The 70,654-nt window shown below is 38.9% G+C and overlaps 5 protein-coding genes across 8 annotated transcripts in view; 3 read left to right on the top strand and 2 right to left on the bottom strand.

Moving 5' to 3' along the window:
• Positions 1-4,685: 4,685 nt before the first annotated feature.
• Positions 4,686-8,590, bottom strand: LOC127966804 (putative transcription factor ovo-like protein 3). Its single transcript, XM_052568078.1, has 4 exons — positions 8,333-8,590; positions 6,827-6,996; positions 6,568-6,751; positions 4,686-5,356 (listed from the first exon to the last, which is right to left on the bottom strand). Exons 1-4 carry the CDS (start codon positions 8,421-8,423, stop codon positions 5,046-5,048), a joined length of 756 nt encoding a protein of 251 aa, XP_052424038.1. The 5' UTR covers positions 8,424-8,590; the 3' UTR covers positions 4,686-5,045.
• Positions 8,591-12,599: 4,009 nt separating this feature from the next.
• Positions 12,600-25,261, top strand: vaspa (vasodilator stimulated phosphoprotein a). 2 transcript variants are annotated; one of them, XM_052566586.1, is made up of 13 exons: positions 12,600-12,810; positions 18,222-18,393; positions 19,105-19,279; positions 19,600-19,666; positions 19,898-20,201; positions 21,372-21,493; positions 21,768-21,816; positions 21,990-22,023; positions 22,112-22,163; positions 22,909-22,977; positions 23,064-23,118; positions 23,779-23,836; positions 23,925-25,261. In XM_052566586.1, exons 1-13 carry the CDS (start codon positions 12,806-12,808, stop codon positions 23,957-23,959), a joined length of 1,197 nt encoding a protein of 398 aa, XP_052422546.1. In that variant the 5' UTR covers positions 12,600-12,805; the 3' UTR covers positions 23,960-25,261. The 2 variants fall into 2 exon arrangements, with proteins under 2 accessions (XP_052422546.1, XP_052422545.1); XM_052566585.1 differs by having other exon boundaries at positions 12,641-12,810; positions 21,768-21,825.
• Positions 25,262-25,375: 114 nt separating this feature from the next.
• On the top strand, positions 25,376-33,187 carry akt2l (v-akt murine thymoma viral oncogene homolog 2, like). 2 transcript variants are annotated; one of them, XM_052566583.1, is made up of 14 exons: positions 25,376-25,569; positions 27,183-27,286; positions 27,370-27,498; positions 27,580-27,691; positions 27,845-27,995; positions 28,073-28,204; positions 28,928-28,993; positions 29,481-29,549; positions 29,623-29,745; positions 30,462-30,590; positions 30,825-31,039; positions 31,403-31,490; positions 31,565-31,667; positions 32,675-33,187. In XM_052566583.1, the coding sequence occupies exons 2-14, from the start codon at positions 27,241-27,243 to the stop codon at positions 32,752-32,754; spliced, it is 1,443 nt and encodes a 480-aa protein (XP_052422543.1). In that variant the 5' UTR covers positions 25,376-25,569; positions 27,183-27,240; the 3' UTR covers positions 32,755-33,187. The 2 variants fall into 2 exon arrangements, with proteins under 2 accessions (XP_052422543.1, XP_052422544.1); XM_052566584.1 differs by lacking the exon at positions 25,376-25,569 and adding an exon at positions 25,583-25,733.
• Positions 33,188-36,758: 3,571 nt separating this feature from the next.
• emsy (EMSY transcriptional repressor, BRCA2 interacting) lies at positions 36,759-51,097 on the top strand. 2 transcript variants are annotated; one of them, XM_052566581.1, is made up of 21 exons: positions 36,759-37,015; positions 37,834-37,868; positions 38,634-38,739; positions 38,819-38,918; positions 39,414-39,488; positions 39,565-39,740; positions 41,024-41,182; positions 41,757-42,016; positions 42,741-42,975; positions 43,404-43,604; positions 43,692-43,841; positions 44,054-44,227; positions 44,696-44,832; positions 45,779-45,949; positions 46,083-46,254; positions 46,331-46,495; positions 46,570-46,722; positions 47,022-47,101; positions 47,229-47,576; positions 47,660-47,989; positions 49,635-51,097. In XM_052566581.1, exons 3-21 carry the CDS (start codon positions 38,637-38,639, stop codon positions 49,821-49,823), a joined length of 3,378 nt encoding a protein of 1,125 aa, XP_052422541.1. In that variant the 5' UTR covers positions 36,759-37,015; positions 37,834-37,868; positions 38,634-38,636; the 3' UTR covers positions 49,824-51,097. The 2 variants fall into 2 exon arrangements, with proteins under 2 accessions (XP_052422541.1, XP_052422542.1); XM_052566582.1 differs by having other exon boundaries at positions 36,922-37,015; positions 37,819-37,868.
• A 16,959-nt stretch (positions 51,098-68,056) lies between these two features.
• LOC127966408 (transforming growth factor beta activator LRRC32) overlaps positions 68,057-70,654 on the bottom strand; it is a 5,896-nt gene continuing 3,298 nt past the window's right edge. The window contains exon 3 of the mRNA XM_052567350.1: positions 68,057-70,654. This exon is cut by the window's right edge and continues 709 nt beyond it. Within this exon, the coding sequence (XP_052423310.1) occupies positions 69,450-70,654 (1,205 nt within the window). The 3' untranslated portion in view covers positions 68,057-69,449.

Below are 70,654 nucleotides of genomic sequence, written 5' to 3'. Positions count from 1 at the left end.
CAGTATTACTCTAAAAATGTAATGTTACTCTTAAAAGTAATTAACATAATCAAATAAGATCCTACAAGACAAAGTGAATTTCCATTTAAAAACCACAATGTCCAATATGATACAAATCAATAAAAGATCCTACATGAAAAATTTTAATCCCATTAAAATCAATCAGAATGTCCAATAGGGTTCTAAAAATCCAGTAAGATCCAAAAGGATAAACTGAAATTCCAATAGGATTTTTTGACAAGGGTTGAATCAGTTTGAGGGTTCGGAGCGGGTTCGCGAATCATTTGAGTCAGTTTGGGACTTCAGAGCGAGATCTCGAATCAATTGATTCAGATCGGGAGTTCAGAGCGGGATCGCGAATCATTTGCATCAGATCGGGAGTTCAGAGCGGGATCGCGAATCATTTGAGTCAGATCGGGAGTTCAGAGCGGGATCGCGAATCATTTGAGTCAGTTTGAGAGTTCAGAGCGGGATCGCGAATCATTTGAGTCAGTTCGAGAGTTCAGAGCAAGATCGCGAATCATTTGAGTCAGTTCGGGAGTTCAAAGCGGGTTCGCGAATCATTTGAATCAGTTCGGGAGTTCAGAGCGAGATCGCGAATCATTTGAGTCAGTTCGGTAGTTCAAAGCGGGTTCGCGAATCATTTGAGTCAGTTCGGGAGTTCAGAGCGAGATCGCGAATCATTTGAGTCAGTTCGGTAGTTCAAAGCGGGTTCGCGAATCATTTGAGTCAGTTCGGGAGTTCAAAGCGGGTTCGCGAATCATTTGAATCAGTTCGGGAGTTCAGAGCGAGATCGCGAATCATTTGAGTCAGTTCGGTAGTTCAAAGCGGGTTCGCGAATCATTTGAGTCAGATCGAGAGTTCAGAGCGGGATCGCGAATCATTTGAGTCAGTTCGGTAGTTCAAAGCGGGTTCGCGAATCATTTGAGTCAGATCGAGAGTTCAGAGCGAGATCGCGAATCATTTGAGTCAGATCGAGAGTTCAAAGCGGGTTCGCGAATCATTTGAGTCAGATCGAGAGTTCAGAGCGAGATCGCGAATCATTTGAGTCAGATCGAGAGTTCAAAGAGGGTTCGCGAATCATTTGAATCAGTTTGTCCAGTGTTGGACAGTAACGGGTTATTAATAACGTGTTACTGTAACGCAGTTATTTTTTACAGTAACTAATACTGTAAAGCATTACTTTTTAAATAAATTAACTCCATTACCATATGGTGCATTGTCCATTATTTTTTTTTAAATTAATTAATTTTTACTGAAATGCAGCCTAACCTGTTTGCAGCAGTGACGCACTGTAGGATTGGTGGATGGCAACCACTGTAAACACGAAGACGCACTGTGGGCGTGTTTACGTTTATTCAAGTGTGTGCGGCAGTCATGGCGAGAGCAACACGAGTTTCTCAAAGTGGAAATATGCGCATTATTTCACTTTAGTTGAGCATAAAGACAAAAACCTTTTAGTCAAATGTAAGCTATGTCTTTCTGGTCAGAATGTCCTATCCTAGCCCATGAATTTCTAATCCGTGCGCTCAGATTTTGTGAACTGTACCCTCGGTTTTCTAATCTGTACCCACGAATTCATAATCTGAAAAGTGTCTTAAGTGATTCTCTGTATGTTTTTCTCATACAGGTGAAACATTGTTGAAAACACGCACCTGTCTCTACTGTGGAGTCACCGGCTTTCAGTCAGATCCTTAGCATGATATTAGTGGTGGGCCGTAATCGGACGTAACATACACTTTTCTGTAGACCCATTCCACATAATAATATTAATTAAAACTGTATGTTACGTGCTGCGTTAACGCAAGACTCTTATCGGGCGATAAAAAAATATCACCGTTAATCTATTCTCAAAGTTGGGTCGGGAGCTGGGTCTATACTAAGCAAGCTATGATGACTTTCACCTTGATATTTTATATAACCGACTGATTGAGGTCAGCCTAAAAAGATGCTCAGGACAGTTGACGGGCCACTGCTGTGCATCGTCACGAAAGCTTAACTTTCTCACGTGTTTTTACGCCTTACCGCTTGTCGATTTCTGTGAAGTTCTCCTGGAAGTCCCTCCTGCACCTGAACGAACAAATACAAATCACAGTTTGAACAAACAAAAAGATGTGAAAGAGCCCAATTCAGTACTCGCGGTGTTCTGGTGTTCAGGGCTCACACAGAGAAAGGCGTCTCAAAACACTTGAACATCGAATTTGCATATTTTTGCTCTTGTGCCAACAAATACATACGAAATATGTCAAAATATCCACTTGGGAAATTATGCTCGAAAAACTGTCAGTTTTTTTTAAGTGAAAGTAAACAGTTGAGGAAAAATGAGATGTGTATTATATTGGATGCGTTCATCGTCTCTTAAAGTGACCGCGCCTAATTTAGCGACTGGCTGCTGTAATGATGATCCAAGAAAATGAAAGAAAATCACTCACTGCTGTTTGATTGTATATTTCATTTTTACATTGAAGACTATCCAGTGCTATTTTACATTTAATTATTTGGTTTCTGAACCTTGACACCTACAAACTTGAAAAAAACGTAAACATTGTGTAAATAGCACAAATAAATACTGGTACAACCTTCACCGTGTCCCTGCTGACCCCAGCTACGGCTCTGCTCACGCCTGTTTCACACATACTCCGTCTGCAGTGCGTATGCAGTCCGTGTGCGTTACGTGTGTGGAGCAGCACGGACTCGATGTGCTTTCACACAGGACGCGTTTGCAGTCCGCTACTCGGTACATAAACGATCGCTGCACTGCTGCCGACGCAACGCTCCTGGAACGCAACCAGAATCCGTTAACATGGATGCGTAAAAAAATATGCAACGCATACGCACTGCAGACGGAGTATGTGTGAAACAGGCGTAAGGTTGTTTGCACCTTGTGTAATGTGGGATTAGTTTACAGCTTTTTCAAGCAGTTTGTGATGCATTTTGGAAACAGGAGATGTATATTTCTACTGCACCACGTAGCTTGATAAACCCCTTCTCAAAGACTTACTGTTTGAAAATTTTATTTGAGTAACACACATATTCTGAATGCCTTCGGCAGAATTCGAATGAGCCATTTTAATCTAGATTAATTTCAAGATCACAGTGAGATTAATCTAGATTAAAAAAAAATGATCTATGCCCACCACTAATATATATATATATATTAGGGCTGTAGCTATCAAATATTTTAGTAATCGAGTATTTTACCAAAAATTCCATCGATTAATCGAGTAATCGGATAAAATATGTTTTTGTTTGAAGTGCAATATTAATTATGAAAGAGAAAATAAGACTCCTGGGTCTCTTAATATATATATATATATATATATATATATATGTATGTTTCTCGAAATTGATTCTGAATAATTCAGATCGCTTTCATTTATTTATTTCAAAATGTTTTGTGTTATGTTGTCCATTGTTGATAGTTTTCATACTTAAGCTGTGAAAGGAACATTTTTAAGGGCTCAACACAACAGCTTTTATGATGCAGAAGCCACTTTAGTTTTTGATTCTCAATATATTATTCAGGTGTTTTCTTATTTATTTCAGAAATCCTTGTTATTTAGTGACTAGTAACTCTAACTAGTTACTATTTCTTAGTAACTAGCACAACACTGGTGTTGTCATAACATTCACCTTGGAGATTGAAAATGTTTCTTTTTTTGAGACCCCAGGAGCCCAAATTCAGACCCAGAACAATAAAACCCACAGAAGAGGTCGGAGTTCAAAGGAGGAATCTTTATATTACCAAACTGCAGGGAGAGGAAGAGTAGATATAAGTCATGATCTGCAAGATTAACCACAATCTGATGTGATCCCACCACCTCAGAGAAAACCAGTGTTGAGCTGCTGCAAGAGCTTCTGAAGCACAGCAGCTGTGGTCAAAGAGTTTGGGAGTTCAGAGCGATTCGCGAATCATTTGAGTCAGTTTGGGAGTTCAAAGCATGATTGCGAATCATTTGAGTTAGTTTGTCCAGTGTTGGGCAGTAACGGGTTATTAGTAACACATACACTCACACACACACACACACACACACACACACTCACACACACACCAGATCCAACTTTCCATTTCATCCGTAAAGCTGGGTGTGACACAGGAAGTGATGTCACATGTGAAAGCTCACAGCGCAACAGGTCTGAAGTGTATTTATCACACACACATCCAGACAGAGCCAGCGAGAGCAGAAATATTCCATCAACAGAGGATTATTAAAATACTGCACTCTAATCACATCTATGAAAATGAAAGCAAATTTAAACACAAGGACAGATGATGCAAATGATGCTGGTCAGAGTTGTGTTTGTATATTCCAGCAGGTTAAAGGGATAGTTCATCCAAAAATGAACTGTTTGACTCTCTCGTTGTTACAAACCTGTATGAATTACATTGTTGGGAACCAAACAGCTGATGGTAGCCATTGACTTCAAACTGTGGGAGTCTATGGCTGCCGTCAAATGCTTGGTGACCTAAATTCTTCAAAATATCTTCTTTTGTTTTCAATGGAAGAAAGAAACTCACACAGGTTAGGAACAACACGAGGAAGAGTAAATTAATTATATTTACACAATATACATTTCTACATTAAGTCATAAAGTCTCTTGGAGCCAATAAATGTCAAGGAACAGAAATATTCTCAGACTTTTTGTTTCTAAATGTTTAAAAGTTCAGTTTTTCTTTATTTAATGCGAATGTGAAGGGAACATTTCATATTTTGCAAACGTTATGGGAATGTTACTTTTTAATGTTCTCTAAACATTCTTAAACAAAATGTAACAGTTTGAGAAATGTTCTTCACAAACAAATCCAAGAATTGCACACTAAATGCAAAACGCCCCACATCTCTTTCAAAATGAAGCACTGCATTCAAAATATCACATTTGACCCCAAAACATTTTAGGGTAAATTATTCTGAAACTGAGATGTAAACATCATCTGAAGCTGAAGCTAAAGCTAAAGTGTTTCTACCATATATTTACAGTAACTTTCTCCCAGTTGTTTTCGTGTGAATGTTTGTTGCGGTGTGTGGTGCACACACTGTAGTGCTTCACATGTAGAGTCCTGCAGCGGGGTACAGCATGAAGGGGGCGATGCTGTGCTGCGAGGGGCTCTCCAGCATGTGTTTACGGTAATAACGGCGCAGGGCCGGGCTGCTCGGGTGCTGCTGTCTGACGTGGAGGAAGTACTCGTCCGGTCGGTTGGAGGTGAAGCCACAGTCCTCACACACGAAGATCTTGGAGCGCCGCTGGCGGTAAGCGTACTGCTGTCGTACGCCGTGGATCTTCCTCAGGTGAGACTCCAGAGAGCAGCGCTGCGTGAAGGCCTTCTCACACAGATCACAGCGGTACGGACGGATACCTGCACACACACACACATACACACACACAGAGAGAGAGACTCGAGCGGATCAGAACCTGCTTACCGTTTACAGTGTTTCCTCACGGGTCAAAATGACCCGAAGGCCTAAACTGAAACTTTTTTTTGGTCCAGAAAGCTTATATTGATAAATTTTTTATTATTTTTTCTTTATATTTATTTCTTTTTTTAAAGAAAAAAAAGTTGCCAGCCATCACCAGCGTTTTTGCTGATTTTCACTAAAATCTCATGGCCTCCAGAATATATTGTTGTATGAATCTCTGAATTTGCAAAACATCAAAATCAAGACCCTCTACTTTAAAAATAAATAAATGAAAAATCAGTTGTACTCCAGCTTCAAGCTTAGTTTTTATTAACATTTGAATATAGGTAGGTGTCTCAAAAAAAGATGAGAAAATCACATTTGTGTCAAACTCTACATCAGGATCATATTCAGCAGATGAGTAACAGCGCCCCCTAGTGTATAACAGCGAGAACACGGAAACTTCTGTGTTTGGCAGGGAAAGAGTTAATCATGCATATTATAATGTGCATCTACAGTGTGTGTGTGTGTGTGTGGGGGGCGGTGGGGGGGACGTTATGTAAGTGTTTTTTGCCTTGGAATTATTCTGTAGTCTCAGCCCTTTATTTGGATAATTTTTTGGTATTGTGTCCATTTTTTTAAATCGAATAAAAAATGTTTTTTTTTTTTTCAACATTACATACATTTCTATGGTGGGTCAAACTGATTCAACCATTTTTTGTTTTTGATCAATGTTCAAGTGTGACAAAATTCAATCCATTCAAAAATCCCAGAGGGAGGGATTTGTAAAAAAAAATAAAAAAAATTTAATTACAGACACATTAATCCTTGAATCCACTCATTTGTGTGTGTGTGTTACAAATTTAAGTGTAACAAAAGTCACAAAGTCTTGTACGCCTCAGATGAACACTTCATTCTGTTTACAATTTTTTATAAAAAATAAAAAACGCAGGTCAAAGGGCATTTTCCTCAAGGGAAGGATGACAGTTAAAGGCGCAGTACTGATTTTTTCAGTTCAGGGAGATACTTTATATTTTCCAGTTTTGATTTCAAATAAATTTTTAGTCATGCTGTTTGAGTGTCAGCTTTCAGAAACAGTGTGACAAGGAGAGATTGTGTGTGTGTGTGTGTGTGTGAGCAGACGATGAGAGTGTCTCGGTGTGAGTCTCACCGGTGTGTGTTCTCATGTGTCTCTTCAGGTCGAAGGTGTCGTTGAAGCCCTTCCCGCAGAACCTGCAGGGGTGTCTCTTGATCATACTGTGGCACTTGAGGTGACGCGTCAGCATGCGCTGCAGAGGAAACACTTTATGACACACGGAGCACAGGAACTCTGACGAGCCGCTGGATTCACGCGCCTGGAAGCAGAGCGAGACACACATGAGCTTCCTGGAGATCCAGGACCAGACCCTGAGGATCTGAAGGAGCTTCACCTTGTTGAGCGGAGCCGAGGCCAGCGCAGGAGGAGCGAGAGAACTGTGTGACGGCTGCACTCTCTCCATCCCATAATCCAGAGCAGGTGTGTGTGTGTGTGTGTGGACGGCCTGAGAGCGACACTGCTCCGACACTGACTCCAGAGCAGCGCTGGGAGCCGGAACACACACTGAAACACACACCAACACACTTACACACTGTCACTCAATACATATACTGTTTGGTTGTTTATTTATTTATTATACTATACATATATATATATATATATATATATATATATATATATATATATATATTCTATTTTCATAAATGATAATTTATTTTTAAAAATAAAATAATGAAAAAATAACAACCATATACAAAGTAAAGCAAGTATAGTACAAACAAATAATAAAAATAATATATTTTTATTTTATAATAAACCAGTATAGTATATTTTTTACTTGTTTTATAATAATAAATAATAACATCATTTTTTTCATTAATTATATTTAAAAAAATATAATAATAAAAATTAAATAATAAAAAATAAAAACCCTATACAAAATCAAACCTCCAGAACCCCTAAATAAACCAGTATAGTATTTTATTTTATTTTATAAGAAATAATAATGTAAATAATAATTATTATGTTTATTTTTTATAATATAACAACCATATACAAAAATAAACCATTATAATTAAAGATGATATTTATCTACGCTGGTTTTTGTTTCTATTATATATTTCAATCAGATAAAAAAAACTCTTTCTGTTTATAATGTTTCTTTACTTCTAAAATGTTTAAATTAATAATTCTTGATGGAAAGTGTTAACTCGTTGAAATAAAGCACTAATTTCTGTTAGCTGACGAGTCAAAAGGTGATTCATATGTGAATATATTTACATAAATACAGCATTTTTCAAACACTTCCACTTCATGTCTAATAATGGACCATTGTGTCTTTGTTTCGTTCAAACACTTTGACTTTTTCACACAAATGAAGACATCTTGAAGAATAGAGTTGATAAACACCAATTTCTTGATTTTAATTGATTCGCATTTTGATTCTCAAATTACAGAAATAAACAGAACAGAACTTACTGAAACAAATCATGTTTTTGATCATATCAATAATTACGTCACATTTATATAATGTCTATAAACTCCAGAGAGGAGCATTATTTATGAGTTTTATATATGCACTACATTCATGATATTTCACTGAACCTGTTCTTTTAAAATTACGAGGTTACTCTTTATTTTAAGGTGTCTTTGTTTACTTCCATGTAATTATAATAGTAAGTATGTAACAAGGTATAAAGTGTTACCAAATAGAATACTTTAATTACAAAATGCTATTAAAACGCTCTTACAATCATAACACAGCATACATGTTTGTTAACAGAGTACGGGTTTAGAGATCTTCAGGTCCGAATGAATCAGAGTGAGTCGAATCTCAAGCTTGTGAATCTCAGTGAAGGAGTGCGCTCAGGTTTGGAGGGTGTTCTGATGGTTTGGTTACCTGTGTTTGGGCTGAAGCAGGGCTCCGGCTCCTTCCACTGCCATCCGGCGCACACCGACTGCTTTCTCTTGACCAGGAACGAGCGAGGCATCTCCAGACTGCTTCACGGCTCGCTGTCTAGAGACTCAATCTGAGAGCGGATGATTTCCATATCTCTGGAGAGAGGAGGACACACCTGTGCTTTAACTGCTGCTCCGCTGGTTTGCATGCCAGGTAGAGAGAATCTGGGCTCCTCATTTAACTGGACCTGCCATGCAAATGGTCCTCCGGCGCGCGGGGCTGAAGGGCACAGCAAGCTCAGCACTGCTAGGAAAATGTTGCTTTTATTTCACGTTCCAGTTGATTGTCTGTCAGGTTTATGTCACCTAACCTGGGACAAAGGCAATTCAAATGTGCTGCTTTACTGTTGACTATCTGTTAACCTCCCGGTCCAAGGGCTTGAATGGCTTTCTCCAGTCCTGACAGGTGTGCTTTTCTTCTGCACACCTCAAAAGATTCGCCATCAGTTACCTGTCCGTCTAACCACATCACCGAGGGAGAACAACAGTGCAGATCAGCTGCTGGATAGAGACGTGATCATTTCATCTACTGTAAGCTGATGAGCCGAAACTGAATGAATAAGAATGATGTAGACATTGAAAAACTTACTGAAATGAGTTTATGTTGATGCAAAAAAATTGCACTGACATAAAAAAAAATTATATTAAAAATAAATAAATAACCCTAAATGAATTAAGAAAATAAGTAACGTTAAAATAAAAACGGACAATTTTAAAATAGCTAATACTAAAATCTGTGATCTCAATGATATATAAATAAAAAAAACTATTGAACTAAAACAGTTTAAATATTTTATTGAAACTACCAAGGCAACATCTCTTATTTTCATCTAGTGTACATTTATGCACTTAAATAACTTACATTAAAACTGATATAGAAATGAAAGCTGTAACTGAACTGGAAAATGAACGTAAAGCTGAAATAAAAAATTCTGTTAAAAATAACAAGGATGAAAAAAAAAGTGCACAACAAAGAAACAAACGTTAAAATAAAACCGAAAATTGTATGCATTAAAAATGTATTGAAATGAATGTTAACTCTTAAATCAAAATACAATTCTAAAACAGTTTAAATATTATATTAAAGTTACCAAAGCAACATCTCTTATTTTGATCTAGTTTAAATTGATCTGAAATAAAAACAGAAATAAAAATAAATATAACTATTTGGCTAACTAGAAATATGTTTGGATATTGAAATAAATAATAACAATGTATACAATGAATAAATAAACTGAAATAAAAACAAAAGTAGCTGAAATGGGTTCAGGGTGAAATGGGGGGGGGGGGGGTGAAATAAAAAAATATAAAATTTTAATATTTAAAATAATCAAAATGACAAAACACAACAAAACTGATATTTAATATTAAAATCCATCACAGAAAATATTACAAATAAAGCAGAGATGCTAAAATAACGGATGAAGATAGAGCATGCATGTGTCATTCTGAATGTGTTAATGCAGAAGGCTGATGTGTTCTCTGTCAGTGCTGAAGGACACACAGTACACTAGATATATTACCGTCATCCACTGTAACTGTATGCAAATGTGTCGCGAGGGAGCATGCGCCAGCTTTCTGTGAGCCGAACCGTACACAGCCGACAGGAGACACACGTCAAACAGTCCACACCGCACCACACACTCATTTGCATGTTTCTGTGAGCTCTGGCCTGCTCAGACATGAAGAAGGACACCGTGTTTGACTGGGAAATGTCTCTGTTCGTCATGTGAGCCACACCCGCGGACACAGAGTCTCTTCTGATGTTTCAGGGCTTCACCAAACCTCGAGAGTTTTGGAGGAATTTACAAACTGGACTACTTTGAAATTATATTTTTCCATTAACTCCTATTGCTTCACAATCAGGCACCATTTGGACAGCGTTAGGGTTAAAATGCTCTTTTGTTGGTTTTTATTGCTTCCATTGTCCTCATTTGTAAGTCACTTTGGATAAAAGCAGATCTGCTTAATGCAAAATGAATCAAAAACCAGGCCTACTTCTTAATAAAACACATGATAAGTATATATTTATTCATAATATGAGGTTTGCTGCAATGCTGAAACTCATTTTCATGCTTAAAGGGGTAGTAAAAGCCTGTCGCTGTTTACTCATCCTCTTATTGTCCCAAACCTGTATGAAAAGATCATTTGAAGAACACTGGGAACCAAACAGCTGATGGTAGCCATTGATTTCCATGTATGGAAAGGAGGTCAATGGCTACCGTCAACTGTTTGGCTACGCACATTATTCAAAATATCTTCTCAAGAAACAAACTCATGCAGGTTTGCAATCATTTGAGAGTGAGTACATGACGACGGGGTCTTATTTTTGGGTGAGCTGTCCCTTTAAGAACACTTTTGTAAAAGCAAAGTCACACTGATAAAAATAAAACAGAACAATAGCGATTAAAGAAAGACATCTTTACATGCATTCCATTGTTTTTATTTATTTATAACATCTGGCTGAGTACAGTTCAGTCTGTTGACAGATCAGCGCTGTGACGTCAGCGTATGCAAATCAGGCTAGCCGGAGGACACGCCCACACCTGTTCCCTCGAGTCCTCTATCTGTTCTTAATCACTGCTGCTTTGTCTATTTACACAAATGTTTTGTATGTGTTTAAATCAGTTCACAATCTATAGTTCATCCGCACTTTATTTTTTTATTGCTTCGTGTTCGGATTGCGTGTAGATGATGTGTTTTCTGTGGATCTCTTGTGCAAATGACTAACAAATAACTTGACTTCAGCAATGTTTTTGTTTTTTAGGCATGATAAAGAAAATGGAAACAATTGCATTTAATTCATTTTTATTTCAAGTGAAATAAATGTAATATTCACATAAAGGTCTAGAAGTGAAAAAGAAAGCTATTTTCTATGAATGTGTGAGACTTCCGGTTCATTAGGCGCTATTGGTAAATGACTAAAAAAACAAAAACAAAGTAGTAAACGGAAAACTATTTACACTACAAACAAGCGTGTTTTTGGTTATACATTATAATAATATGATATAAAAAATACCAGTTTGCACTATCGAGCAGCCTAATGGCTGTTTTTGTATTGAAATAATAATAATAATAAGAAGAAGCTAATGACACCGGAAGTCTTGCAAATTAAAAAAACGTACGCGATTACGCGCGTTAAAAATAGAGCAGATACTATGAATGGACAGAGTTTGCATTTGTTTAAACTGTATATTTACGTGTTTTGCTCAATAGTTATGTTGGATATAAACAAGTGTTTTTCAAGTTTAGCTTTATCTGTTCACTATTGAATTGTTTCCTTGATTGTTGATGAACAGGACGTTCATCTAACATTTCTAAATGTTTCAGACCTTTCAAAAAACGTTAAAAAGTAACATTCCCATCATCTTCGGGAAATTATAAAATGGAATGTTAATTCACATAAGAAAGGAAGGGTTTTAATTACTCAAAATCTTCTCAGAGCATGTTTTTGTCAGCTGGGTCGCATTATAATTGATCCGTTGATCTGGTCAGTAACTAGAGACATTTACAGCAAACCTCCAGAAGAGTTCAGCAGAGCTCGAGTATAGAAGAGAGAGAGAGACTGAGAGAGAGAGAGAGAGAGAGAGAGAGAGAGAGAGACTGCGAGAGAGAGAGAGAGAGAGAGAGAGAGAGAGAGAGAGAGAGAGAGAGAGAGAAAGACAAGTTCAGACCTCTCAGAAAACACGTGGAGATAGAACTGTTGCTTCATTCCAAATAAACAGATTATGATCCACAAATAAATGTAGCAAAAATGAAACTTATTGACAAATACATGGAATGAGATCCACAAATAAATCTAACAAAGTTGTGGCTGTGACATAATTATATATTTGTGAATATGATTTTTATTAGCAGATCTCATTTTAGTTATTTTTCAGTTTGTGAAACTCTGTGGATCTCAGTGTTTATTTATTTATTCTTTGTTATTATAATTGCATGTATTTTTGCATGCATGCATATTTAGCTATTCGGAATTAAGCAACGATTAGATATTAGAAGTTCTCAATGAACAACAGTTCTCTCAGTAACAGCAGCTAATAAAACCTCCTTTCAGAGATCAGACTTTTAATGATGTTCCCGAAACGTTAGCATATGAACTTTAATTATACGTCGTTCATGGAACGTTTCTGTAATATTTAGTTTGACGCTCCGTTACGTTCACATATGTTAGCAGAAATAAGTGTGTGTGTGTGTGTGTGTGTGTGTGTGTGTGTGTCGAGAGCAGGGCTGATCTCTCTCGTGTCATTCGTGGGTTCTCCTCTCAGATGATTCGTTCTTGTTCACGCAGTGTGTGTTTGATCGAGTTTCCCTCTTCTCTTCTAAACCAGGAAATGTTTGATGTCGAGCGGATGTTGAGTGTCTCAGTCTGTGTCTTCATCAGCAGCACGGGTGAGATCGAGCTCCATCAGTAATGGGGTGAGTCCAAAACTCCGTCTCATACACTTTAATCTCCAGACTCTTACACCTGATGACTGAAAGATCAGCTGTCGATGTAGTGTTTCTGAACAGAAGAAACTTCAGCTCATTTGTAGCAGTTTGGAGCTCACATCAGCGATCGCTGTCAGATCTTCCTCGCAGATGTTTCACTGTAACTCAAGAGACTGAGGATCTTTAGTTTGAGCTCAGATCAGAAGATCCTTCAGTTCTTCATCATCACAGTACAGAGCAGTTCAGGGACGAGAATCTGACTTAGAAAACTGATGGAACAGACATAGAGATGTATTTAAGTGATGATCTCATGCGGATTCTCTCTAGAATTCACCAAACTGTGAGAGAGTTCCTCTTAATGATAATGAAACATTTCGTTTCTGACTCAGTTTGGCTTTCATCTGCTTCCTGCTTCATTCTCCATCATTGAGGAAGTGAAGCAGCAAACTCACACTCGACTGAACTAGTTAGCTCTGTTCTTCCTGCTAGTTTACCATCTGATTGTGTGAAAGATGACTCTGAACACACACACACACACACACACACACATAATTATAATCTCTATTTTAAGTCTCTTTTATTTCTATAATGCTCTATACAGTTCAGTTTGTGTCAAAGCAGCTTCACGGTGATAAACAGGAAAACAACAGTCAGTGTTGCCAAATTCATCAATTATGAAACATTCAACTTTTAACTGTTATATATAAATGTTCAGACAAAATGTTTATGGAACGGTCTTCCCTTATTAATATTTGTTCTTATGATATTTGTACTTGAAGAACATTCTAAGAAATGCTTTTTTGTAACCTAAAAATAACGACAATTTTAATGTTCTTATAATATGAAGAATGTTAGGAGGTGCTGTCAAACGATTAATCATACGAAATTAAAGTTTTAGTTTATGTAATAGATGTGTGTGTACTGTGAATATATAAATACACACACATAAAAAATATTTACATGTATATATTTATATTCATAAAATGTATATTACATATATCTGAAATATTGTACGTGTGTTATTATACATGCATAATAAATATAAACAGCACACACATATTATATAACACATAATTTTATTAATGGTGATTAATCATTTGACAAGCAGTAATTTGGGGTGAAAATAATGCATGTTGTGAGGAAATGTCTAATCAGTGCAAGAAAACTAGACACATTTAGTTTTACAACCTTCATTTTACTGTCTTCATTCAAATCAATTCAGTTCATGTTTTATTCTCATCTGATAGTTTCAGTGCCATCAAATCAGTAATTATACCGAACATTCATATAAAAAGTCTTTTAAAGCCAGCTAAGCAAGCCGAAGGCAACCGCGTCAGAGAAGAAGAAGTCTGTAGCGTGTTTTTTTGGTCACTGTACCGTGGTAACACCAAAGGAAGGAAGTGTGTTAGATTACTTGAGTCTGGTGATGTTAAAGTGCCCTGATATTACCATCTGATCTGATCTGATCACACACACCTGGACCATACACATATGCTGAGGATGAAAATGTGAAGTGAGTTGATGTTGATGAGTTAGATGCAAATAAAAATGCAGGAAGTTTTCTTTTAGGGTTAGAGGTATTAATAACTAGCTATATATATATATATATATATACTGTATATAAAAGAATAGAAGTGCACATCCTCATCTGTGTTTGAGTGTATGTGTTCAGTCAGGGTTTGTTCATCAGTTTTACAGTCAGTCATCAGACGCTTCCCTTTCACCTTTTCACGATCTCAGACAGAAATACACTGCTGATCTCTGATCTCCTTCATATGTTTGCATAAACTCTAATGAATAATCCGAGGCAGGGTTTAGGATTCATGAATCCAAGAGAAAGTCTGGAGCTAACAGAGAACCTGCTCATTACTTTCACTACAGTGTTGAGAGAAAACCTCCTGCGGTCAGCATCCTCACTTCTGATGTTATTTGAACGTTTTGAGAACGTTTTTTTTTGTAACCTTTTAAAACATCGTGACAAGAAGACTGGATGCTTTTAAAACTTCTGTTTGTGAACGTTGAGGAAACATTCGCTTTGATCAAGTCGTGGGAACGGTCAACTATAACTATAATGCATCATTTTTGTCATCATATTTGTCTGAGATACAACTATCTGAAAATCTGGAATCTGAGGGAGCAAAAACATCTAAATATTGAGAAAATCATCTTTAAAGTTGTTCAGATGAAGTTCTTAGCAATGCATATTACTAATCAAACATTAAGTTCTGATATATTTACGATAGGAGATTTACTAAATATCTTCATGAACATGATCTTTACTTAATATCCTGATGATTTTTGGCATAAAAGAGAAATGTTTAATTGTAACTGTGAGAGAAGCGTGTCAGAGCGTTTCCTGTGATCTGGTTGTGATCTGGTGAGGGATGTGTGATGGTGACGCTCCTGGTTCAGTGTCTGATGGTCTTTCTGTCTTCTCACCTCAGATCAGAGCATCAGGTCAAAGCATGACTCAGTCCTCCATTCAGATGCACTTCTGCTCTTCTGCTTCCTCTTGCTGTCTCTTATTGCTCTCACTTCCACTTCTCAACACATTTAAAGCCTGCGTTCAGAACTTCATAATGTACAGTGACCCCAACAACAAACGAGTCTCATGTGTGTGAATCTTTGGTGACTCTGGGTCAGATGCTGGAGTGATTGTGGTGTTTGATTTGTTTTTAATGATCAGAGATGAAGCTGTTGTACTTGAGCGGAAGTCAAGTATTGTGTCACGTTGTTTAACTGAGAGTGTTGCACAGGAGGACAGACAATGTTTCCCACATCCTCTCACACACACACACACACACACACACTCTTCTGCACAATATCAGTGTGTCGCAGCGCATGCGTGTGCTCAAAGCGTGTGTGATCAGTTTCTATATGTGTGAACATGCTGCTATTTCATGACAATCAGCTTCACACCTCAGATGCTGAAAGATTAAACTGTACAGTTGTTCTCATAAAAGCAAAAGTTTTTTTTTTAATCTCATTCGACATGTCAAATGACATTTTTTGTGCCTTTCATCAGTACTTTTGTCATTTTCCAAAGCATTCTCCATTGCATTCATTCATTATTTTATTTATTTATATTTGTTTAGTTAACAGGGAAATGGTATATTTAAAAAGATTCTGTAACAAAACATGTTATTATGGCATGTGGTTCACTTACAAACATGTAAGCAAGCAGGTAGACAGCTTGTTATCCTTTTAAGATGATACATGTCCTCTCAATATAATTAAAACCCAAATGAACAGAGCGCTCACCGCTTGGTACAGCATCCGCAGTGACGGAGCAATCAGTGGAGAGTGTTTGAGGAGAAAGATGTAAGAAAACAGTAACAACAAAAGCAATCATCAAACAGTGAAAAATCTAACCTTTTGAATGATTCATGTCCCAGTGCATGATGGGAAAAACAGGATCATAACTGATATTTTCTTGTTTGCAATCCTTGCAAATATAACAATTTCAATGACTTGATACAAACTTTAATTTACTTTATTTCTTTAAATTCTTGCCTGAACTAAATTATTTAATGTTGAAATTACATGTAATTTTATGTAGTGTTAACTTCACTTGTTTCTGATTCCAAAAATAGCAGCTGTTTTGCTCTGTCACGTCACACTTTCTTTCTTTCTTTTTTTTTCCTTTTTTTTTTTTTTTACGAAACATGACACATTTCATTTGTGTGGTGAAGAAGCCCCTTAATCAGCATGATTCCTGTCTGAATCTGAGCCAGATTACAACTATTTGCTCATATTTTCACGTGTATGATATTATTTGATGCTTTATCCTGATGTCATTGTCAGAATTACAGCTGGTGCAAAATATGTCCCCGCTGATTTCAGCCACATCTGTGGGTACTTTTCTGGAGAAGCATATTTTATAAAGTTAAATGATATATTCTGCATATACTATAAATTATTTTTATCATTTTAAAAAACTTTTGAATTTGACTCATTTTGTTATTTTGATGAGTATATGAAAAATCTTCATTCATATTTTTACGTTTTTCTTACTATTTCCAAACTCAGCATCATCAAATTAGGTATTATTAGGCCTTTTTTAGTGTTTTAGCTATTATAAGACCATTTTTAAGTGTTTTAAATGTTATCAGACAGCTTGAAGTGTTTTTAGTCAGCGTTATCCAATAGTTTTTACATGTTTTAAGTGTTTTTTAACATTATCAGACAGTTTTACACATTTTAAGTGTTATCAGCCAATTTTAAGTGTTATTTTAAAGTTATTTTTAAATGCTATATGTCTGTTTTTAAACATAATAAGATTGTTTTAAGTGTTTCTAAGTGTTTTTAATTGTTATAAGACAATTTTAAGTTTTAAATGTTATCAGACAGTTTGTGAGTGTTTTAATAAGTGTTATCAGATAGCTTTTTACAAGTGTATATTTAAGTATTATCATACAATTTTAAGTGTTTTTTTTTAAAGCTTATCAGACAGTTTTGAATGTTTTTAAGTGTTTTTAGCCTTATCAGACAATTTAGTTTTTTTAAAGTGTTTTAGGAGTTTTAAGTAGTATCAGACCATTTATAAATGTTTTTAAGTGTAACTGGTTTTTAAGTGTTATTTTTAAGTGTTGTCAGACATTTATAAGTGTTATCAGACAATTTTAGTGTAATTTTAAGTGGTTTGTAAAAAAAAATGTTCAAGTGTTTTCAGAGTTTTAGGTGTTTTAAGTGTTTTTAAGTGCCATCAGACTGTTTTAAGTGTTTTTAAGCATTATCAGACAGTTTTTTAAGTGTTATTTTAAAGGTTTAAAAAAATGTTTTGATAATTTTTTTGTGTTATTAAGTTTTATAAGATATTTTAAGTGTTATCAGACAGTTTTAAAAGTTTTAAATGTTATCAGAGAGTTGTTTACTGTTTTTAAGCATTATCAGATGTATTTTTGGGTGTTTTTAAGTGCTACCAGACATTTTATGTTCTAAATGTTGTTTTAAGCGTTATCAGACAGTGTTTTAATTGATATTTTTAAGCATTATTTTAAGACATTATTTTAAGTGTTTTTAAGCTCTATCATACCATTCTTAAGTGTTTTAAGTGTCATCAGACAGTTTTAAGAGTTATCTGATGGTTTTTAAAAGTTAAGTGTTTTTAAGTATTATCTTGCTTGCTTTTGTTCCCTCTTACTGGTATTTGTTCTTGTTTTAATCATAAACTCACTTAATTGTATTCAGTTTCTCAGAAAACCAGACTTCATCTTTTAAGCCTCTGTGTATCTCCAGTAAATGCATCTTAATTAATGAAATCGTAAATATTCTTAAATACTGAGGAAGAGAATCACTGTGTGCCTTCTGTAACTAATGTGATCAGGTTGATTCTGTCATGTTGTAATGTACGGAGTGAAGTCTCTGTTCAGTGTCTGATCTTCATGTCGTGTTTGCAGTGAACAAAGCATCTGTCAGGCGCGGGCCACCGTCATGTTGTACGATGACGGCAGTAAGCGCTGGTTACCGGCCGGTTCTGGAGCTCAGTCCATCAGCAGGGTTCACATCTTCCAGAACCCCAGTAACAACAGCTTCAGGGTGGTGGGACGCAAACAACAGGCCGATCAGCAGGTAACTCTGACTTAGACCATTACAACCTGTGCTTAATGTGTGAGACGAGATTAGATCATTATCAGAAGTTTAGTGTGTATGTGTGTGTGTGAAGCCACAGTATGATGGAGGAGGAAGCGTGTGTGTGTGTGTAAAGGGTGTTGTCATTGCTGTTAATGTACGTGCTGGGCATCATGGGAAAGTGGCGTGTTGTGTGCCGTCCCGGCAGCCACAGATCTCGGTGGTTTATCTCAGAGACGTTTCAGTCTCACAGCTTTTGAATTGTCTTTCGTTTCCTGTAAATCATGTCAGTGTGGCGCTTCACTGTCTTCTGCACAACACCACAAACACAGGACAATCAGTAGATTCAGACTCAGTGTCAGAGAGGAAAACATAATTATGAGAGTCTACATCCCTGTGAATGGTGGGAGAACTGTGAAAAAAAATAAAATCTTAAAGATTTTTAAAATGTACAAAAATGTATTTCATAAAACAATATGTATTTTTTATTTACTTGTCCTAATGTTTATTTATTTAGTTAGTTACATAGTCATTCATTCATTTCTCCCTCTAATTATTGAAGATTTTAATTAATTATTTAGATTCAATAATTAGAGCGAGAAATGAATGAACACACACACATACGGGAACCAGCGGCTCCTGTATGTGTGTGTGTGTGTGTGTGTGTGTGATGAAGATCTGATCCCGTCTGTCATCCGTGTGTCTCCTCAGGTGGTCATTAACTGTCCTCTGATCCGAGGGATCAAGTATAATCAGGCCACTCCCACGTTCCATCAGTGGCGGGACGCACGGCAGGTCTGGGGTCTGAACTTCGGCAGTAAAGAGGACGCGGCTCAGTTCGCCAGCGGCATGATGCACGCTCTGGACCTGCTCAGCGGAGACGCCGGTGAGAAAAATGTGTTCTTAGGAGAAATATGTGCTATACAGTAATTCAGTGTGAGTGACATATCAACAAACCTTCAGAATACAGAGAGGAATAAAACTATGGAAGCTAAAGAATATTTAAAGAATTGAAATTTACATACGCAAATAGACAACATTCAGTAAAATATAATATTAAATGCGTATTTATTAGAATGTTTGTTTTCCTCTAGTGGAAGCAAGCAGGCGACCAGTGCATGAAAACACACTGGTTTGTCTGTAGTGCCTCGCTGTAAAACATGTAAAAACTGCTTTATGTTTAGAGGTTTTGGCTTGTGTTCACAGGTGCACCTCTTCCTCCTCGACCGCCTCAGAACGGCCCGAGCGCTGAGGAGATAGAGCAGAAGAGGAGGTACAACCATCATCTTCATCATCTTCATTATCTTCATCATGACATGATAATCAGCCTTGATTTACTTCATTCATTCTGCACAAATCAGTTTGCCTTCATTTCAACTTTGTGTTCATCTGTGAATCATGAAATATAAAATGTATCACAGTTTCCACAAAAATATTGTGCAGCACAACTGTGATCAACACTGATAATAATCAGAAATGTGTCTCTGTGGGATGTGTGTCTCAGACAGGAGCAGCAGGAGAGAGAGAGACAGGAGAGAGAGAGACAGGCGTCTGCTGCTCCGGCTCCGCCTCCTGGCCCTCCTCCCGCTCCTGGCCCCGCCTCTGCACCTCCTCCTCCCCCTGGACCTCCACCCGCTCCAGGACCCCCGCCTCCCCCACCACCACCACCTCCTTCAGGAGGAGGCCCGCCGGCCCCCCCACCCCCACCCTCAGGAGGAGGAGGAGGAGGAGGAGGAGGAGGGTTAGGAGGAGGTGATGGAGGTCTGGCCGGGGCGCTCGCTGGAGCAAAACTACGCAAAGTGGCCAGGGTCAGTCACATGATCATCTGATGATTAATGAGATGCATGTCTGTCTGAGCTTTCCTATGTTTGTAGTGCTTGATTGACAGGTGAGTAGGCGGTCCCTCACAGCTACAGATCTGATCACGTGACCAGCTAGCTGTTCAAGCTGTTCAATGAGGCAAAACAAACATTAAAATAAGCTAAAACAACTGAAAATCTAAACAGCTGTTTTTGTCTTTGGATAAGCAGGATTGATACGGCCTTTGAAAACCTGGATATATGTGACCCTGGTCAACAAAACCAGACATATTTTTGAAATTGAAATTTATTTATCATCATTTATATTCCATCAAAGCTGAATCTGAGGGTGCAAAAAAAATCTAAATATTGAAAAAATAAATAAATATCAAATATATCAAATATATATCCCAGTGACTTGCGACTACTTTTGTTCTCCAGGGTCACAAATATGGTAAGAAAATAAAACAAATATTAAATAAAATAAATAAATAAGCTAAAAGTTTAAGTACTAAAATCAATAAATGATTTATTTTAATTAAAACTAACTAAAATATTGTCATTATTAACTAACATTATAAAAAATATTGTTAACTGAAATAAAACAACATTTTTGATTCAAAAATAAATAAATTATAAATTATTTTAAAAATTAAAGCAATTTGTTTCCACAATCGGCCATGGATAATTGGCTATCGGTAACAGTATCGGTAGATATTATTTCAAATATTCAGTTGTCAGTTTTGGCAAATATCATCCTGGAAAATCGGCTATCGGTAACGTTATCGGTAGATATTATTTAGAAAATTCTGCTGTCTCTATCAGCAGATATCATTTTGGTTAAGCAGCTATAGTTAACGTTATCGGTAGATATTATTTTGAATATTTAGTTGTCAGTATTGGAATATATTCTTGATAATCGGCTATAGGTAATGTTATCGGTAGATATTATTTTGAAAATTCTGCTGTCTGTATCAGCAGATATCATTTTGGATAATCGGATGAGAAATTATGTAGTGAAGTAATGGTGCATCTCTAATATATGTATTTAATATATGTTTTAATAACATTTTAGTAAAATATTTTGTGTAAAATATGGTGTCTAATATTTATTCTAACCAATGAATTTGTATGACTTTCCCTGACTGTGTGTGTGTGTGTGTGTGTGTGTGTGTGCAGGACACTGACAGTGGAGCAGCAGCTCCTGCAGCGAGCGCCAGCTCAGGAGGAGGTGGAGGAGGAGGAGGAGGAGGTGGAGGAGGAGGACTGATGGGAGAAATGAGTGCAATTCTCGCTCGACGGTCAGTTTAAAGCCACTTCAATCATATGGTGTTTGCTCTGCAGTAGAAATATATACATATATACACACATTTAGATACACATATCGATAAATTTAGCCCGAAACTATTCGCTTAGACAGGAAGTAGCCATCTAAAAATCTCCTCCAGTTGCTCATGTGCCGTTTAGAGTCAATCTGAAACTGATGCTGCCTCAGCAACAATATATATTGCTACAGTGTGTGTGTGTGTGCGTGTGAATACAGCAGCTCTTCATCTTCATCTGTGTGTGTTACAGGAAAAAAGCTTCTGACGCTCCAGTGGTCAAGAAGGAAGAAACAAGTAGCGTGAGTCGTGTGAGTGTGTGAGAGAGAGAGAGAGAGAGAGTTGTGGAGTGTGTGAGAAAGAGTTGTGTGTGTGTGTGTGTGAGAGAGAGAGAGAGTTGTGTGTGTGAGAGTTGTGTTTGTTTGTGTGTGTGTGACTGATAGTTCATCTGATCTCTCTCTCTCTCTGTTCTCAGGCTGATTCTGTGAACAATGACTCCAGAGCTGCAGGTGAGAATCAAATCACTTCATCATCTCACTGCACTTCCTGTTTACAGTGAAGATTGTGACCTCAAAGTCTTCATGTTTCTCTTTTCAGACAAACCAGATGTGGTGAAGAAGCCCTGGGAGAAACCGTCGTCTGTGTCACGGTAAAAACAGGATCTCTGATGCTTCAATAAACCTCCTGTGTGATTCAGACGGGGGTGTTTGACTGTTACCTTTATATTTTCAGTTTTCATTTTCATTTTAGTTATGTGGTTATGTGCTTTTGTCATTTGTTTTATTTTTTCAAAATTTTAAATAGGTTGACTTTATTTTTTCTTTCAGTTTTAATTTGATTTCAGCCATCAATTGTAGTACTTAAACTTATTTAATTATTAATCTAATATTTGTTTTATTTCAGCTTTCTTTCATTTAACAATATTTTTAATAGTTTTAGTTTACAATAACTCATTTCAGTTGAGAAATGAGTTTTAGTTTTATTCAATTTATTATTTTAAGTTTGTAAACTTATTTCAGTTAAAATACTTACATTTTTAACATTTTTTATTTTATTGCAATTCACATGTTAATTTTATTTAATCTAGTGATTTTAGTATTTACATTTATTTAATTTAGTTTCCAAGTCAAAGATTTTAAAATATATATTTTAGTTTATTATTTTTTAATCCAGTATTTGTGATATTGTATTTTAGCTTGTAGTTAATTTTATTTGTATTTCAATTTTAGCTTTATTTAATTTTATTGCAATTTTAGTACATAAACTTATTTCAGGAGGTTGGCAATATTTAAATTTTTTTTTTAATATTTCAGCAGTTCGCAAACATGTCCTGGTAAATGATTTCTATAGTGTAATAGTTCTAGTTTTGGATAACGATGGCTGGTTTTGAACAGGGTGAATTCAGCTTCTAAGAGTCAGGACAAGAGCCCGGTGTCTCCCGCGACTGCGGCTCCATTGAACAGGTACGTCTCGCTTCGCTTCTCTGAGTTCTGCTGTTGAGCCTCTGAAGATCGAGCGTAAGATCCGTGTGTTTGGCTTCCTCCTGCAGGACGAGACCCGGCAGCAGCATAGGAGACGCCACAGACATGGAGAAATTCAAACAGGTCAGCAACACCGTCACACACACACACACACACACACACTTCCTCTAAAACACTCAGTGTTGGGGGTAATGCGTTACAAAAAACACAAGTTTTGTATTCCGATTACTTTTCAAAGTAACTAGTAAAGTAACACATTACTTTTTTAATTCAGAAGGAAATATCAGAGTTACTTTTTCAGATCAGTGACAGCAGTTACTTTGTGTCCATGTGTTGAGTGACAGCTCTGGTGTTGCCATGGAGACAGAGATCAGGAGTCAGCTCAGTGTTGAGTGTGAACATGATCTCACTGTAGTTCTAGACTCAATATGAACTGTTTACTCAGAAACACATTCAGTGTTCCTCTAAATCAATATAAACTGTGAAATTCAAACACAGAATATAATACAAACCTGCAATGATTAAATATGTTAAATAAGACAAATATCATTTATGTATTTAATTACATTTTATTAACCTTCTATGATCCAGTTCAATCATACCAATAATCAAAATTGGTGTTTGATGTGTTATTGTTGATCTTTCTTCTCCTGTGTCATATTCTTCATGTGATTACAAAACAACATAATTAGTTAGTTGTATTTAGAGAGTAATGCAACATTGTAATGCATTACTTTTAAAAGTAACTTTCCCCACCACTGAAAACACCCTCTCTGACCGCAGGACATCCTGGAGGAGATGCGCAAGGAGCTGCAGAAGGTGAAGGACGAGATCATCAGCGGTCAGTCGGGTTCCTCTGCTCCTCGTCACAGAAATACAGTGATGTGATCCCGCTCTGACGCGCTGCGATTCTTGTGTTTCCTCCACAGCTCTGCTGGAAGAGATACAGAAGATCAATGTGTAGCTGCGCATCAGGAAGATCTGCACAAACCTCTGCGCAGAACCACGAACACAAGACGCTTCCTTCTCACGCTTCAAGATGCAAGAAACTCACTCCTGCACCCGACACCTTTGTCGTTTTACACCCGCTGCCTTTCACTTCTCTTTTTTTGTGAATATTAATGATGTCTTTTAATGTGTTTCTGATCCCCTGCTGTCTCTTGCATTTGTGTTTTAATCTCATCTGTTTACATGTATCTAGAGACGTGTGACTAGTTGTTTACGTCTGTAATGATCAGAATGCGAGGGATTCTGTGTAATTGCAGGTTATTTATCATGCACTGTTATGTAAACCGTGTTTGACCGGCAGGGGTTTTCAAACCAGGTCTTGAAAATATGAAAAAATAGGTTCAATTAAATAAGCATAAATAATCTGAATGAATCTGAAATATGATTGAAATAAAATTATTTAAAAATAAATAATTTGATTAAGGTAAGAATATATATATTTTTTTATTTCTTTAAAAAACATCTGTATATAACAAAAACAATTTGATTAAAAAAAAAAAAAAAATTAAACAATTAATACAAAAATAAATAATTTACATTACATTACAATTTGAATATAATTTTAAACATTAATAACAATTTACTGGTTAACATCTGAATTAAAAAAAGTTGATTACAATAAATTGATTTTAAAATAATAAAAAGTGAAATAAACTGAATTTAAAAGTGTGATTTAAACAAATGTAATGGTGTAGGTTTCTAGTAAGCAAAGAATAATGTATTATTTAAAAAACAACTTAAAAATCGTTTTAAAAATAAATAGGTATTAAGGACTAAAATATTTTTTTTTAAGAATTTAAGTTTAAATGACAATCATCTGAAATGTGAATTAGCATTTTTTTACAATAGTTTTTCGCAATATATTAATTTATTTTTATAGCTGCCTTTTAAATGTTAAATCATGGCCCCTTGCAGCAGGATGATCATATTTTTGGAATCATGTTGAATCATGTGAGATAATAAGATTGAAGAAGATCCAGATGTGAGTCTCAGGGATGCACAGATGTTCTAAAGCTCTGAATGTATATGAGGAACAACTGTTTCAAACTATGTATTAAAATGTGTTATCTGTATGTCATTAACACCAAAGTACTGTAGTATTACCATGATACCGTGAAAGTACTTTTAATGAGTTGAGTGTGTGTGTGTGTGTTATTATAAAGTAGTTCTGGGTAACTTCTTGTTTTACTGTAAGAGATCCGCTATGCAGCGCTTCGAAGTGCAAATAAAGCCGTTTGAAGATCAGGCTGATCCCGGATCAGTGTCTCCGCGTCACTCTGATTCCCGCCGCAGCGCGCCAAACTGACCCCAGATCAGCGGGGGGCGGGGCGCTGCGCGATGACGTCACGCGGCTTGAAGCGAAGCGTGCTCCTGCTGCTGGTGAACTCTGGACGCGAGACACAGTCGTGTAAAAAACGCGTTGAGTTTGCACTCGATCCGGATCAAAACGCGATAAATGAATCGCGACAGCCGTCGATGTGCTCGTGTTTGACCACAATACGAGCAAAGCGATGGTTAACCGAGAGTTTGTGTGGTAAACTTCTGCTCAGCACTGACAGTAAACAGGTAGTTTGGATAAATCACTAAATTAAGTGTTTAACCAGTGTTTCACTGTAATATCTGAGGAAATATCTGAATAATATCCGAGTAAGTGTGAGTGTTCGGTAAATGACGGTTAAAGTCGGTTTGCTCGCTGAAGCTCAAAGTTCATGTTGTGTTAGTTTGTGAAGGTAAGTTAGCTTAGCTTCAACTAGCAGCTTCACACGACTAACTAACTAACCCTTCTTCATCACAAACACTTCAGGACTGTTTTTACTCATAATGTGGTGTCAGTTGCTCAGTTTACAGTAACCGGGCGGGAATACCGTGTTTTAAACAGTAACGATACTACTGTAATATGACAGTGTTTGGACATTTATCGTGATCTTCTGTCAATATCAGAGTATGACAATATACTAATCAATAAATGATATTACCATTATAGGACACCAACACTGTACATTTTAAGAATTGAATTTAGCTCCATTTTTTTGTCGATTTGTAATTCCATTTTTTTTATCAAGCCAAAAATTATGTTAACAGAGATTCCATATTCTGACAGTAATATAAGCCAAGTTTGTTTGTAATATTTAATACAATTTAACTTAATGTCTTATTTATGTTTTATGATTAGTACAAAGCGTAGAAACACTAAAGCAAGCTTTTTGTTTTGAAATAAAAACAGTTATTTTTTTAATAATAATAATTATATTTTGATTAAATTCTATTTTGTTAGGTATGACTTTTAAGAAGTTTGTTCAGTTATTTAAAAAGTTAATTTAAGACTGATTAATCAAAAGCAAAACGTTAAAGATAAATGAAATATTCTGACAGTGATTTAAACTACATTTAAAAAAATAATTAACATTAGTGCTGTCAAATCTAAAATATGTTTATAAGTTTTTGTTTACATAATATATGTATGTGTACTGTTATGTATAACTAAATACACGCATATACAGTTTATATTTTTGTAATATTTATATATATATATTTTATATACAAATATATTTAATACATAAACAACATATTTCATAAATATATACATGCATTTGTTTGTAATTATATATATATATATATATATATATACATGGTAAATAAACAGTACACATATAATATGTAAAAAAAAACTTTTATTTTGGATGTGATTAATCATTTGAATGCACTAAAAAATTACATTTTAAAAGTTTTTAATTACAGATTTTTATTTAAATGTATTTTCTAACCAGAGCAAAATGTTGACACTCATAATAATATATTTATTTTGTACGTTTTACCACTTTCACATTTTTTTTTTGTAATTTACACGTTTTATTGAAAATAAATCTGATCAGTCCTGATTAAAGAGAGATTAAATATCCCTACGCTAATATAAATTAAGTAGTATTTTCTAATTGTTAAAAAGTTTATTTTTAATAAATAATTCTGGTTAAACAAAAGCAAAGATGTTTAAGAAAGGTCAAGTATTCTGAAACTGAGATGAAACAAGTTTTTGAATAATATTTTCTAAGTTTAACTTTTTAAAAGAAATGTAATATGATTTATTTAAATAAAGAAAAAATGTTTTTAGATTTTAAAACAATATATTCAAATATGTTATTGAACTATAATATTTTGTTTTAAATTTTATAAAAATCCAGCCACACGTTACGGAGTTGAAGTGCGCCGTGTGTCAATCACTCTCAAGCCCCGCCCATCATGACGGAGGTCAGCGTGGTCAAGGAAGGCTGGCTCTATAAACGAGGTACGGCAGATTCCTGCGCCGTCTGCTGCGGCGTGAGACGTCACGTTCTGATGTGTGTGTGTGTGTGTGTGTGTGTGACACAGGTGAGTACATCAAGACCTGGAGGCCGCGCTACTTCATCCTGAAGAGTGACGGATCCTTCATGGGCTACAAGGAGAAGCCGGAGCTGACGGATCAGAGCTCGGCTCCGCTCAATCACTTCTCTGTGGAAGGTGAGCTCTGCTGGGGACGCTGCAGTGTGTGTGTGTGTGTGTGTGTGTGTGTGTGTGTGTGAACGACTCGTGTGTTTCCAGAGTGTCAGCTGATGAAGACCGAGCGTCCGCGGCCCAACACCTTCATGATCCGCTGCCTGCAGTGGACGAGCGTCATCGAGAGAACCTTCCACGTGGAGAGCAGCGAGGAGAGGTGACACACACACACACACACACACACACACGTCTGCATCACATAGTCACACACACTTTACAGGTTATTATTACAAATTGGTTTTCTACTTCTAATTTGAGCGGTTTCCTCTGCCGTTGTGTTCTTCATCATGGTAAATTACGGTAACTCAAGGGACGAGTGGATGTGTGCGATCCAGGCCGTGGCCAATGGGCTGCAGGCGCGAGAAGCAGACGAACCAATGGACATCAAGTACAGCGCTCCTGGAGACGTGTGCGGTCTGGAGGACATGGAGGTGTCTCTGTCCAAATCCAGCTCCAGAGTGGTGCGTCTCTCTGCAGGTCACTGCACTAGTGTAGAGTCACTGATGATGATGATGATGATGATGGTTTGTGCTCGCAGACCATGAATGACTTTGATTACCTGAAGCTGCTGGGTAAAGGCACGTTTGGGAAGGTGATTCTGGTGCGAGAGAAAGCCTCGGGGGTGTACTACGCCATGAAGATCCTGAGGAAGGAAGTCATCATCGCGAAGGTGACAGACTCATGACTAGAGACAGAATATACACACAGACGATTACTGAAATAAGCTTCGAAGCTGTTTTGTGCTTTATGTTCATTCATGTATAAATACAGATCCACAGTGTAAGTCAGTGTAAGATGTGCCAGATGTAGTCTTTTCCATCTGTAGTGCCAGGGAAGGTTCATGGAAGATTTTTTTTTTCAATTTCCATGTTCATTTAAGTTTAATATTTGTTCATTTTCTTATGTGCTTTTTTTTCTTTTAATATTATACAATATTTTCTTTTATTTCAGTTAATTGGTGCCATCACTCTTCACTACATTCTCTGTGTGTATCTTGATTATTAAATGTTTGGTAACACTTTAGTACAGTGAACAAGTCTCACTGTTAACTAGTTGCTTATTAGGATGCATATTAATAACACACTGACTGTTTATTAGTGCTTATAAAGCACGTATTCTGCAAGACCATATTCTATATATATAAAGTACTGCTGGCTAGGGCAGATTTTAATTCTGCTTAAAAAGATGCAATCTAATACTGTTTACATGAAATAAGCTGCTCCAGAGCAGGGTTACGTTTAGGGAGCTGTTGCTTCGAAAGCAACTCAGAGAAGAGCTTCGAAGGTCAATCCAAATCCTCAACAATCAAATCCAGCTAGCAGAGTTAGCCACACACAGAGAACGAGCTCCAGAGCTGGCTTGATCTGTTTTGAACGTGTCTGTGTGTGTTTAGGATGAAGTGGCACATACGGTCACAGAGAGTCGAGTGCTGCAGAACACCAGACACCCCTTCCTGACGGTTAGTGTGTGTGTGTGTGTGTGTGTGAGAGAGTGTGTGTGAGAGTGTCTGTAAGAGTGCGCCTGTGAAAGTGTGTGTGCGAAAGTGTGCGTGCCTGTGAGAGTGTGTGAGAGTGAGAGCTCGTGCAAGAAAGTGCGTGCGAGAGAGTGTGTGTGTGAGTGTGTATGTGAGAGTGTGTGCGGGCGAGAGTGTGTGTGTGAGAGTGTCTGCGAGAGTGTGCGGGCGAGAGAGTGTGTGAGAGTGAGAGCTCGTGCAAGAAAGTGCGTGCGAGAGAGTGTGTGCGTATGTGTGAGTGCGTGCGTGCAATTGTGTGTGTGTGATAGTGCATGCGAAAGAGTGTGCGTGTGTGTGTGTGAGTGCGCATGCGAGAGTGTGTGCGTGCGAAAGTGTGTGCAAAAGAGTGTCTGTGAGAGTGCGCCCGAGAGAGAGTGTGTGTGTAAGTGAATGAATGTCTCTGCATGGCTGACTGCTCTCTGCTGTGTTTCAGACTCTTAAATACGCCTTCCAGACGCCTGACCGGCTGTGTTTCGTGATGGAGTATGCTAACGGTGGAGAGGTATGAGCGTGTGCTTCAGTCGGACGCTGCTGTTTTCTCTCTGCTGTGGTTCTGACGTGTCTCTCGTCCGCAGCTGTTCTTCCATCTGTCTCGTGAGCGTGTCTTCTCTGAGGACAGAGCACGCTTCTACGGCGCTGAGATCGTGTCGGCTCTGGACTATCTGCACTCACAGAACGTGGTCTACCGGGACCTGAAGGTCAGCCGCACAACACCTGCTTGATTTTATTTACTGTTTTTCACCACAGTTTAGATAGTTTATTATATATAATTGCAACACGTAAGAATTGTTGTCATTGTGTTAGTGCAAGTCACCTTTAATTCTGCACTAGGGCTGTCCAGCGATTAAAAAGTGTTAATCTAATTAACGATATTACGTGCAGAATAATTAATCTAATTAATCAGTTTGGGCTGAGGAAATATTCCCCAAAAGATCATTTATTCGCAAGTGTGTTAAATGAGAAAAGCATTAAGTAGACGTCACAAAGAAGTAGCTTTAGAAGAAATATATTGATTCAACAATTGCATGAAACTAAATCTGTATAGTTTTGTTAAATATTTAAATAAGATATATTTATTCAAATGAAATGAATCTCTAATTAAGAATCTGAAAGCAACAGTAGGTGCAATGAGTCACTGTCTTAATGAGTGAATCACTGAATCATTTGTTCAACTGAGTCATTAAGAAATGAAGCAATTGGTTGTTTTTTATGAACGAGTCACTGAATCATTGATTCACTCTGTTTGTTCAAAAACGTCTGCTGTGTGTTAATCAGAGCTAATTTAATTAGTGAAATTGATCAAAACAGACAATATTGTCAATGTCGATAGTAGTTTCTTGTTTTTTGGGCTGTTGTATTCACTTTTGAGTCCTCGTACTACAGAAGATGATAGTGTGGTTCTGTGTTCCCTCAGCTGGAGAACCTCATGCTGGATAAAGACGGTCATATGAAGATCACAGACTTTGGTCTCTGTAAGGAGGGAATCACTGACGAGGCCACCATGAGAACCTTCTGTGGAACCCCAGAATACCTTGCGCCGGAGGTAAATAACAACACCATCACCGTCCACCCAAACATTAACATCCTGTCATGGTGTACTCACACTCATCATGAATGCAATCACATGTACACATGCTTTCTAAATCATGACACTTTCAAGGATCTAATCTGATTTGTGATGCCCGTGTCAAACTTGTTTAAACTTGAGCTCTTCTCATTGTAGTGCTGTATGTGATCTTGAGCGCTGTGACACGAGTGTGTGTGGTGTGTGTTTGAGGTGCTGGAGGACAATGATTACGGCCGCGCTGTGGACTGGTGGGGTCTGGGGGTGGTGATGTACGAGATGATGTGTGGACGCCTGCCCTTCTACAATCAGGACCACGAGCGGCTCTTCGAGCTCATCGTGATGGAGGAGATCCGTTTCCCCAAGAACCTCTCGCCTGAAGCCAAAGCGCTGCTGACCGGCCTGCTGAGGAAAGACCCCAAACAGAGGTCAGACTCAGAGATCATCATTTATGATCAGAACACTATGTTCTCAGCAGCTAGAAATGGTTTTAAGTCAGTTAGTCAGTCATTTCTATCTTTTCTATCATTTCTACAGAGTTGCTCAAACCAAATGTTGATTTCATTATTAATTGATAAAGAAAATCTATTTATTAAAGCATCCTCATTTTACAGCAGTTATACACAAGTGCCTCAAACTTTTAACAGCAATGTAGCTTTGCAGGAAGGTTTCTTGAAGCGTCTTGTAAAAAGAAATACTAGTGTTTTAATGATTTTGGCCTCCGCTGTATATGACTGGTGCTCATCGTGATGTGATCAGGTGACGTTGTGCATGCTTCTGATTGGCTGCAGGCTCGGAGGCGGACCTGATGACGCCAGAGAAGTGATGGGGCACAAGTTCTTCTCCGGTGTTCACTGGGAGGACGTGCTGCAGAAGAAGGTGCTTCTGAGCGTGGGTTTGTGTTGAAGGCTTCGGATGCAGATCATGACGTCTGGTTTGTGTTTCTTCTGCAGCTGGTGCCACCGTTTAAACCGCAGGTGACGTCAGAGACGGACACACGCTACTTCGACGATGAGTTCACCGCGCAGAGCATCACTGTTACGCCGCCAAACAAGCGTGAGTCCGAAGTCTACATCCTGGCCCGTGTGGAAGAAAAAAATATATATATCCCTCAGTTTTTATAAAATTTAAAGTCATCAAAACTCTTAAATGATCTAACAAACGTCTTAAAATTTCATAAAGAAATAATAAATACCACAAAGTTTAAGGCAGCGGAATAGTTTTGCAGAGAAATGCAAATATTTTATAAATGTTTCGGAACGCAAATGTTTTTATGAACAAAAATGATTACGAACCAATGCATATATTTTCTGAATGAATGCAGATGTTTTACAAAGAAACAAAAATTTTACGAACAAATGCAACTTAAATGTTTCGCAAACTAACGCTTATTTTTTTTTAACGAAAAATAAATGTTTTGCAAGCAAACGAGATTTTACAAACGGACACGTATGATTTACAGACAAGCTATTTTTTTTTAGAACAAACCCAAATGTTTTACAAACAAATGTTAATGTTTTACAAAGGAACAAACATTTTATGAACAAACGCACGTTTTGCAAACTCAAATGTTTTTCAAACAAACGCAATTGTTTTATGAAGGAACAAATATGATTTACTGACGGATGTAATTTTTTTTGTGAACATATGCAAAATAAGTTAGAAACACATGCAGATGTTTCACAAAGACAGAACAGATTCACTGGGAAGCACACATTTTTTTTACGATCAAATGCAAATTTCTCGGAGTAACGCAACAGTTTTGTGATTAACCGCGAAATCATCTAAATGTAATTTTTCCCCCATGTAATTGTCTCCTTAGGCACTCTGTAATTCTGCTTGTAAATATCTTCTTGTATGCCTTTATTTAAGGCAGTTGCTCGTTTCTGCGTCTTCCTGTTCTGCGTTTTTGATCAGTGACTCATTCAGGAGATGTGTAACAGCGCCCCCTAGTGTATAACAGTGAGAACACGGACACTTCTGTGTTTGGCAGGGAAAGAGTTCATGTTATGAACAGAACTGTTTCTGCTGTGAGTGTGATTAATGCTGTGCTTGTGTTTCAGTGAGTCGTCAGGATGTGGAGGACGCTGGGCCGGTCGCTCACTTCCCTCAGTTCTCTTACTCCGCCAGCATACGAGAGTGACCGCCTCGTCCCTGCTGACGGCCGTCCCATAATGCATCATGATGGACTCTGAGCCGCTCATGTGGTGTGTCTCAGTGTACAGATGGATCTCTCTCTCTCACTCGATGAATGTATTAATTAGCGGTGCTCAGAATGTAAAGCCAAACACACTGCTGTCATTACGATCTCATACTCATGCGTCTGGATGTTGAACAGAGAAACACTAGTGTCATGATTAGAATCACAAACATTAAAGACTTTCATCCTGTCCTTTAGACTGACCAGTGATCACCAGTGTGTCCTTTCCTCCTGATCTGCTTCCTCATAAACCCTGCTAACATACAAAACACATGAAGAAGAATCATCAGATCTGCACACATTCAGCATCATACACTACATCACAGTGCAGTCAAACTATTAATCACATCCAGAATAAAAGTTTTCCTTTACATGATGGTTGTGTACTGTGTACTTTTTTTATGTATATATAGAGACACACATGCAGTATATACTTAGAAAATATTTGTTAATATAATTTATATTACTGTATCTATGGCGGTGCTCCTCTTCATCATCTTCATCTGCGGCTCCATCAGCTCTCACGTGACTCTGATCGCTCGAGGTGGAGATTGATTGATAAGCGTTCGGTATTTAAACTGTAAACATATGATGTGTGTGTTCATCTTCAGAAATCATCGCGGACTGTGTTTAAATACCGTGTCCTCAGGTGAGTGTGGGGTCAAGGTCTCAGAGTGAGGTCAGGGTTTCTGCTCGAGCGCTGTATAAGCTGGACATCTCCTGACCAAGATCTGAGAGATGTTCACTAACAATCACGAAAGATACTGTAAACTCACAACTCCAAGAAAAGGGTCATTTTTTATTGTGGCGGGGGAAATCAAAATGGCGAGAAAAAATGAGAAAAGTGCAGAACTGCGACAAAATAACAATTTGAGAAGGAGGAATTGCGAAAAAATAACTTTAAAAAGCAGAATTGCGACAAAATAATAACTTGGAAAAAAAATGCGGAATTGCGACAATAACAATTTGAGACGAAAAATGCGGAATTGCGACAAAATAACAACTTGGGGGGGGGGCGGAAATTGCGACAAAATAACAACTTGGGGGGGAAAAGGCGGAAATTGCGACAAAATCACAAATTAAAGGGAAACTCCATCCTAATATGATTTTTTTTTTTTTCATTAATCACACCTATGTCGTTCTAAATTCGTAAAAGCTTTGTTTGTCTTCGGAACACAATTTTAAAAATATTTTGGATGAAAAGCTAGAGGCTTGAGACCAGGGGCGGGGTTAGGGCTGGGCTAAGGGGGCTGGAGCCCCGAATGTTTTTATTACCACCATGCCATCAATGAGTTTTCGTGCCCAATAAAGTAATTTATATTAGAATTTAAATAAATAAATAAATATCTCTCGACTCTCACGTCCACAGTGTCTGTAAATTTACCCAAGTAAGTTACGCGTTGTCATTCACACCCGACGAAAACCGCCCACTGATTCTAGTGCTTATGACTGACATGTAAACTGACCAACCATCGATGAGCGTCTGTACGATCAGCCAATGAAATGAGATCTTTTGGAGGCAGGCGGTTTGTTGGCGTGTAGTATTTTACTAGATCAATTTATTTGAAAATTAAAATGGATATTTCAAAATTCATCTTCTTCTTCAAAAAAGGAAGTAGATCCCCAAATTGACTCAAATGATTGGCGATCCTGCTACGAACTCCCGAACTGACTCAAATGATTCGCGATCCCGCTATGAACTCCCGAACTGATTCAAATGATTCGCGATCCCCAAATTGACTCAAATGATTCGCGATCCCGCCATAAACTCCCGAACTGATTCAAATGATGCACGATCCCACTATGAACTCCCGAACTGATTCAAATGATTCGCGATCCCCAAATTGACTCAAATGATTCGCGATCCCGCTCCGAACTCCCGAACCGACTCAAATGATGCACGATCCCACTATGAACTCCCGAACTGATTCAAATGATTCGCGATCCCCAAATTGACTCAAATGATTCGCGATCCCGCTCCGAACTCCCGAACTGACTCAAATGATTCGCGATCCCGCCATGAACTCCCGAACTGACTCAAATGATTGGCGATCCCCAAATTGACTCAAATGATTCGCGATCCCGCCATGAACTCCCGAACTGATTCAAATGATTCGCGATCCCCAAATTGACTCAAATGATTCGCGATCCCGCTCCGAACTCCCGAACTGAGTCAAATGATGCACGATCCCGCTATGAACTCCCGAACTGACTCAAATGACTCGCGATCCCCAAATTGACTCAAATGATTCGCGATCCCGCTACGAACTCCCGAACTGATTCAAATGATTCGCGATCCCCAAATTGACTCAAATGATTCGCGATCCCGCTATGAACTCCCGAACTGACTCCAATGACTCGCGATCCCCAAATTGACTCAAATGATTCGCGATCCCGCTATGAACTCCCGAACTGATTCAAATGATTTGCGATCCCCAAATTGACTCAAATGTGTATTGCAAAATCATTGCTTTCGCGCTGTTTCATTTGTTTTGCAATTCTTAATTTTTGTTTGCATAAAGCAAATGTATTTTCCTCAATACTTTGAATAAAATGTTTTAAATTTGTTTTTGTTTTTATTGTTTTTGTATATTTTAAACAAGGTCACATACATGGATTTTTCTAGGCTAAGCCCCGGATCTCCACTCACCCTAGAACCACCCCTGCTTGAGACTGTCCCATAGACTGTCAGTAAATAACAGTCTCAATGTCCAGGACAGGTATGAAAAGTCATCGTCAGAATACTTCCTCTGCCATCAGTGATTCAACCGTAACTTTATGAAGTGACGACAATACTTTTTGTACATGGAGAAAACAAAAATAATGACTATTCAACAGTTCCTGTCTTATGTGTCTCTTCAAATCAGTGTAGCACCATTTGGGGAAATCTGAGCTGTACGTAGATGATGTAGAAGACGTCAACCCGCACCTGCTGGATCTGAAGAGCGTGGTGCTGTATGTGGCTGAAATCTGAGCTTTTCACTCACTGTTCACTCATCTCTCCAGTGATGTGTGGTTTGTTCGGAGGACAATATTTGTCTGAGATACAACTATTTGAAAATCTGGAATCTGAGGGAGACAAAAAAATCTAAATATTGCGAAAATCATCTTTAAAGTTGTTCAGATGAAGTTCTTGGCAGATGAAGTTCTTAGCAATGCATATTACTATTCAAAAATTAATTTCTGATACATTTACGGTAGGAGATTTACTAAATATCTTCATGGAACATTATCTTTACTTAATATCCTCATGATTTTTGGTATAAAAGAAAAATCTATAATTTTGACTCTAATATAATGTATTGTTGTCGTCGATTGTTACAAATATACCTGGTAACAGAAATATAATGTTGATTTCATATGATTATCATATAGAGGAATAAAGGGGGGTTAGACATTGGTGTGTTCTAAATTCACTGCTGTTTGTTATTGTGGATATGGTACATATGTTTAATCTTGTTTTTTTTATTTTGTAAATTCATGTTCATGTAAATTCATGCAAGTTGAGTTTTGTATATTAAATTAATTCACATGAACATTATTAATGCATTATTCCTGTTTTTGTCATCTTGACTTATAAACATATGAACTGAATGTCACATTTGACAGTTTTTGACTTTAAAAGGTGATGTATGTTGATATCCTGCAGTATGCCATGATTTTATGCTCATTTTAATCTAATGTACATAAAGATATTTGTTTTGTGGTCGCGTGCCTTATGTTGCTGTCTGGGATTAATGAAGGCACAAATTACTGGAAATTGCATTCATATTGTCAAAGGCTTCCATATACAATAAGTGAAATACCAAACAAAAACTAAAGGTAAAAACTATATTAGACGTAAACGTGATGTATTGCACAATAAACACAGTAGAATAACCATAGACAGTAAAAGACGGCACGCGGAGGCGCGTACAAAAGAATGTCAACAATTACGACGTTCTTCTTCCGAGAGCTGCCCTACACAGTGCCTGATCAAAATCAAACGCGTTCAAATGTTTATTTTCTACTGACTAACCTTACTTTATTTCACGTTAAACGTATGAGCAAATACCAACCCGTTTAATCCCTTCGGAGTTGTTTAGTTGGTGTTTTCTTGTGTTGTTTCTGTGTTTTCCGCGGGCAGCTGTGAGCGCCGCCCCAGTGTTTTGGCGTCGGATAAACATGACGGACTGAAGAACTGAAGGATTGAACAGAACTGAAGGTAAGTGAAGAATTAAATGCACACCTGAGTTTAGTAATGCGATGTCTGTTCTCGTGATCAGCTTTGATTTCACACACAAATGGTTCGTGGATGATTGCAGCGGCTCGGGTATTTGTTCGTGTTTGTGTGATGGATTAAACTCCAGACAAGCTAACGGCTAAAGCTAACCTTCCTTACAACACACTGATAATAAAAGCTCATGACAGAAAAGCATCACTTCACACGCGTTAATGGCATTTAAACACCCGTATTTCTAAATACGTTTTTCTAAAAACATTTGTTTTTCTGCTGTCTGGTAAAAACCTTGGATCTAACGGAGCTCTAATCGCGATTATATTGATTTCACTCCATCATTATCTGAATGATCTAAATCAACGCTGATTTCAGATGTGGGGACTGTTTCGTACATCGACTTCACTGAATAAACCAGGTCTATTTCATTTAGTTTGGCATTGTCATATGATTTAGATCAAAATAAGTCTGACTAACTGAAATAAGCCTGGATTATTTGGTGAACTTGTTTTCTGAAACGGAATACACAAATGTCAATCAAATCACCTGCAACGAGCTCATGTTTTATGCTGGAGTGGGCGGGGCCAGCGGCTGGGCGAGCTTTAATTTGCTAATGTTGGCGTGTACTCGCGTGACGTCAAATATTGTGCATCTTTTTACATAGTATGTGTCATAAATGGTCCTTTCTCTTCGTTAATTTCACATTTGTGTTCATGTTCTGTAGCATTAAAAATCCTTCGTGTTTATCTTAAATGTCAGTGATGATGATGATGATTATGTTATTCTTGAAGATCGTTGGCTCTTAGACCCAGAGAGAGTTTGCAGCATCAGACTGTCAGAGGTGAGTGTGTTAGAGAATAGATTGTTGAAAAAAATCTGTTGAAAAGATCCTCACTCTCAGATCATCTGAGATCGGGATGAGTTTGTTTCTTCTTCAGGTTTGTAGAAATGTAGCATTGCATCAGTGTCTCATCAATGGATGCTCTGCAGTGAATGGGTGCCGTCAGAATGAGAGTCTGATAAAAACATCCCAATAATCCACAGCACTCCAGTCCATCAGTGAACATCTGGAGAAGACAAAACCTGAAACACATCCAGCATTAAGATGATTTTAACTCAAACACATAGAGTCTATAATCCAGAATAACACTTCCTCCAGTGAAAAAGTGTTCTGGTCTGAATCAGGAGAGAAATCTGCACAGATCAAGCAGCGTTTAAACAGATCTAAACTAATCTGTGAGAGACAACAGCAGATGCACTTCTTCACTGGAGGAAGTGTTATTCTGGATTATAGACTCTATGTGTTTGAGTTAAAATCATCTTAATGCTGGATGTGTTTCAGGTTTTGTCTTCTCCAGATGTTCACTGATGGACTGGAGTGCTGTGGATTATTGGGATGTTTTTATCAGACTCTCATTCTGACGGCACCCATTCACTGCAGAGCATCCATTGATGATGAGACAGTGATGCAGTGCTACATTTCTACAAACCTGATGAAGAAACACTCATCCTGATCTCTGATGACCTGAGGGTGAACTATTCCTGTAATGTGCTGTATTATACACAGGGTGATCTGCAGTGTGTGTGTGTGTGTGTGTGTGTGTAGTTGATGATTCAGCAGGAGAAGCCGTTAGCGGGCAGTATGCCGGTGGTTTGGCCCACGCTGCTCGACCTCAGCAGAGATGAGTGCAAGCGAATCCTGCGCAAACTGGGTGAGACTCACAGAAGTGTGTAAGCAGCTGTGTGTGTGTGTGTGTGTGTGTGTGTGCTGATGTGTGTTCGTGTGTTCAGAGCTGGAAGCGTACGCCGGTGTGATCAGTGCTCTGCGTGCTCAAGGAGATCTCACCAAAGACAAGAAGGATCTGCTGGGAGAACTCACTCGAGTGCTGAGGTGCCACACATCTCACCGTTCACAACACACCAGCAACGTTTAGAGAGGAAGCCTGCTAAAAACTAAACCAGGAAAACAAAGTCACATTTTAATTCTCGCGATCCTGACCTGGTCTTTTCTGGATCGTGTGATGGAAACTTGCATCTGAGTTGTAAAGTCAGAAGTGATGGATTCTCACAAAAGTCAGAACTGTGTGATAGAAATTCATCAAAGAATTTAAGTTTTAAATATCGATGATGATAAATCCGCATATTAGAATAATTTCTGGAGTAATGATGCTGAAAATTCAGCTGTGCATGACAGGAAGAAATCACATCTTACAATATATTCAAATAGAAATCAGTTATTTTAAATAGTTAAAATATTCCACATTACTGCTCTTGGATCAAATAAATGCAGACTGGGTGACTTCAGAAAAAAACACTTTTAACTGGTAGTGTGAGCTGGTATTGAGGATGATGTGTGTGTGTGTGTGTGTGTGTGTGTGTGTGGCAGCATCTCGACGGAGCGTCATCGAGCCGAGGTGCGCAGGGCTGTGAACGACGAGCGTCTGACCACCATCGCGTATCAGTGAGTCTCTCCGTCACTCAGATGTGTGTTACTCATGCAGTGTCCTGCCGCTGGAATAACTGTGCTGTGTTTGCAGCATGTCGGGGCCCAACAGCTCGTCCGAGTGGGCCATCGAGGGCCGGCGGCTGGTTCCTCTCATGCCCAGACTGGTTCCTCAGACGGCCTTCACTGTGATGGCCAATGCGATGGCCAATGCGACCGCGCACCAGAACGCCTCGCTGCTGCTGCCCGCAGACACCGCCAACAAAGAAGGTACAGAAGTTACTTGTTTGATTTTAATATAAAGAGTTCTTTTAGAAATGTATAAGCCCGTTCACACTAAAAGGGAAGTGAATGCGGATCAGGCTGAAGGAAATGTAAATTCAGGTCTGTACAGTAGAGGGCGCCGCTCAAACTAATCACATGAAGAATATAACGCAGGAGAAGAAAGATCAGCAATAACACATCAAACACCAATTTTGATTTAGATATCAAAAAAAAGTAATGTGATTGCGTCACAGAATCCATTCCTGAGAGAATCACTATGCGTTCAGAAGATTTCAGAATCAGTTAACAAATCATTTCTGCATTGATTTATCACCACAGCCCGAGTGATTACTCATGGGCTTTTATTTTGTGGTCATTTATGTTTAAGTTTTGGTCATTTTGTTATGTCCTTCGTCAGTTTTTTTGTCTCTGTTTAGATTTAATTTCCATTTTAGTTCTTGCAATTTTAGTATTGCAACTGCAGCTTATTTATAATTATATATTAATAAATATATTTAGAATTTTTTATTTTTTACATCTGTTTATATTACATTTTTACAATTTATATTAGGCATTCTTAACTACGGTACTGTAGATGTATTTTGAATATTAGTTTTAAAAAGTTTATTTTTTATTAACAGCAAAAACATTGTATTATTATTATTGACATGTATATGTTGTCTATGGATTCTAGGTTTTGTGGTTAATCTAAGTCAATTATAACAAAAACAACATTATTGTGGTTGTTTATTTTATTATTTTCTAAGTTGTTTGTATATGTTGTGTCTGAGTAATCTGTTTTGTGGTTGATATAAGTCTAAAAGAGTAGTAATAATTTTTTTTCCGTGAATAATAACAACATTATATTTATTATAATTATTCATTTTTATCACATTTCATGTGTCTAGGGCTGTCAAAACAAAAAATATTTTTTTGATAAGAGTTGTTTAACCAATGTAATATAATTGATTCATAAACATTATTTTAAACATTTATGCACTTTTTTTCAAATATAGACATATGCTTTGAATAAACGTGCATTATTCATATTTAGCTCGAGGCGCCCTCTTGTGGCCTCAGGTGAGAAGCCGGAAGCTTTTTTCCCCACTAACAGAAATGATGCCTTTTAAAATGGAATAGAACTCTAATATTGATCATATTTTGAATGGAGTTTCAGCTATTTTGACAGCACTACAAGTGTCAGTGTAATCTATGTTTTGTTGTTAATATAATACACACCCTCAGAGACAGGAAGTGTGTTCCTCACTGTGTGTGTGTGTGTGTTGCAGTGGTGGTGTGTTACTCGTACACCAGCACCACCTCTACTCCACCCAGTGCATCGGCTCCCAGCAGCTACAGCGCAGCAGCGGCCGTCAAATCCCCTCGACCCGCCAGCCCTGCCTCCAACGTGGTGCTGCTGCCCAGCGGGAGTACAGTCTACGTCAAGAGTACGTCACACACACAGATACACTGTCTCTCTCTCTATCTCTCTTTCTTTCTCTCTTTCTCTCTCTCACACACACACACACTCACAGATACACTTTCTCTCTCTCACACACACACACACACACACACACACTCTCTCTCTCTCACACACACATATCCATTCATTTAAATTAATTAGTAAACATTTGAATATGTATGGATGTATTAAAATGTAAGATATTTAATACACCAATTTTTATATAAAGATTATGAAAAGTGGTTTAAATGAATGATTCAATGATACATTTACAATTAGTCTTTTAGGAGACGCTTTTATCCAAAGCTACTTACAATGAGGACAATTTGTTAATAAATTAACCATTTTTAATGATTCACTTCTTTCATTACTGAATGAATCACCGTTTTTGAACGAATCTCTTAAACGATTCAGTGACAAACACATTTTTATCAGTCACTTATCGCCACCTAGTGGAGAAACAATGCAGTCCACACAAACCTTACTTTCAAAAGATGACAACACATTATTTCCCTGTTTAATACTGTATTAAAGCTGTGTGACGTCTCATTGTGTCTCAGGCGTGAGCTGCTCCGATGAGGACGAGAAACCTCGTAAGAGGCGGAGAACCAACTCGTCTAGCTCCTCCCCCGTACTGCTGAAGGAGGTGCCTAAAGTGGCCACGCCCATTTCCAAAACCATCACGGTCCCGGTGAGCGGCAGCCCCAAGATGAGCAACCTGATGCAGAGCATCGCCAACTCTCTGCCGCCGCACATGTCTCCGGTGAAGATCACCTTCACCAAACCCTGCACCCAGACCACCAACAGCACCACGCAGAAGGTCAGGCTCCTGTCATCAACGTGCTTGTTCCTCCAGTGATGTCACAGCTGCTGCGTGTAGTGATACATACTAGGGATCGCGATATCTTTATCGTTTGCTATATAATTAAAAAATCTACGATAAGAATAAGTCTTACTATAATAACGATAAAACCTAGTTCTGATTATTAGATTATTATATTCTTTGGTGGACAAGCATGCACTATGGATCGAACGATTACCCACGAGTCAATTGAAGATTCAAATATGTGACGATTCAAACCGGTTGAGATGCTAAACAAACGGTGATGCAGTTAGTGGTGAGAGTTTAAATGAATGTGTGTCAGTTGTGGTTGCCGAGCAACACACACAAGTAAACAAAGGTGTTTGTTACATTGTAGAGTAATTCAGAACTGCTTTGACACGGCTCAGCCAATCAGAATCAAGGACCGGAACTGTCTGTTTTATAATGATTCTACTGAAGACTGGAGGAATGATGCTGAAAATACAGCTGTGCATCACAGAAATACATTACACTTTAACACAGATTCAGATAGAGAAGACAGATATTTTAAATGGCAATAATATTTTATCAAGCAAATGCAGCAGTGGTGAGCAGAAGAGACTTGATGACATCATTAAAGGGGCCAGACATGTTTGAATGTTCTCTTTAGAGTAAATGAGCAGTGTAAAGAATCAGTGAGTCGTATGTGAGAGTGATTCACTGAGTCGACTCTGTGCTGCAGGTGATAATCGTGACCACGTCTCCCAGCTCTAACTTCGTGCCCAACATCTTGTCCAAGTCACACAACTACGCGGCCGTGTCGAAGCTGGTCTCCAGCGCCGCGCTCTCCGTCTCCAGCCACAAACAGACCATGGTGCTCTCAGCCGGCTCCAGCGCGGCCCCGGGGCCCAGTCCTGTCGCCGTGACGACCACTGTGTCCTCCACACCCTCAGTGGTGATGTCCACCGTCACACAGGGTGAGTGTGCGTGTGTGTGTGTGTGTGTGTGTGTGTGTGTGAGAGAGAGAGAGAGAGAGTGTGTGTGTGTGTGTGTGTGTGTGAGAGAGAGAGAGAGAGAGAGAGAGAGAGAGAGAGTGTGTGTGTGTGTGTGTGTGTGAGAGAGAGAGAGAGATCGATTGTGTGTGTGTGTGTGTGTGTCTGTGTGTGTGAGAGAGAGAGAGAGAGTTTCAGTGTTTTTCAGTATGTAATTGTATGTGTGTCTGTGTCTGAGTCCGTGTGTGGGTGTGTCTGTGTGTGTGTGGGTGTGTGTGTGAGAGAGAGAGAGAGAGTTTCAGTGTGTGTTTCGGTAAGTTAATGTATGTGTGTGTGTGTGTGTGTGTGTGAGAGAGAGACGCTGCAGGGTTCTGTGTTTCAGTATGTTAATGTATGTGTGTGTGTGTGTCCAGGCGGCTCCTCCGCGGCAGTGAAGCTGTCCTCCACTCGTCTGCCGTCTCCTAAGTCTCTGGTCAGCTCTCCGTCTCAGATCCTGCAGATCTCTAAAGCGCAGCAGCAGACGGCGTCTCCTAAAGCTCTGCAGACGTCTCTCTCGTCTCATCAGAGCTCCAGCGCCGGAGCCAAACCCACCATTCAGATCAAACAGGAGTCTGGTGAGCATGAGACCACACTACAGGCCTTTTCACACTCAACCTGTATACTGGACAAATGTGTGTGTGTGTGTGTGTGTGTGTGTGCAGGAGTGAAGATCATCACGCAGCAGATGCAGCCCAGTAAGATCTTACCCAAACCCTCCAGTGCCTCGCTGCCCAGCAGTAGCTCCGCCCCCATCATGGTGGTCAGCAGCAACGGTGCCATCATGACCACCAAACTAGTGTCCACCCCCACAGGTACACACACACACACCTCTCATTCGTGTGTGTTACAGCACAGGGATACATGCGTTTGTGTTGTCTTCATGTGGTTTTGTTAGAAGAGATTTGAAGAGTTTGGACAGTGGAGTTAGTACTGATCGTTCAGAGATGGTGTTCTGCTGCTGAGCGTCTCTGAGAGACATCTGATGTTCGTGTTAATACTGAACTGAACCGCTGCTGTGTGTCAGGCTCTCAGGCGGCGTACACGCGTCCCTCCGTCAGTCCTGCGCTCGCTGCTCGAGTGGCCACGTCTCCCGCCGGAGCCACGTACGTCAAGACCACCAGCGGCAGCATCATCACCGTCGTGCCCAAGTCTCTGGCCACGCTGGGGGGCAAGATCCTCACCAGCAGCATGGTGTCGGGTAAGAGTGGACACACAGCTGCATGCGTCCAGCATAGTCATCCATCCAGTCATCACTAGCACTGGTGTATATGCTGACAACACACTGCATGAGTCCAAATTATACATTTCTCTTTTATGCCAGAAATCATTAGGATATTAAGTAAAGATCATGTTCCATGAAGATATTTAGTAATTCTCCTATCAGTAAATATATAAAAACTTAATGTTTGATTAGTAATATTCATTGCTAAGAACTTCATCTGAACAACTTTAAAGATGATTTTCTCAATATTTAGATTTTTTTTGTCTCCCTCAGATTCCAGATTTTCTAATAGTTGTATCTCAGACAAATATTGTCCTCCTCACAAACCACACATCAATGGAGAGATCATTTATTCAGCTTCAGATGATATTTTCAGGTTCCCTTCTGACTGGTTTAGTGCTCCGGGTCAGAACCTGTCGGCTAACACTAGCTCCTCCTTCACAGGAACCAGCACCAAGATCACCACCATCCCCATGACCTCCAAACCCAACGTGATCGTGGTGCAGAAGACCACCGGCAAGGGCACGACCATCCAGGGTCTGCCGGGGAAGAACGTGGTGACCACGCTGCTGAACGCCGGGGTGAGCTCACGGCCGCTGCGATGATGACAAAAAATAATATCTCAGTATTTTCTCAGATTTTAGCGATAATGACAATCAGACAATATTTTGCGGAGTGTGTTGTTGTGCTGGTACCTGAAGGACCCTCGTGGACAGCTGACTCCTAAAGGTTTTGATATTCTTCATATTCTGTTTGCTCAGTGACAGAAATTAATCTTTTCCAACAAGTTTCAACTGATTTATACTTTTTATGGGCATTTTGACCTTTAATTCAGCTCAGTGCGGGACATGGACACATCTAACCTACAGTTACAAATACAGATATAATAATAAGATATATTAATCATAAAACGTTGATAAGATACATGAAATGTGAAATAAAAGCCGCCAGTAGGTGGCAGCAAGTCAGTGTTAATAAGTGATTCGTTGTGATTGAACTGAATCATTTAAACAGTTGATTCATTCAGGAACGAATCACCTTCATGTTGCTCAGAGACACAGAACTGTGCTGTGACTGTGTTTAGAATTATTATTGTTGTTGAAATAGAGCCAAAATAAGAAATAAAATGTAATCTTAGGCCAGACTAAGACTCCTCTTAAAATATAGCTCTTTATATCGAAATATGCCTTTGTTTGGTCTCAAGATGCACACAATTAATGATGTTTTTCTTAGTAAGTTCATAATGTCCTAATTAAACTATGGCCTTATCCTAGTTTAGTCTAAGCCCTGGTGAAAACAGGGGTGCGTTTCATAAACTATTTAGACTGAGAAAACCTAAACAGTTATTTTTAAAGGAAAAGTCTAATTTCTTCCCCTCTAAGACTAGTCATAAATGTTTTAATTCAGTTATGAAAAGGTAGGAAAAGTAAGAATGAGCATCTTTTTATGCAACTGGCCCTTGGCCATAGTGTCTAAAACATAAGTGTGTTTGTTCATGATGTGTGTGTGTGTGTGTGTGTGTGTCAGGGAGAGAAGACCCTGCAGGCCGTGCCCGGAGCCAAGCCTGCTATCATCACCGCGTCGCGGCCCATCACCAAAATGATCGTGACGCAGCCCAAGAGCCTCGGCGCCGGCGTCCAGCCGTCCACCAAGATCATACCCACCAAGATCGTGTACGGCCAGCAGGGCAAAACACAGGTCAGACGCGGCTCACTACAGCCAGAACAACACATCGAAACAGATCGTTACTAGAGATGCAGCGACACCGTATATATCTATACCGGTCAGACGCTGCACTGTGATTGGTCAGTGATGATGGTGCTGTGTGCAGGTGTTGATCAAGCCCAAGCCCATGGCGTTCCAGACAGCGGTGGTCAGTGAACAGACGCGTCAGCTGGTCACCGAGACCCTGCAGCAGGTCACACGCAGCGCAGAATCTGTCCAGGAGGGGGCGCACAAAGACGACTCGCCCTCGTATACAGAGACGTCCGACAGCACTCACGGTCAGAGCACTCCTGCATCTCATAGATCTGTTTCCCTGGGATCACTGCGCTCACGAGGCTGTGTCTCTGTGTCCAGACGCTCATCCGGTGGTGCACCTCATCACCTCCAGGGGGCAGGACTGGACGGAGCAGGAGGTGTCTGTGGAGGCCAGCCCCAGCATCATCTACCAGGACATGAGCGGAGAGTCTCAGTCGGCCACGTCCACCATCAAAGCCCTGCTGGAGCTGCAGCAGACCAGCGGTGTGTGTCCGAACCGTGTGTGTGTGAGCCGCTGTGTCTCGCTCCTGCTCAATGTGTGTGTGTGTGTGTTACAGTGAAGGAGAAGAGCGACGCCAAACCTCGCCAGAACACGATCGACCTGAGTCAGATGGCAGTGCCGATCCCGGTGCCGGAGCGGAGACAGTCCCCGGAGCCGTCGGGTCAGAGCGCCGGAGACACGGACCCCGGGGCCCAACACACCCCCACCGGTAACATCCCCAGCACCTCACTCATCCAGCTCTTACAGCACAGCACTGACTCTCACATACAAGTCTGACAATACACACTGCACCAACTCCAGAAACATCTACGGCTTCCTGTGTTTCTGATTTGATTTCAATGTCAATGGGTACCGTCACTAGTTTGGTTGCCAGCTTTCTTCAAAATACCTGTGTTCTGTAGAAGAAAACTAAACCTTAGGATTGGAACAAGTGAAGGAGGAGTAAATGATGACAGAATGATGATTTCTGGGTGTACTGTCCCTTTAACTGTTGCTCTGCTGTTTCAGGTAAAGTGTGTAAGAGTGTGATTGGAGGAGATGTCCCGAGTCCGTCAGCGTCTGCTGCGTCTGGACACACCACACAACAGGTCAGAACTACAGTCATGTGACACTGATTTACACTGCGGCGGTGTGTGTGTGTGTGTGCTGTAAGGGGCAGGGTTAGTGTAGTTCTAATACGTGTGTGTGTGTGTGTGTGTGTGTGTGTGTGCGCAGGTGAAGCCGCTGCAGGAGCAGATGGAGGAGGGCGAGTCGGAGGGAGACACTCTGGATCCTCAGACGGGTTTGTTCTATCGCTCGTCTCAGCCCAAACCTGCAGCCGAGCCGTCAGACACGCCCACTTCCTCTAAGAGGGCGGAGCCTCTCACAGCCCGGGTCTCTGTGCAGAGAGTGTGTGTGTCTGCGTCTGCGTCTGCGCTGGTGTCCTCCACCCCTCCACACACACCGCAGCTGCCCAGACTGCAGCAGGCGCCCTCCTCACACAACCGACCCAAGACACACACGCAGCTGTCGCAGCCGCCGCCGCTGCAGGCGCATCACCCCGTGGGCTCCAGCAAGACTCAGGTGAGAACTGCGCAGACGCTGCGAGAGTCGTGTGTGTGTGTGAGCGGATCAGTGACGGCTCTGTGTGTGTGTGTGTGTCTCAGCTGCAGCAGCCCATCATCACGCAGGGAGCGTCCGTCACCAAGATCACGTTCGGCGCTCATCAGTGCCCCCCGGTGTCCAGCAGCGGCGAGGCGTCCGTCAAGCTCCAGCCGGAGTCCAGCTCCAGTCGACCCGCGCCAGAGAAGCCCTCCGACATCCTGAAGATCTCCATGATGGAGGCGGAGATCGAGCCCATGGTGGTGGACTCGTCCAGTGACTGCGGCCCGCTGACCAAGACCCCGAGCAGCTCGCCGCTCATCAGCAGCTCCAAACAGACGCTCGCTCACGGATCCTTCAGCCGCGTCAAGAGCAGCGACCTGGACATCATACAGGTGCTCCTCCAGCTGCACACATCCTCCGTGTGTTCTAGTATTCACATCTAATCATTCCTGATTCATCATCAACACTTGAAACAAGACATGATATCATAATATCTACATTCAAGCATGTTTCGATAATACTAGAGGAGGATCATTTTGATCAGTTTCAGCTGTAAAGAGCTCCAGAGTCATTATTGAGATCAGTTCAGTTCAGGTTGTCACCTGATGGTGTCAGTGACGTCCAATCAGTGAGAAAACTGAATATTGTCTTCTATCGATATATATAAAGTTGAGTCAATTAATTAATTCTGTATTTTTTCCAAATTCAATTTTTTTTTAAATTTTCCAAAATAATTTTTTCTGAATTCAGTTTTTTTTGTGTTCTATTTTTTTCATGGATTACTTATTAATGGTTAAATAATACACATTTTTGTAAACAAAACCATGTCTAATTAATTAAAATCATGAAAACTTATGGAATATAACAACAGTTTATTAAAAGACACATATTTTTGCCAAATATTTAATATAAGTATCATAAATATAAATATATTCAAATATTTTGTTTAGTTTAGCAAATATTAAATATTTATGGTCATCTGAAATACGTTTTTTTTTTTTTTTTTTTTTTACAAATTCCACTTTATTTTAACTTTTCATTTTGTATTATTTCCATTAAATTTTTTCTGGACTCTATTATAATAGATTAATCCAATTTTAATAATCAGAATGCATGTCTAATTTATACAAAATATTTAACAAAAACATTTTTTTTTCAGCTATAAGAAATTTTCTCAAATTCTGTTAAAATTTTTCTCATTTTACATTTTAATGAGATTTTTACTATTTATTTAATTATATATCAAAATTTTGTTAGTCTTTCCTCAAAACAAGCAAAAATATCTGCCAGTGGGGTAAGAAAAATTGTTTAGTCTTTGAATTAAGATAATTTTTCTTGTCCCATGAGCAGATATTTTTGCTTGTTTTAAGGAAAAAGTAACAACATTTTGATTAATTTTTTACAGAAAGCAACACTTAATATCTTAAATCATTTTACTTTTACAGATTCAAGAATGTTTCGATATTTACCGTATTTTCAGGACTATAAGTCACACTTTTTTCATAGTTTGGCTGGTCCTGCGACTTATAGTCAGATGCGACTTATTTATCAGAATTAATTTGACATGAACCGAGAGAAATCATTACCGTCTCCAGCCGCTAGAGGGCGCTCTATGCTGCTCAGTTCTCCTGTAGTCTACACTGAAGACATAGAGCGCCCTCTCGCGGCTGGAGACGGTAATGTGAACTCTTGGTTCTAAATAAATGGAGACTTATAGTCCGAAAACTACGGTATACTAGAAAACAAGGCAAATATACTTTACTTTTAACATCAAAAGTAAAAACATCAAATATTAGACCAACTGAGCACAGAAGGTCAGACAAATGTATACGTGCATCTTGAAAAATGGATGTTTAAGAGAGTTTTTGTGCTCGCTCATGGTTTAGAGGACAGTAATATCAAAGATGTCTTTAGCCCTGTTGCACCCCACACAGTAAACATCATGTTGTGGCTGTGTTGGTGTTGCTGAGGTCATGTGACGTGTGTTTGAGGTCATGTGATGTGTGTTTGAGGTCATGTGACGTGTGTTTTGGTCAGGTGATCCCGCAGTACTCCATCATGCCGGACTCCAGCCAATCAAACGTGGTGGTGGAGCCCAGCGGCTTCCTGGAGATCAGCGACTACACCAGCCAGCGTCTGGACGAGGAGGCCGCCATGGAACAGGAAGTGGACAGCAGCAACGACGAGGGGGCGGCGGCCAGCCCCAGGGCCGACCAATCACAGTGAAGCGTGTGGATTTGATGTGTTCAGAGGAGAAACCCCTTCTGTTAGTGCTTCATCACGTCTGTATAGAGAATCATGCAGTGAGTTTGTGCAGTAGAGACAAACCTTACTCTGTGGACGGAACCTTAGTAATGTTTGTGTTGATTATACTTAAAGGGACAGTTCACCAAAAAATAGTCATTCTCTCTTCATTTACTCCCTTCAAGTTGATCAAACCTGCGCGAGTTTCTTTCTTCTGTTGAACACACACTTAAAAATGGTGATAAACAAACAGCTGTTGGTAGCCATTGAGTTCAATACTTGGGAAAAATACTATGCAAGTCAATGGGTACCAGCAAATATTTGGTTACAAATATTTTTAAAATATATCTGAATTGTTGAATAAATCAGAAGATATTTCTTATGGCAATAACATTCATTTTTGTAAAAATAAAAATAAATCTGATTATATATACTTTGAAGGATGAGTGTACCCAAACAGTTGACGGTAGCCATTGACTCTTATTGTAAGAAAAAAACCTCAATGGGGACCAAAAAATCTGAGTTGTGTTTAAAAATGTATACAAGATATTTGACAGGGCCCTGAAATATCATTTCTGTTAAAAGTCTGAAGAGATATTCTGGAGGGTGTTAGTCTGGAAATAATAGGGAAAAATACTATGGAAGTCAATGGCTACCAGCAAATATTTGTTTTCCAGCATTCTTTAAATATATCTGAATTGTTGAGACAACAGAAGCTGTTTTATATAAAAATACAAAAAAATCACATAAATGTATACTTTGTAGAATATATGTATGTAACCAAACAGTTGACGGCACCCACTGACTTTAATAGTAAGGAAAAAAATACTATTGGATGACAAAATATCTTCTGGCGTGTTTAACTAATGATACAAGATATTTCACAGGGCCCTAGAATATAATTTCTGTTAAAAATCTGATCTAGATATTTTGAATATTAGTTGACGGTAGCCATTGTAGGAAAACATACAGTGGAAGTCAATGGCTACCAGCAGCTGCTTGTTTACACACATTCTTCACAATATTAACCTCGTGGTGATTGATGACAGAGTGATGCACTGTCCCTTTAATTTACACTTTAAATTAGAGCTGATGATGATGATGATGATGATGAGCGCTGCTTCATCAGGACGTTTTGTGACTCCGCCTCCGCTTGTATTCTGCTCTCTGATTGGTGTAAATAGTGTTTGTGCTCTCGCCCGTGTGTCTCGTTTGTGCTGGATGCGTTTTAATTCATAAACTTTACTTCAAAGCTCTGTTGTGTGTTGTGATTGTGTGTGTGTGTGTGTGTTTGCACAGGTGAGCAGAGGGTGGGGCTGAGGTGTGTGTGTGTGTGTGTGTGTGGAAAGTACCAGTGTCATTATAAGGGCCGAGTTTCCCTGCAACTCCTCACTGTAATGGAAACAAACGTGCGGTGGGTGTGTGTGTGGGACGGGGGGTTTTGTGTGTGTGTGTGTGTGTGTGTTTCTGGGTGGATTCCGCTCGTCTGAAGTGGGCAGAGATGCCAGGGACGCGGGGACTTTCCTTCTGTCCTCATGGATGGATCTGGAGCTCCTCCGGGACCGAGCCTCCTCTCGTTCGTGTGGTGTCACTGGATTCAGATCAGATTCAGATCCAGTCCGTATCACCTCAATTCTACTCTATTTCCTAAAATTCCAGTCTATTTTACTAAAAGTTATTTTAAAAATTAATATTATTTAAACTGCGCCCTTCAAAATTTAATTTTTTTTTTACAAATTCTGTTTTCAGTTTACATTTTCTGCATATTTTAATGATTCATTTCAAGATAATAATCAAAAACATGTCTAATTAATTTAAATCATGAAGCCTTTATGATTTAACAGCAATTAAAAGGTTAACAACATTTTGAATTATTATTATTTTTATTTTTTTTACCAAATCAAATTGTGTTTCGGATTCAGCTTTTCTGAATCAGTTTGAATGCTTTAATAATGAATGTCTCATTAGATGTTTCCAGGGCCATCTCTTTTTCTCCCGTCGTTTCATTTTCTCAGAAAAGCACCGTTTGTGTAACAGCTCATTTAACTCATTTGTTTTCCCAGAACTAATTTGTGTGTTACGTAATGTGTTTGTTCAGTCGGGCGAAGCTTTGATAATCTCATCATAAATTATTAGCATTATGGAATATTACTATTAGGTGTGTATGCATTATAAACTGAAGTGATGAAACTATCAGAGTATTCTGTAGAATAATAATGATATTCAGTTGCTCTTACTGTGATTCAGCACGGTTATTATAGTAAACTAAATAAAGCAACAATACAGACATTAAAAAAAGGCTAACTAAATTATTTTTGTAACACTAATAGTATGTAACATCACATGAGCTCAGAGTAAGTTTCCCAGCTGATGTCATCTCTGTGTGTTTTGTGTTTAAAGTGCTATAAATAAAGCTTTACTGTGTTTGATGTAAATAGCCGTCGGGATCCACCAGACGCTTTCAGTTTCAGTTTCAGATGGACTGCAGCAGATGCTGGAAAACCCCTGCGACTGAAGATGACCTTCATCTGCTGATAATAATAGAGCTGAAGGGACGGCTTTGAAGAAGTTGTAAAGGTGAGAATCTTCCAGTGGACGGATGAAGTGAAGCCGCTCGCCTCGGGACGTCCCAGATCACACCGAACATCACACATCTGTGATCTGACCCCAGCACAACACCAGCTTCCTCTAACACACACTCACACATCAGCTCAAGAAATCATGTCTGGTTTGTGAGGAGAAGACAATATCTGTCTGAGACACAACTATCTGAAAATCTGGAATCTGAGGGAGCAAAAACATCGAAATATTGAGAAAATCATCTTTAAAGTTGTTCAGATGAAGCTCTTAGCAATGCATATTACTAATCAAACATTAAGTTTTGATATATTTACAGCAGTGGTGGACGAAGTACACAAGTCAAGTACTTGAGTAAAAGTACAGATACGAATAATAAAATATTACTCCAGTAAAAGTAAAAGTACTCCTTTTTCAATTTTACTCAAGTGAAAGTACAAAAGTACTCAATTTTGTATGTACTTAAGTAAAAAAGTACTGAAAGATAGATGTTTGCAATTTTATATAGGCAAATTTAATTTTATATTAGCACTTTTTTTTTTTCTTTTTTATAATCCTACTGCTCAAAATACCTGGGATTTTTTCCAAAATAACCACTATATGGAGTCAAGATATATTTTTGTTGTTGATATGGACTACGCTTACGAGAGTAATGTTCACTGTGAAGCTTACACTGTGATGTACCTGAGAGAAAACAGAGATGACCATCTGATCTTCACCAGTAACAACAAAGTATTTTAAAGTTTGTTGTTTTACAGAACATCACAGTTATATATGACATGATAATAAGGCCTGAAGTTAGGAAGAACATCTTAAGGAAAATATAATTCTATTTTCTTAATGATTTTTTTCCTTCTCAAACCTTGTCTGGGGTGTAAAAACACCACTGGCCAAACGGGGTGCATCTCTTCCCCTCTTTGATAATTACTGTAGTTACCATGTTCTGAACATCACATCCTTTCTTTTCTCCCCAGATGTAATCTATCTATCTATCTATCTATCTATCTATCTATCTATCTATATATATATATATATATATATATATATATATATATATATATATAGGTGGTTGAATAAAAATATTTGGACATTATTTATAAAAATTACCTCAAGTTAGCACCAGCAAGCCTGCTAGACATTTAGCATCAGCTACAATATTTACTTATTTTCAGTACCGTTCTGCATAAACATTCATGTCCGTCTAACGTTACTCGTCTAAAAAAAAGCCTCAAGTTCAAATATTCATTTATCACCAATTAACTGTTTGACAAACACTTCCTGCTTCGAGAGGTGAATTTAAAAAAAATCTCAAACAGGCTCCGAAGTGCCGATCTGAATCAACCGAGTCGCGAACAGGCTCCGAATTGCCGATCTGAAAACTTCGACCAAAGAATGTAAAAAATAATTATATTTCTCTAATAACTCTAACTCTATGAAATACTCAGATCACGTATCTAAAAATCAATCGCTATAGTAAAAGAGAGAGAGGAGTGAAGTTTCCTACCGCTCTGCTGTGTTTGGTCCTCAAGCGCGTCTGACGCTCCGCGGGGCGTCTCCGCCCCTCACACGCGCATTTACAGCGCTAAATTAATCATCTTTGCTAATTATTATACATTTACTTCATTGTCAGCTTCAGGTACTTCATTTATTATTGTTCAATGAACTGTTTGAAACAAAAAAAAGGTTGTATTTCAGTAATAATTCTAAATTATCAAAATAAAATATATAAAATAAAAAATAAAAAATATGATTTTCAGTTACAATAAGTAATCCTAAATTCCGACATTAATAACTTACTTTTCTCACAATATCTCACGGTTCTTACTTCTGTAGACTCACACTAAACGGTTCATTTGAATCAGTGAGTGGTCGACTCCAGAACAGCTGCAATCGGATCATTCTAATTCGTAAACGAATCGTTTGGTGCGATTCGTGATCCGATTAAAGTTTATTTTGAAAAGACTCAGTTCGTTCATGTTGAATCAGACACCGCTTCTGCGTGTCGGAGCACGTGATATATTATAGGGAGTAACGATATGTTTTATGAAATGTAGTGAAGTTAAAAGTACGATCTTATGCTTTGGAATGTAGTGAAGTAAAAGTAAAAGTTACTCAAAATAAAACTACTTCAGTAAAGTACAGATACTTGAAAAATGTACTTAAGTACAGTAACGAAGTAAAGCTACTCCGTTACGGTCCACCACTGATTTACAGTAGGAGATTTACTAAATATCTTCATGAATCATGATCTTTACTTAATATCCTCGTGATTTTTGGCATAAAAGAGAAATGCATAATTTTGACTCATACAAAATTACAACCTTTAAATATTATAATGCAATTTAACTCTATTTTAACTTTGGTTACAATTATTTATAAAAAATGTAATGCATTACAATGCATTAATACCTTTATAATGCCATTTATAATAACTACATTGTTATTACTTATACAAAAAATTATAACTGAAATAAAATATACACTTTATTTAAGCTAATTGCTTAATTGTTTTCATTTTTATACTAAAATAAACTGAAATAAATTACTAAAATTATATAGATGTTAAAAAAGCTACAAAATGACTAAAACTTAATCTAAAATGGAAAAATAAAAACTGATTCAAAGTATTAATAACTATACTGATACTTAAACATCACAGGTTACAAAAACTAGTAACACTGAATTAAACATGAAGTGAAATCACGTGTTCAGACTGAAAGTGAAGTCACTCCTCTTGATCTGCTTCTGTTCACACACACTTCAGATGATGATGGTGATGATGAAGATCATCTGCTCTGATCACGATTGTGGTGTGTTTCTGTGTCAGAGTATGTTTTTTCATCTTCACTGAATATCATAATGAACTGAGATTCTTGTTTTATGAGACAAGTATAAAAAACAAATATCTGCAAATGGATTATTCGTATAAAATAAGAGTATATTTATGTGAACTTAGATCAGTTTCTCAGAATTCAGTGACGTCCGTCATTCTGCATCTCCAGTAAATTATTTTAAAAAGTTTAGATATTTATACTGGAAAGCAAGAAAAACACAGAGGAATTTTTCTTATTTTTTTCTTTCTGGTAACCCTTTATTTTAAGGTGGCCTTGTCACACATTGTCACACATGTGCTTACTCTTGTGCTAAAAATAAATGATGCATAATTACATACAAGTGACCCTAATCATCACCAAACCTATAGAGCAAGTGTGTGTAGTTAATTAATATTACACAGTAATTAAATATATAATTACACTGTAACGAGGACACCTTAAAAATAACGTAATGTACTTTCTCTCTCTCTCTCTGTGGGCAGTGTTGTGACCACAGGAGATTTTCACATTTGTGGGAAAGTAACAACAGTGGTTACATTGGGTTTAATTCCTTCAATATAATGATGTAGTGTGTGCACTGAAACACACGATGAGTGATGAATGCTAAAATCAATATTTAATGTCTGTTGGTGCTGATTCTGACGGTGTGTGTATGATGAAATCCCCTCAGAGCCGCTGTTTTATTTCTCTCACAGCTTCAGTTCCCCACGCTCGTCATGAGATGAACAAATCAGATGATTCTGAATTATTGTGTGTGACATTTGATCATCTGGACAAATCTAGTCAGAAAGCCCTGTAAGCTGATGTTATTGTTTGGAGATGAAGTGAATATAGACGAGTGACTCATTCGCTTCTGACGACAGGAAGTGTGGATCTGATTCTGAGAGTGTGTGTGTGTGTGTGTGTGTGTGTGTGTGTGTGTGTGTGTGCAATGCTGTGGGATGTTTCAGACAGTCTGTGAATGTCAGATATGAGCGAGCGGCTCGTTCCTCAGAAACACTGAGGTGAAGTTCTTCAGAAGTACCAGTAAGTGCCCTTGAGGAACTAGTGTGCACTACTGAAGCGCTTCTCAAGAGCCTCCCACTGAAGCTGACAGCTTTCTTTAGCTTCGGCCGTTTATAATCTTGTCTTGTGTGTTCAGTTAGTCTGTTGTGAGGTCAGCTTTGCCAAGGCTCCCTGACAGAAGAGATGTCCTTTATATCTCACTGGAAACTTCAAACCTGTAGTTATTATAGCGCTCGTCCTCGTCTCGTCTGCAACCATTCTGCCTGGAATCTTCTTTGTGGGGACATATTTTTGGTCCCCTTGAGGAAACAATCTTATAAATCACCCAGAGTAAAGTGTTTTGAAAATCTAAAAATGCCTGTAGTCTTGCATGAGGGCTACACACACACACACACACACACACACACACACACACACACACACACACACACACACACACACACACACACACACATGTTATTATTCATCAGAGATGGAGGTGAGGTTCCTCTCTTGCTGTTGTGAATGTGTCTGTGGGTTTGTGGGATCATTGGAGGCTCGTGATGTTTGTAATTGTGGAGAGGAATGTGTTTCTTCTTTTTATGGATATATATAACGTGTTTTATTGTCGGTGTGTCGAGTGGCTTTATGATTAGTTTGTTTGTGTGAAGAACACGAGAACATTGAAACCATCTGAAGGCCTCTCTCCAGATGTTGTTTTATGGTTTGTAGATCAGATGGTTTGTGTTTCTAGCGTTTCTCATTACACACAAAAACATTCGCTGCAGAAACATAAAGTGCCTTCGTCCTGACGTCAGCCAGCAGAGATGAAGTTCTAGAACGAGTGATGTGTGTGATTCCTGGATCAGAGCCAGAATGAGCATCACAAGCAGAGCACGCACAGCTCCGTCCGGATGAAGTGCAAGAGGAAAGTGTTTGTGTGTGACCCGTCTGACCTCCAGAAAGTGAGACTGCACTCCTGTCTTACTCACAAAGAGACATTCAGCGTGACTCAAGTGCAGCTCATCAATCCTCACGTCTGCTTACAATTTACAGACTCCAGGAACTTCCTGTGCCCCCCGTTAGAAGAACACGGGAACACTTTACAACAAGGTCTCGCTTGTTAACATTAGTGGATGCAATGAGCGCTTTATTTTTCCAGAATCAACTTTTGTTAATGTTAGCTCTTAAAAATATTAGCTCATAGTACAAAAGATTTCTGAAGATCATGTGACACTGAAGACTGGAGGAATGATGCTGAAAATACAGAAATACATTACACTTTAACACAGATTCACACAGAAAACAGATGGTTTGGATTCTAATAATATTTAACAATTTTTTCTGTATTTTTGATCAAAATAAATGCAGCCTTGGAAGGGTTTTTAAAATCATAAGATTTCCAAGCTCTTTGCATATATTACTGTGGGTCTGAATGCGCTTTGACTTGAGAAATGCAAGGACACACAAAAGTCAAACTATCAAGGATCATCTGGGATCATCTGTGCAGGAAACGCATCAGCACTGCATGTTCTCAGAGATAGGAGACGTGTAGAAGACGAGCGGATCCTCTCATGACTCTGAATGAACAGCCTTTTATGGGAATGTGTGTGTTTGGGAGGAGACGGAGCCGCTATCAGTGATTCCCACATGTGTAATTAAACCCCATACATGCATCTGTGTCTCTATCTGTGTGTCTCTAGAGGAGCGTCTCAGGAACGCCATGAACTCATCAGGGACTGGAGGAGGTCATGAGAAACATCTCCGCTGGCAGATCTACAGAAAAAATGTTGTTATCGAGGGAATCTGAGTTAGTTGTAGTAAACACACTCTGCTTTCACTCGCCAGCACTGATGAAACGCCCTGAAAGCAAGCAGCGGTCGGTGGGTTAGGAAGGGTTAGTTAGTGGAGACCATCTGTCCAAACACTGTTGAAGGCAAGTCTGTCATGTGAGGAGAGTCACTGAACGTCATGTAATTGACACCAGTTGTGCTGGTAAAGTCCCCGCTGGAGCTCCAGGGGCCGTGTGGAACCTCACCTTAAGATTCATGTGAATTTGCCCCATTGTGGTTTTTTGAAACTCAATGGCTGAACTAAAGAAGCTTTGACTGATAGTGAGAATCAAGCTCTTTAAAGTCCCTCACGATCTGTTCTGGGGAATTATGAGATCTGGTGAAGGCCAGACGCAGTGGAAAGAAACGTCACTGAGCGAAAAGTTGAACGTCTGAAGAGAAATATGAGAGGAAACTGATGGTTCAGTTTAATATGATGAGTAATGACACTGAATAATTTCTGACCTGAGGTGATAAAGCAACCAGTGTGCACTAACTTTCATTATAGTTTGAGTCGACACAGTGTGTCAGAAACTGATATTCAGTTCACTCAAGTCAAGTGAACTGAATATACACTGCATAATGTTAAACTTGTTTTTTCACCACAGTTCAGAGAAAAAAGTCTGTTGCTGGATATAAACTCAGAACTGAGACACAAACTCAGAATTTTGATATATAAATTTAGAATATTATATAATTATTAATGATATAAACTATATAAAAAACGATATAGATTCAGGCACAGTGGTTCAGTGGTTCACGAGGTTGTCTACAGACCGGAAGGTTGCTAGTTCAATCCCCGGCTCGACCTGATCAAGTGTGGAGGTGTCCTTGAGGAAGACACCTAACCCCAGCTGCTGCTGATGAGCTGGATGGAGTCTTGACTGGCTGACACCGCAGTCGATGTGTGTGTGTGAATGGGTGAATGTGAGGCAACTTGTAAAGCGCTTTAGATGGCCATGTGGTCTGTTGAAAGGGCTATATAAATGCAGTCCATTTACCATTTATGAAATATAAATTCAAAATTGAGATATAAATCTATAATTATGAGATAAACTCTTAATTGACAGTACAAATTCGTTAGAGGAAAAAAGAGAGCGATATTAACTCAGAATTGCTTGTTTTTATTCAGTGGGAGAAATAAGCTTCCATAGACTGTTTCACAATGATGAACAAAAAATAACATTGTCAATGTTGCTAAATTCAATAATTAGAAAACAAACTCAAATTCTGCTCTAAAGCAGCTCTAGATAATACAATAGTGACATTAAACAGATAAATTCATTTTAGTTTTTGGGCTTATCTTTGTCATGGTAGATATTGTGCTGGAGCAAAGGAGCAAGGAAACGTATGAGAATTCATGAAGAGCATTACATCCAAACAAAGACACAACAGGAGTCCTCTCTGGGCCGGATGTGGGAACAGGAGCCCTCTCTGGGCTTTACTTGGGAACAGGAGTCATCTTTTTTTCTTTTTTTTTAATTTGAAAAGGGACAAGTATGTCACATAAACACATGTTACATATTACAACATTTTAGTCGAAGCTAAATCTCAGGTCCTGACAAGGGAATAGGAGCCCTCTCTGCACTGGAAGTGGGAACAGGAGTCCTCTTAGGTCTTAACTTGGGAACAGGAGTGAATTAGGTCCAAAAGCTTAAGGCAAGCCCACAGAATTCCCGGGCAAACTTATCAAAGGGGCAGATCCTTATGGGATGGGGCCGCGAATCTTGCGGTGGTTTCCTTCATCACCATAAATGAAAAAATGAAACTTTCAAAAAACAAAACAAAAATAAAAAACCAGGAGAAGGGGCGTCGCTTACTATTTGCAGGTCAGGTGTCTGTAACGGTAGCTACTGAGTGGGACCAAAGGAGTGAGCAAAACACAAGACAGGAACACAAGGCCAGTCCATGGGAGTGACAATCTGATTGTGTCAGTGCGGTCAAATTAGTAATATTACCGAATATTAGGTGTTTTCTAAACCTCTATTGGACACAACGTTGAGTGTGTGTGTGTGTGTATTTCAGAGTTCATATGGACCTATTATGTGTGATTTATTGGTGGTGACCCAGATGTTCCTGTATGAAATTGAGCTCCAACTGACATCAAAAACTGAGGTACTTTCCGAAACACATCTGAGGTTTGGTGCATTAAACCCACATGAATGGCTCAATCACCCTCATCAGTATACAAACTGTTCTTGAATGAAATATGTTTGCGCAGGAATAGATCAGAATGAATGTTATCCAATCCATTCCCACAAATCTCAGCTTCTCAAAAACACTTGACAAGGAGTCCTCTCTGGGCTTTACTTGGGAACAGGAGTCCTCTCTGGGCTTTACTTGGGAATAGGAGTCCTCTCTGGGCTTTACTTGGGAACAGGAGTCCTCTCTGGGCTTTACTTGGGAACAGGAGTCCTCTCTGGGCCGGATGTGGGAACAGGAGTCCTCTCTGGGCCGGATGTGGGAACAGGAGTCCTCTCTGGGCTTTACTTGAGAACAGGAGTCCTCTCTGGGCCGGATGTGGGAACAGGAGTCCTCTCTGGGCTTTACTTGAGAACACGAGCCCTCTCTGGGCTTTACTTGGGAACAGGAGTCCTCTCTGGGCCGGATGTGGGAACAGGAGTCCTCTCTGGGCCGGATGTGGGAACAGGAGTCCTCTCTGGGCTTTACTTGAGAACACGAGCCCTCTCTGGGCTTTACTTGGGAACAGGAGTCCTCTCTGGGCCGGATGTGGGAACAGGAGTCCTCTCTGGGCTTTACTTGAGAACAGGAGTCCTCTCTGGGCCGGATGTGGGAACAGGAGTCCTCTCTGGGCTTTACTTGAGAACAGGAGTCCTCTCTGGGCCGGATGTGGGAACAGGAGTCCTCTCTGGGCTTTACTTGAGAACACGAGCCCTCTCTGGGCTTTACTTGGGAACAGGAGTCCTCTCTGGGCCGGATGTGGGAACAGGAGTCCTCTCTGGGCTTTACTTGAGAACACGAGCCCTCTCTGGGCTTTACTTGGGAACACGAGCCATCTTTTTTTCTTTTTTTTTAATTTGAAAAGGGACAAGTATGTCACATAAACACATGTTACATACTACAACATTTTAGCCGAAGCTAACTCTCAGGTCCTGACATGGGAATAGGAGCCCTCTCTGGACTGGAAGTGGGAACAGGAGTCCTCTTAGGTCTTTATTTGGGAACAGGAGTGAATTAGGTGTGATGTTATCCAAAGCTTAAGGCAAGCCCACAGAATTCCCGGGCAAACTTATCAAAGGGGCAGATCCTTATGGGATGGGGCCGCGAATCTTGCGGTGGTTTCCTTCATCACCATAAATGAAAAAACGAAAAAAACGTTCAAAAAACAAAACAAAAATAAAAAAACAGGAGAAGGGGCGTCGCTTACTATTTGCAGGTCAGGTGTCTGTAACGGTAGCTACTGAGTGGGACCGAAGGAGTGAGCAAAACACAAGACAGGAACACAAGGCCAGTCCATGGGAGTGACAATCTGATTGTGTCAGTGCGGTCAAATTAGTAATATTACCGAATATTAGGTGTTTTCTAAACCTCTATTGGACACAACGTTGAGTGTGTGTGTGTGTATTTCAGAGTTCATATGGACCTATTATGTGTGATTTATTGGTTGTGACCCAGATGTTCCTGTATGAAATTGAGCTCCAACTGACATCAAAAACTGAGGTACTTTCCGAAACACATCTGAGGTTTGGTGCATTAAACCCACATGAATGGCTCAATCACCCTCATCAGTATACAAACTGTTCTTGAATGAAATATGTTTGCGCAGGAATAGATCAGAATGAATGTTATCCAATCCATTCCCACAAATCTCAGCTTCTCAAAAACACTTGACAACTGAAAACAAACACAAACAGCAATAAAAAGCCTGTGTGAAACGGCGGCAGTGGATGGGTGTTCAGTAAGCTGAGTGCAGCTCTTTTCTCATGTTTACAGAATTCTAGTTTCAGGGCTGCAGGGTGAAGCAGAATCACAAAGGAGTGAAATCCTAGAAAAAGCTGCTGTGAGGAGCTTCTCTGATGCGCTTGTGTGTGAAGCGTGTTAGTTGGCCTCTGGGTGTCTATGAAAGATTTGCTGAACTCTCGCTCTTTTCATTCTGCTTTAATCATCTGGCTCAGTTATCTGCTCATGACAAAGCAGCAGAGAACCATGAGATCTGGCAGATTCCACATTTACACTGAAAAACATTATTCTCTTAACATTTTTGTCTTGTTTTCTAGTATAAATGTCTAAACATTCTTGAATCAAGATCCATTTACTTGACAAGTATAATGATTTAAGATATTAAGTCTGAAATATACAATATCTGCCAATGGGGTAGGAAAAATAATATTAGTTCAAAGGCTAAGTGAGATTATTTTTCTTGCACTATTGGCACATATTTTTGCTTGTTTTAAGCAAAAACTAACAACATTTTGAGATTTACAGAAAACAAGACATAATATCTTGTAATTTTACTTGTACAGTAAATTCATCTTGATTCAAGAATTTGTATAAAATAATACTAGAAAACAAGACAAAAATAGTAAGTAAAATAATAATTTGCAGTGCAGACCTCAGATTCAACACGGATCTTGGTCAGGTGTGACTAGTGACTGTGTGTGTGTGACTGTGTGTGTGACTGTGTGTGTGTGTGTGGGGGGGGGGGGGGTTCCAGACAGTGATCAGGATGGGTCCGGCGGACAAACAAAAACAAGTGGAATGATTTGTTTAGATCTTGTGAGATCGGCTGTGTCTGATTAGTTTCCATCTGCTGCTCATTTCACTCAGAATTCCTTTGATTTAAATTCAACACAGAAGAAATGCTGTTGGTAATGCTAATGTCATCATGTTCTGTGTGCTTGTACTAAATACTCAAAAGTGAGTTAAACATGACAAAACCTCCCAAAAACCTACTTTTCAGGTTGATATCACTTGAAAAATAAAAAGGTTAAAAATAAAGAAAGAAAGAAAGAAAATATATGTTTTTAATTGTTTTAATTTCAAGAAATTATGTTTGTCTTGATTGTGGTGTTTTTTTTCCAATACAAATATCTAAGTTCTTAAATCAAGATAAACTTACTGGAAAACCAAAGTGATTAAGAATATTTCCTATTTCTGCTAATGTGGTCAGAAATATAATCCTGTTTTCATCTGACCAGTATTTGATATCTTCTGTCATTTTGTTCCTCCAGTAAAGGTGTGCTGATTTAAGGATGTTTAGATATTTTACAGGAAAACAAGACAAAAATTCTAAGTAAGCGAAACCAGATGAGAAAATGTCTACAGAGATTGTGGCAGTGCTAAGCGCACATTTTCCAACTATACTGTTGGTGATAGCAGAAAGATTTCGGTTTCACAAGAGAAATCAGGAAGAGGGGAAAACTGTAATTATATTTGTTGCTGCACTGAATAAACATTCCGGACACTGTGAATTCAGTTCAGTGATGTTTTGAATGATACAATCAGGGACAGCCATTCAAAAAAAGACTGTTAAGTGAAAGTAATCTCAAATTGCAGAAAGCCACTGAAATAAGTGTAAGCTTGGAACCCACTGCTAAGGAAGCACAGCAATTCAGTAATGCAGATAAATTGTCTGCTGACATGAACACATTCCAGAAGTCCCCTGGTAAAGCATCCAAAAATGCAACATGTTATAGATGTGGCAGAGTCGGACATCTTGCATATGAGTTTTGGTATAAAGAATTGGTGTACCGTAGTTGTGGGAAAAAAAAGACCACATATAATGTGCTTGCAGAGGAAAACAAAAGACTGCAAAACAAAAATTAAATCAAATGCCTGGAACATCAAAGAAAAAAAGAAGAATGTGTATACAATGCAAACAACTTGCAAAGAGTACACAAACAACACTGACTTCTCTTTGGAGGAAGTTAAGTTCCCCTAAAAAAATTGGCCATTGAAGGAGACTCCAAATGCTATTTGGTGACAATTTGAAGTCAAGCAGCCTCGGAAGAGGTGAGTTTTCAGCTGTCGCTTGAAAATTGTCAGGGATTCAGCATTCCGGATAGGAGTGGGAAGATCATTCCACCAGCCAGGAATGGTGAACGAGAATGTTCTGAGATTCTGAGCCTCTCTGTGATGGTACCACGAGGCATAGCTTACTAGCGGATCTCAGACAACTGGAGGAGATGTAGATTTATATGTTGCCCTTGGGAGATATCATCAGGAAACATGGTGTTAGCTTTCACTGTCATGCTGATAAAACTCAGCTTTATATTTGTACGATGCCTGTACGATGGAGAAGAGGAGGGGTCCGAGAACTGAGGGCATGTTGTAGGATGGCTGGAGAGGAGAAGTATTGATATTTCTGCCTTGGTGAGGGGAAGGAAGGAGAGGATGGCTGTGGCTGGTTTGAAGTCTTGTGTGTGTGGAGCTGAGAACTGAATTAAATGGTCAGTCTCCAACACTACCACTATATGTGGTTAAAGGGGACTTCCCAGCTTTAATGAAGAGGACTGTTATGTATGAAGAAAATAATAATTGCTACTTTAATACACAAGTAATGTGTGGAGTCACGTAGCAATGTCGAAGTTATTTGATCTGAAAATGCAAGTGCAATGTGAACATTAAAGATGCAAGTACATATGTTCTATTCTGACTATTCTTTAGTGTCCTCTGTCTCTGACTCTCATCTCGTTTCTGGTAATTTCATGTTCATGTGAAAACAAGAACATCCTACAAATCAGGATTTATAGTTAGTGTATAAATAATGCCACTGCTATTATAAAATCTTCAGCTCGTACAGAAACATCCTGTAAAGAGCAACATATCAGAAGGAATCTTCTCCTTGATCGTCCCAGATCAACTGCTTCATTGTGCCGTGAAAACGTGCAGTAACGATCAAAACAAGGAAAGAAGAGTTGACTCATCACCTCATTTGCATATCAGCATCACATGACCTCATTTGCATATCAGTTGACCAGTCCAGTCACAGTGAGGTCATGAGGAGGAAGTGCTAAGATCGATGCTATTATTCCTGAAACGTTTGATGAATCACTCATGACGAGGCTCTTATTGAAGGAACAGCAGATCAAAACTGCACTGGAGCGAACAGAAAACCCTGTCACTCATTCCACACGTCAAGAGACATTTACATCACAAAAAAACACCTGTCAGGCGACAAATAGTCGAGAAAAAACGAATTATGACATCAGAGGGAAAGGAATATTACAAAGCCCTGCATCTCAATAAAAAATTCTACTAATTTGCAAAGAAACCCCACTCTGATGATACCGAGCTCCAAAATATAAGAGACAAGTTTCCATTACGTTCACAAGATAAGAATGAATAATCACATTCAAATGTCAAACAGCAGTTAAATGTCAAACATTTCTGCTTTAATAACAGAAGTATTCAAATATAACATTTAACTTGGAAACTTGGATAAATATGTTAAGATACCGAAAAAACACAAGTTTATAAATAATTTCCAGAATTTTTAGTAACAAAAGTTTACTAAAATTGTAATTTTAAGTCACGCATAAACACTTACTCTTGAAACAACACATCATCACTTCTTTTTAAACACAGCAATAATTTTTAACAGTTTTCATGAAATTGTGATTTTTATGTGGATGTTTGGAAAACCTTGTTTGCATTTTCTTCTGTCATAATTTTAACCTTGAAATGTGAAAATGTGCTGAGAACTGATAAAACGGTCAGGTTCAGACAGGAATCATCATCAAAAGCAAAAATGATACAAAAGTGCATTATATTTTGTAATAAAGTGTGACAGTAAATTAAAGTTGTTGTTTTTTTGAATCAGCAGCTAGTCATCAAAGAGCTTTGGGTTTCATTCAGCACATTCACACTGTACAAAATTATTCTCTTACAAAGTATTTTTGTGTTGTTTTCTAATGTGAATATCTAAACATTTTGAATCAAGATGCATTTACTTGACAAGTGTCATAATTGCAAGGAGAGGAACGAGGAGTTGCTGGAGGGACACAAACAAAAGGCTTTAATAATCCATAGAAAACAAAAAACAATGAGCACATTCAACAAGTTTAACTGACCAACACAAACTGAACTGGGTCTTTTGAACACAGGATCATTGGGAAGACACAGGTGCAAGGAATGACTAATTAAAAGGGAACAATTTTGTTAGTTTTTGCTTAAAACAAGCAAAAATATCTGCCAATGGGGCAAGAAAAATTATCTTGTTTAGAATTTGATTTAAGATTATTTTTCTCACCCAACTGGAAGATATTTTTGCTTGTTTGTATAGAAAACGACTTCATATCTTAAACCATTTTATTTAAGTAAATGCATCTTGAGTAAAGAATGTTTAAATATTTACATTTATTCAATTATCTGATGCTTTTATCCAAAGCGACTTACACTTGCTATATATGTCAGAGGTCACACACGCCTCTGGAGCAACGAGGGGTTAAGTGTCTTGCTCAGGGACACATTGGTGTCTCACAGTGGATTCGAACCTGGGTCTCTCACACCAAAGGCATGTGACTTATCCACTGCGCCACCAACACACTGCCGAAAGCAATATAATAAAAGAGACCAATGTTCATAATAAAGTAATTTTTTTGCATTCTGTAAAGTGGGTCTGAGACATCGGGATGCAGTCAAACCGTGTGAGAGTTTCCTAAAACAATGACTAAATGCATATTTTGTCTGCTATTATCCAGAAACCTAAGAGTGATGTCAGTGGAAAATCATTCTACAGATGAACAATTTCCTTTTTAGGTTATCAAGGACACGACTTTAGAATTAGTAAACTTTATTTAGATAGTCTGCTTTGGAGATTTTACAGATTATGAGTAACTTTGTAACTATGTACACTAGCACTCATTAGAGTATTAATTTGTGTCTGCTAACACTTTATTTTGAGGGTCCTCAATTTTATTTTCACATTTTCTGCTTTCAAGCTCATTTTAGTTAAAGTTTGAATAATTTTACTGTGTGGTTTTGTCATTTTTATTAGTTTTAGTTTATACATATACATATATACAAACCCGATTCCAAAAAAGTTGGGACACTACAAATTGTGAATAAAAACAGCAGAATGCAATGATGTGGAATTTCAATATTTTATTCAGAATACAACATAGATGACCTATCTAATGTTTAAACTGAGAAACTACCACTATTTTTCGCCGCAGCATTGGGGGAATTGGTGATCCTCTGCCCATCTTGACTTCTGAGAGACACTTTTTATTCCCAATTATGTTGCCAGTTGACTTAATAAGTTGGAAATTGGTCCTCCAGCTGTTCCTTATTGCTACCTGTCCCAACTTTTTTGCAATGTGTTGCTCTCATGAAATCCAAAATGAGCCAACATTTGATATGTTATCTATATTCTATTGTGAATAAAGTATATGTTTATGAGATTTGTAAATAATTCCATTCTTTTTATACTCACAATTTGTACAGTGTCCCAACTTTTTTGGAATCAGGTTTGTATGTATGTATATATATATATATATATATATATATATATATATATATGTGTGTGTGTGTGTGTGTGTGTGTGTGTGTCTATATAGCTTTCTTTATGTTTTCTTTCATTTGTAATTTTATTTATTTATTTACTTGTTTGTTTTTAGTACATCAACTTAAACTAAATGCATATATTGGAAACTAATAAAATAAGTTCAAGTTTTTTATTTATTTATTTATTTTTATTGTTTATTATTATAGTAAATTTTTCTTCAAGTAATAACATATTTCTTTTTTTATAATTTTATTTTTTTTACTAATAACCCTGCACTGAATGGATATAAGTTTTCTACATGTAACTGTGCAAGTGATAAGTTAACTTCTTCCACTAACCCTAACCTAAACATAACCTCACTCTACTAATACTTTAATAAGAGTTAGTCCACATGTAGTTGCAAAGTTAGTTTTTAGTAAATAGTGAACTATGCAAATAAAGTGTAATTGAGGAATAATGTATTTTATGTAGACTTTAGCCTAAAATCTTGATGTGGAGGAACAGTGAACAGACAGCACATAACAGAGACATTTTATTTAGGAAAAACTTCATAAATAGATTTATACATTAATTCATTATAATAGTTCCTTCATATAGTGCTGGTGTGTAGTGGCTGCTCATACATGACGTGGGTGTGTGTGTGTGTGTGTGTGTGTGGCTTCTGTGGGTTTTATCGTCTATCTGGAAAGCAGAAGGGGCGTGGCCATGACTCAGACGGACAGGAGGAAGCTGCTGTCATTACCACGTCAACAGCTGTGAAACAAATCTCTATTAATATCTGCGGTGATGATGTGTGCTTCCCTCAACAGGGATTTCCTGTCTATCTTTATCCGCGCCTGATATAGACTCCAGGGTCAAACTTACTTCAGCTCCAGGCTGGAAATTTCTAAAAAAAGACCTGATTGACCAAACAAACAAACATCGCAGGCGGTGTGTGTTTATATGTGTGTTCGGAGCGGAGCTGAACCGGATCACCAGTCTAACACAGTTCAGTGTCACTGAGAGAGACTGAATGAATAAATCATCACGGCGAATGCAATGTAGAGAGGAAACTGAGCTCAACAACAGGAAAGCGACGCTGAGAGACGCTCTGCTGCAGGTGTTCCATTAAAAACACTTCCTCCAGCCGATCATATTCCTTCTTCTAATGCACAACATACACATCTGTGTCCCTACAGCACAAACACAGTCATAAGGGTTAACTGAGATGTATACATCATCTGAACAATGAATAAATAATATTTCCAAGCGATGCATATAACTAAACAAAACTTAAGTTTTGATATATTTACGGTAGGAAATGTACAAAATATCTTCATGGAACATGATCTTTACTTGATATCCTAATGATTTTTGGCTTAAATAATAATTGTATAATTTTGACCCATACAATGTATTGTTGGCTATTTCTACAAATATATCCCAGAGACTTAAGACTGCTTTTGTGCTGCAGAGACACGTATTGAAAACACACTCCTACAATCTAGTCTCACTCTATAACTCAATCTTGCATCTGTTTGCAACTTGTTGATGCAGTTTTCACATTATGCATGTACATTTCACAAATCACAATCCATAAAGTTCGTGCATCAGAAAGCGTAGTGTTATTGCAGAAGATCAGCACATGAAACATGTTTCGTTTGGCTAATTGGGATCGTTTGTGCAGTCTTGCTGAATCTGGCTGGTTTCGGATGCAGAAGCACATCCTGCTTTACCCTCACCAGCGAATATTGCTTGCATTTCTGTTTAAATAGCAAATGTCACAACTGATGTGAATGCAAAAGATGGTGATCAGGATTTGACACTGAACTTGTTCCAGATCCACCCACGCATCACATACTGAAACCTAGCTGTCATGCATGTGGCACCACAATCAGGTGAGAACGCTTTGGTTTCTTTTCCTTCTTTTGATTCAAGCTTTGATGCCTCTTTTGAACCTGTGTTTTTTCGAGTGACAGAGTTTCAAGGCGACCACCGACACCAGCATCAGTCCGAGCGCGAGCACCACGATTACGCTGATCCACAACACCTTCCTGTCCACAGCCTCGCAGTGCTCCGGCTCCACGGCGCTCACGCTGATCTCCACGCTCTCCGAGTCTCTGGTGTACCAGCAGGTCACGACGGCGATGTCCGGCACGTTCAGTCTGTCCTGCTGGAGCATCGTGAGGAGGTACGGGTTTCCACAGCAGCTCAACGGGTTCGAGCCTACGTATAAAGTTCTGAGCGATTTCTGCAGAGCGAAGACCGTGTCGGATGTGAGCGTCACCAAACTGTTATTCTGCAGGTTCAAGGACTCCACCGAAGAGTCTCCGCTCCACAGAGAGACCCCCGTGAGCCGGTTCACCGACAGATCCAAAGACTTGAGTTTCTGAAAGAAGGTGAAGTCGACGGCTAGGTTTCGGAGCTGGTTTCCTCTCAGAGAAAGATGGGTGAGGGTCGTCTCCAAACCTGAGAGAGACGACGTGCCGACATCCACACCGGGATTCAGGGACAGATCCAGAATAAGCAGCGGGCTTCCGTGAAACGCTCCTGGTGGAACCGATTCGAGACTGTTCTCCGAGAGGTACAGGTAGCTCAGGGTGGGGATAGAGGACAGTCGGATGCAGTCGTGCGTGGGACCCTTGAGAGAAGGACAGATGCTGAACAGGTTTTGCTGAAGGTGAAGACTCTGTATGTTTGGGAGCCTTGAGAAGATCCCGGGGTCTAGTGTGCTCAGAGCGTTTCCCTGAAGGTGCAAGACTTCCAACGCAGCCAGAGTGTTTTCCCCGAAGGACAAGTTCTGCAGGTTGTTGTAGCTGATGTCCAAGGTTTTCAGCGAGTTCAGATGACCTTCTGAATCCACCCTGAAGCTCTCTAGACAGTTATTGCTGATGTTCAGGCTCTCTAGAGAAGCCACGCTGCTGAAGAACGAGGACGGAATCGATTTGAACTGGTTGTAGCTCAAGTCCAAGTAAAGCAAGTTGGGGAAAGCCTGGTGCCTCTGATTAACACAAAGACAAAGGGGTTTATCGTGATGGGTGGACAGATACCCGCTGGCCTTCAGGTTCTCCAGCTCTTCTAGCGGACCGGAGCAGTTCACGCTTCTCAAGAGGTTTCTGGACAGGTCCAGGTACATGA

The sequence above is a fragment of the Carassius gibelio genome, chromosome B10 (genome assembly GCF_023724105.1).
Source record: "Carassius gibelio isolate Cgi1373 ecotype wild population from Czech Republic chromosome B10, carGib1.2-hapl.c, whole genome shotgun sequence".
Classification (NCBI taxonomy): domain Eukaryota; kingdom Metazoa; phylum Chordata; class Actinopteri; order Cypriniformes; family Cyprinidae; genus Carassius; species Carassius gibelio.
Note: the sequence above shows the minus strand (reverse complement) of the source record. Positions and strands in the feature narration are given on the sequence as shown.

What these genes read in the sequence shown, in the direction of transcription:
- LOC127966804 (XM_052568078.1), bottom strand. Translation starts at nt 8,423, where the DNA reads ATGCCTCGCTCGTTCCTGGTCAAGAGAAAGCAGTCGGTGTGCGCCGGA. An exon ending in CTGCTTCAGCCCAAACACAG is followed by an intron (nt 6,997 to 8,332) that starts GTAACCAAACCA and finishes TGTGTGTTTCAG; the next exon opens with TGTGTGTTCCGGCTCCCAGC. An exon ending in ACACATGAGAACACACACCG is followed by an intron (nt 5,357 to 6,567) that starts GTGAGACTCACA and finishes GTGTGTGTGCAG; the next exon opens with GTATCCGTCCGTACCGCTGT.
- vaspa (XM_052566585.1), top strand. An exon ending in CCTGCTCAGCGGAGACGCCG is followed by an intron (nt 19,280 to 19,599) that starts GTGAGAAAAATG and finishes TTGTGTTCACAG; the next exon opens with GTGCACCTCTTCCTCCTCGA. An exon ending in AAACAAGTAGCGTGAGTCGT is followed by an intron (nt 21,826 to 21,989) that starts GTGAGTGTGTGA and finishes CTCTGTTCTCAG; the next exon opens with GCTGATTCTGTGAACAATGA.
- akt2l (XM_052566583.1), top strand. Translation starts at nt 27,241, where the DNA reads ATGACGGAGGTCAGCGTGGTCAAGGAAGGCTGGCTCTATAAACGAG. An exon ending in GTGGAGAGCAGCGAGGAGAG is followed by an intron (nt 27,692 to 27,844) that starts GTGACACACACA and finishes CGGTAACTCAAG; the next exon opens with GGACGAGTGGATGTGTGCGA. An exon ending in AGGACGTGCTGCAGAAGAAG is followed by an intron (nt 31,491 to 31,564) that starts GTGCTTCTGAGC and finishes TTTCTTCTGCAG; the next exon opens with CTGGTGCCACCGTTTAAACC.
- emsy (XM_052566581.1), top strand. Translation starts at nt 38,637, where the DNA reads ATGATTCAGCAGGAGAAGCCGTTAGCGGGCAGTATGCCGGTGGTTTGG. An exon ending in GATGTCCACCGTCACACAGG is followed by an intron (nt 42,976 to 43,403) that starts GTGAGTGTGCGT and finishes GTGTGTGTCCAG; the next exon opens with GCGGCTCCTCCGCGGCAGTG. An exon ending in CACCAGCAGCATGGTGTCGG is followed by an intron (nt 44,228 to 44,695) that starts GTAAGAGTGGAC and finishes CCTCCTTCACAG; the next exon opens with GAACCAGCACCAAGATCACC.